Consider the following 72,089-nt stretch of genomic DNA (forward strand, 5'->3'; position numbering starts at 1 on the left):
CAAGTGGGGCACCAGCACCTTGAGGAGGGCCCACGTAGTTGATTAAAGGGGATCACAGGGACGAGTTGGCCTGTGAGCCACATAAATCCTGTATTTCCTGGAACCTGCTGCTAAGGCTTTGGAAATGGATCATAGTAGTAACCAGCATCAAGCACTGCCACATTGGGCACTAGCAGAAAGTCAGAGGGTGAAGCTGAGATGATCCTCTTGAGAGAGGCCAGTGGGAGGTGACCAAACACTGAATCTCTGCCTTTGGAAGAGTCAGTTCCCACAGTGAGGAAATACAGGGCCACTGTCTGGAGAGCTACAAGGTTGGAAATGAGAATGCTATGATGAAGGAATAGATGTTTTAAGAGAAAGAACAATCTGAGTAGACATGGACACATTCTTGAGGACCTTAGGTTCTGAGGCTGTCACTGGATTTTTCTAATATTCAAATTACTAGCTCCCTTCACACTTACAATAATCACCTAACCTGAGCCTTTTTTAAAGAATGTTAACCACTTTTCATTTGACTCTGGATTCCTCTTAATTTCTATTTCACTTTCCTAGTTCTTTCTGCATCCTAGAGATCCTAAACCACAAACTGGTATTCTTAAAATTTGTTTCACATTAAGTAAATGTTCTCTCATCTGCCAAACCCATTTAAAATAGACTCAGGAACCATACAGACTGCACCTGTGTACAAGCGACCAGACTGCTGAAGCGCTCCTGGATTTATATTTTCCTGGCAGTCAGGATGGCCAGGTTGCTAAGCTGACAGTTAAGATTTTAGGTGATCTAATCCTTGATGCTAGGTATAATCTACAGATTCTGCATAGAAACTAGTACTTGCCTGAGAGAGGCTCTGCCAGCTGTCGAGTGCTTTACCAAGTAGCTCTGTACTCAAAGATGACAGCTTCTGGGTGAGGGAACAGTCCTAGTCACTTTACATGTGGTTAGAAGGCTTGTGTGATCAAAGAGTTCAGGTAACCTACATGCTGTAGGTAAACACTTCCAAAAACATTGTATAACCTAAAATATAGTGAATTATTTTCCAGGAAATACTGACTTCAGCACTTTAAAAAAAATCAAGTAATGGTATATTTTATAGAATGGGAAAACTAACAAATGAAACCAGCTGTTATAAAACCAGGATTTAGTAATGTTGAATTTCAATAATGGGCATACAGGGTGCTTTAGGAGTAGACGTGGTAGAATAGGGTCATGACAGAATCTAATACAGGATGGAAAAAACTTCTCAGAAGCACTGGGCCCTAAGTGGTCTTAGGGTGAACCACGTGAGTTTAATGTAGAAAAATGACAGTTTCATTTGGTTCAAACATAGACTTGAAACCTTTTTGTCTTTTCCTTATAAAGTTCAGTTCACAGTATTCCAGTTAAAATTGCACTGTCAGTATATTCCAAAAACTAAAAATGAAAATAAATTTGAGTTGAGGTTTTCTTTTATAGTCTTAGTACTTTAGGGAATAAACCCTTCCTAGTATCTCAAAGCTACCCTATTGCCCCTAGGAACTAGTTTCCATACCCTGTAGTATTTGAGAACCTACTTTCAGTGGTTTAAATCTTTAAGTTTCCCCCATTTATCAAAATGGCTGTTATTGTCTCTAGAATTAACACTGAAAGAGCAATTTTTAGTGATTCTACTAACTTGTCTTGAAGCTACAGTTGTGTCCAAGCAATGTTCCCACCCCTACTTTTTTTTAACCTTTGACCACTCCAGGTATGTCAGCATTTCTACTTAGTAACTGGCATATTATTACATGGTACAAACTATCTTAGTGATTTGCAATAGTTTTTCTCTCCTTCTGCACTAATTCAGATCATTTCTCCTAATCAACAGCCTATCAAGAATAAAGTTAAAAGATCTGACCTTAAGTAGTGAATTAAGGTGGATGAAAACACAGCAATACTATCAGGAGTGATGGAATACTGCTCGAGGGCGGTGACTAGGGTCTTAAAGAAACCTTATGGTGATTTTGTATATTACATGGCTTGTTTAAAAGTCACCCTCTTTATAACAACCGCAAATCTACTTCCTCTTCTTCCATTTTCTTTCCTGTTCAATGGCTTTATGTCCTCAAATAACTCATGTTCTGATTCAACAGTATTTCTTTAATTCCTTTCTTTCTGTGTTTTACCTTTTATCTTGCAAAGTGCTTTTTCCTTTTGGTACAATAACACACAATTCCAAAGTGCCATCTAATGCACTATGCCACGGAGCACTACAGCCAGTGATTTTAAGTGTACTAAATTATCTTCTGGTTGAAAAGAACATAAGCCAAAGAAATAAATGCCTGCCTCTTAACTAAAGGCAACGGTCAAAACAACTTTTGAATGGTCAGTCGGAAAATGCTTCAAGGCCTGACTATCAGAGCTGATTGAAAACATTTGAGCTAGGCAGAACCACAATGTTATGTGAACAGTGAGAAGTTACACAGCAGCCATGTATTTTAATTAAAATAGAGTTTATTAGCTTTTCTTTTAATATAAACATGAGGAAGAAAAACCACATAAGTTGTAGCATTCTTTTCAAAATAAAACTGCAATCAATACTTGAATCTCCAAGCTCCATAAACAATATTTTTTGAGGTGGTAGATTGTAATATTTTTATATCTATTATTTATCATTTATGTCTGTGTCCTTTAAAAATGATGGAACCTGTGGCACTCAATATAATGTGAAGCCTTGCTATAGAGAGAGAAAGTATTTCTGGCCCAGAAATGCTTTGTTGACAGGCAAAATTCCTAGGATTACATTTGAGAAGGTAGGAGGAGAAAGATTTTACATAGTTGAGAACACTTTTTTTTTAATGTTTCAAGTTTAGGTGACATCATTACCAATTTCCTAAAAGACTGATTACTGGACCTCCCTGTCTTTTAATGGGCTTCCTGGTGGCTAAGTGGTACCCTGTGTTTTAAAAAGCCTGAGGTAAGGGTTCCTAAGATTTATCTTTCCTCAAATAACACAACACACCTACAGCCAGGTCAACACACAGGATAGAAAAGCTGTTTCATATCACTTACTTTCCTATCGCTGCTGCTGCGGCGTCACTTCAATTTGTCCGACTCTGTGTGACCCCAGAGACGGCAGCCCACCAGGCTCCCCCGTCCCTGGGATTCTCCAGGCAAGAACACTGGAGTGGGTTGCCATTTCCTTCTCCAATGCATGAAAGTGAAAGGTGAAAGAGAAGTTGCTCAGTTGTGTCCGATTAGGGTCCAATTCCTTTCAATTTATTACAGGAGAATTAATGCTGTTGTTCATAATTCCTTTACCAAATCTAGAAAAAAGAAACTTCGGTGCTCAAGCAGATAAACAGCCCACGCAGGCAAAGGACTATTTTAAAAAGAGGCGCCAGGTCTATAAAGACACAAGATGCCCTCCTGAAGTCTGTGTGCAATCTGAAGCTCTGATACTTGTAGAAGCATAAATGCTACAAACTTACAAAACATCACCTGAGAGTCCACTTGAATTCCTTCTCAATTCATTCAGTTTTGTAAATTTTAAACATTAAGCTCTTAATTTTACTTTTTTGTTTCAGCCCATTGTTTGCCATCTTCAAGAGGGGTTGAAACAAAAAATTAAAATTAAAAGCTTAACATCTAAGATTTATAAAATTAAATGAGTTTAGAAGAAATTCAAGTAAACTTTCAAGTGATGCTTTGTGTCTGTAGCATTTATACTTCTGCGGCAGTGTCCTGGAGTGTCCACACACACTGTATTAAAGCTTAAAATTGCACCAAGACTTTTGGGACACCTATTTCACTATCTGCTTATTCCTGGACTAACAGGTCGGCTGGAATTATGAAAATATCCTTTAATACAAGTATTTAACAAAGAGGAAAATCGTCAGAAAATGAGAAGCACCATTAGAGTTAACAAGAAACACAGCACGGACCCAATAGAAGTAGGTAACAACATACTTTCTCTGCTTATGATCCCAAACATGCTAATATGCTAATAAGTAGTGTTTGCAAAAAATTTGAATGACAAGTGTTATTCAGCAGCTTTTTGGTTTAAACTGATTGCCAAAAATGACTAGCAGCTTCAATGAAATAGTAGGGAGGAAGAATCCTTCAAAACCTAACAATGCTACAACAGTCTGTTCCTAAGTGGCTTTATGAGTTGTTAGGAGTCCCATGTTCAAATAGTAATACTGCATTGATTCTAAAGGAATATGCAGCAATATGGGCGAGAAAAATAGGAAAAAGTAAGTTATATAGTTAGTGTCTTTAAAGTCTAAAAATTTAAACTATTTAAAAAAACCTCACATAGTTCACAGTTATTGGCCTACATAGTAAGCAAATATCTGTGGGTGGGTGGGGAGCTTTTGGCTTTGGAGTGGTTTTTGTAACTCTGTTTACATTAAAAAGGACAGAAGAGTGTGTTGCATTGACAAGTCCAGTTTTTTCCTATGACCATAATCCTTGCTGTCGTGAGTCTTGAATTCAGTGTCTTTCTGTTAGGTGAAAATACTAACTGCTGGTTTCTGAGCAGGAGAGGTGGTATTTCTCCAGTCCTTGTTACGAGGGGTTCATGGTGTTACAACCCCTCACCTCTCTCTGTTTATGAGAGGATGGCGTTGGAGCGCTGAATACCAATGAAATTATCAGCGCTGAAAGACCTTCTCACAGCAACTCTGCACAAGTCTTTGTATTTGTCTTCACACAATCTGGAGATGGCCTAAGAAAGTCAATCAGATAGAACATAGGTATATTTAGGGAAAAAAAAAAAAGTTCCAACCTTAAAAAAAGAAAGCATCATTGATAAGCCACACATCTGCATTCATTTAGGTTCACAGTTACTGCTACTTTGGATAGCTCATATCTACACTGCTGATTCCCTAAGGTAATATCTCTGAAGGGCTATGATGAGATTGCTGGGGCAGGGGGGAACTTATTTAAAAACTGGGTTCCCAAAATAGGCCCCGTCTAACAGCAATATGATGTTACCTACATACTAGATCCTTAAACATAATGAACACACCTGAGCAAAATCAGTCTTTACCCAGCTATTCAACTTCTATTCAGTCTTCATTATTTACTACACACTCTAAGAAAATTTTAATGAGGTAGGTGTGTTGAAGGCAAGAAAGGTCTAATGATGAAGCACTACAAGGTGCTCACATGCATGTAAATTACCATGGAAAAACGTCTTATTCCAAAGTACCAAGGTACCAGAAAAGTGTCAGTTTTATATGTATTCATTTCAGTTGTAAATTTTGCTGTATACCCACCAGAAATCACAAGCTACTTCAAATCACCACTACAAATTACTTCATCCCATGTATGTTACCATTTCCATTAAAAACCCATGTACTTTCTACATCCTGTTTCTGAACCCACATTGTAATTTCCAAGTACAGGTCTCGCAGGTTAGCAACCGATGCTTCTGGTCTAATAAACTCACGGGACACACACTGCAAGCTAAGACAGTTAAGAGTGGTAAGTAGATTATCAATGTACATATGATTTAAGGATACAATTATAAAGAAATTATGCCTGTATGGTTATATGTAAATGAAAGTTAAGTTGCTCAGTCATGTCAGACTCTTTGTGACCCCGTGGACTGTAGCCCACCAGGCTTCTCCGTCCATGGGATTCTCCAGGCAAGAATACTGCAGTGGGTTGCCATTTCCTTCTCTAGTTAAGTGTGGAAGTTCAAATGGAAAACCATTAAGAACAGATTAAATCTGATTTAAAATATTCTGAATTATGGTTCCAGAAGAGAGAATATCTGTAATTTTTTTAAAAAAACAATGTGAGATCCCTAACCCATAAAAGACACAGGGAATAAGATGCCAACGGGTTAATAAGCTCTTCAAACTGTTAATTTAACAGCTTTTCATTTTCCTAGTCACTGCTTAGTGTAAGTTAGCCACAGATGTTGGCTTTGGTGGCTGACAGAAAACCCAGTGAGTGATTCCACAGTCTTACCTCTAGGTTCTGTGCTCTTTCTTTGCTAAGAGGAGCAAATAGAAAATTCAGGTTGTTGTCATCTGCTAAGGAGCGAAGGTCAAAGTAGTATTTGGCATAAACACTGGCGGGAACATTAATATTAAACTGAAGGAGCTCCAGAAAGTGCCTTTCCATCTCATTCCTGGGGGAGGAGGACAAGACAAAACCAACATAGGACAATTTTAGTCAACTGGGCTATCTTCAGAAACCCCATTCTGAGCCACTACAGCAGCTCTAAATACTGTTTTGAAACAAATAATGGCTCCCCAGCTGGATTAATACACTAATGCTCCAACAAGGTACAGCTATTTGTGGTTCTTTCTGCGTCCTGGCACTTTGAGTTTGGGACAGGGGGGAGAGGTTACGGCCCTCTTATGCACCCGTGCTGCTGACTCGGGGGCTCATTCTTCAGAGTCCCATTAGTGCAGCCGTGCATTCATGCTCCACGCTCACTCACAAGGCCCCGCTATAGTCATCAGATGAAAGGAATGATGTATGCTGTTTATTAGCTCTGGAGAACTTGCAGACATTTTCACCGGGCCGATAACAGGAAGGGGCTTATTGAAGTAGAGACACGCCAACAAAAGGAGTAAGCACATCACCACGGCAACAAATGGAGCCATGGAGAGCCACTGCTATTATCTCTGAGGGGAGAAGACTCTTGAGGCAACAAGGATTCATCTCAGATATATAAATAAATAAGCTACACTCGATGGGAAAGGGAATCCCCTCCCCCTGCCCCAGTACAGGGGACTGTGGCAAAGGGCAGAATGCAAGTTTCTGTTCCTCTTAACCCCAGTAGGATGAGAAGGTGTTCCTGGGACAGGATGGGATACACTTTTTAAGCTATGGGAGGCAGCAGGATTAAGGGTAGACGTCTGGGCTAGACTAAATGCATTGAGCGTATGACCTCTGATGGAGCAGTTTCCCCTGTGCTCCATCCGCCCCTAGCTAAGACAGAAGGTGCACACACACACAGGGGGCGAATTCAATGAAGTGGGAAAGTAGGGTGCTGGGGGCAGGTCTTTGCTATGGGACCATACACAGTCATTTGCTTGTCTAATGTTTAAGTAAAGAAAATCAGAGTAAGTCTTACCACTTTCACAGCAATCACTTTAAAGAGTTAATTATATAAAAATGACAAATACCCAGACAAATGAGAGTGACTTATTTTTCAATATATTTGTTTCCTGGTTTTAAAGTGTTAATATTTTATCCATTGGATAAGTCATCAAATGCTTGATGTTCTCCTGTGTGGAGAGCACAGTGTGAGCAGAAATGAGGTTTCTCATTTGTTTAACTTTAAACCTAACTGAACCTACCTCCAAAATTAATTTCCTGTTCAAATGGCCGTAAGTCTATAGAAATGTAAATCAGATAATGTTTTGATAATCAGCTAATCAGGACTTAATTTACTACAGGAATAAATGCACTTCACTATCCCTTTTATATTCTCTTCTACTAATACATTTTAATTGTGTGGAAATACAGTACTTCATAGGATTAACATGTCTATTAACAGAGCTTTACTTACTGAAGAAAAAAGCATTAGGCCTACAGAATACGTATCTTCTGCATTTTTTTTTTTTTGGCTGTTGTTTTTTAAATGACTAGATGACTGAAGAGCATGCCATTTATAGGCGCAGCAAATTTTCTGAACAGCAGCTGCTCAGTTTAACTTATTCTTTTGAAGGGAAATATATTCAAACAAGATACATGGATGTTTGAAAACTTTTAAGGAAAAGCTGACAGATGCCAATTTTTCAATTTAGACTCAAAATGAGACCATTACAAACAGCAGGGGGATGAGACAAATGTGACTTGAACACTTGGTTGTAATGCTTTCCAGTTTCCAAAGATCATAAACAAAAGCAGCCTATTACAAACACAGCTCCTGGTGATTCTGTTTTACACAGAAAAGTGCTGTTTGCAATTAGCTTCTTCCTGTAGCTAGACACTGCCATCAGTGCTACTGGGCTCACATCTATGAACACCCACACACTTCCCTGCATGTTCTCTGATGCTCTAATTGGACCCAGAGCCCCCATCAGCTTAGTTGTAGGTTCTGAGAAAATTTCAGCTGCCATCATGGCAGGCCTGGTGTTTATGATTACACATTTCCCTTCCTTCAAGGAACCAGTTTAGAGATGGATGATAGTGGTGCTCGATGTCACTTTCGTTTCTACAACTTCCAAAAGTACTTGTACTCATCTCGAATTATCTGCCATAACACTACGGTGGCTACCAGCAACATCACCATGACACTTTTTACCACCAAAGTGGACATTTTCACCAAAAGTCACTTTGACAGCTACCAACAATCACTGGTCCCTTCTCTTAGTCACAAGCTTCTTTGCTTCAGTGTAAATATGCACTTCGGTAATTCTGAATTGAGAGTCAGGGGCAAAGGTAACAAAAACAAACTCTTGCCACTGCCTGCCGTGACCTTGATCGTCCTCTGCTGTTCACTATAATAAAGAGGTACACCTTTACGTTTTCCTAAATGCCACCCACAAGGACATTTTCGCTGTCAAGTGAGCACTTCTAGAGTCTTCTGCAAATACCTCTCTGGTTCCTGCTGCCTCCCACCTTCGGGGCCTTCCCCTCAGCCAGACTGGAAGCCTGATGTTTCATGCCCATGTGAGCATGCCATCTGTGAGGAACCCCCCAAGTTAACTCAAGGCCCCATCAAGTGCTGCTGTGGTTGCTGAGTGCTCCGGGTGAGGCCCCAGTGACACTTCCTGGGCTACCTGAACAAAGGAGTTTCCTAACTCAGCAGACCTCTATTTCTAAACATGGGGAACACTCCTAACAGCGGAGGAGAGAGAACACAGAGATCTGAAACCTGTGTGGTTATCTGTACATCATGGTTTCTGTAACAATAGAACCTTAGATACAACCTCAGATTACAAAAGAAGAAAAGACCTGCAAAAACAAACGTACAACGTGTGACTCAAGTTGAAGTTATAACCTCTCAGTAGTCTGGAGGTGCTAAGACCTCAGCAGTGACCACTTAACTTCCAAGGCCAGACATGTGCCTCTTAAAAACGGACTGGACCAGTAGACAGCTTTAAGAAAGATGTGAAATTATTTACTGCATCATGTTGTTCTGGTAGTGAGCTTGTAAAATGTTTGGCAAAAACCATCAAAAAGTAATTTCAATTTATCAAGCAGAATATTACAATAACACACCAAGATTTAACTAATTAATGATGGGAAATACAAATGGTTATACTACAGCTAGACAAGAGTCTAATTTTATATTTATACCTAACTCAGCTCTCTGCACAATGTAACCTTTCTTAAAATGTAACATTTCTTAAGATGTAAACTTTATGGGAGCAAATGAGGTATTGGAAAATGGTTAGACAGTTCACCGTAACCTTACAAACTCACATGTCCTCAACTGTAATGTCCTTGAGGATCTGGCAGTAGTCCACATTCCAAACAGCCTGATCGTCCCAAACCTTGGAGGCAAGAAGAATGGCTCCCAAAACAATTCTTTTCCAGTTAGTGGGGCAAATGTCGATCTCAGCATAAGTTAAAAGCCTTTCTAAGTAAACCTGCAAAAGTAGAGGACTGATCTTTGATTTTAGTTCAGTTTAAGGGCTGTGATAAGAATTATTAGGAATGATAGATTTCATCTGTTTTAACATGTCTTTTATTCTTTGGTTCTACAGAGACTTTTGCTCGGCCAGCCAAGGCCAAAGGCCAGGTCACAGTTGTAAGGCAGGTATTTCTGTTAGTCTGGTATTTCTACTCTGCCCATGTGAATTTCCAACCCAATTTTGGTCACAGGAATGAAAGGACATCTCAGCAAAGGGCATTCTAAAGACAGGCATTGTGTTATTACTTTCCCACTTGCAAAAGGCAGCACATATAGCCCAGCATCAATTCAACCGTTCAGTAAATGCTTGAGCGCCTACCGTGCGCAATGTACCTACCATACTGGTGGTGGGTACGTGGCAATTTTACATAAAGCTTGAGTATGTAAAACTCTGGTAAGACTGAGCAGTTCTTTATCTTCTCTTCAGAGGATGAACTTGAAGATGATAACTGGTGGTCAAGAGAGCCTCCCAGTGGCTGCTGTGTGGCACAGCAGGACAGGCAGTACAAAGCAGCTTTACATTACCACATTTAGTGCCTTTTTAAGGAAGACTCATGCATACAAAGAGCATTTTTTTTCATATCCCCCATTTTTCACATCTCCATTATTTCATAATTCGTCTTACATATTCTGCAACTTAGTCAATTTGTTTGGTTCTGAGGTGGTTAAGAGCTGCCAGTGTCTGAATCCCTGGGGCTCCTCTAAATCTGCCAGGTAGTTTGTGGGATGACTTCATGGCTTCTTTTATATGTGTCAAATGGCTATTCGATAAAGAACCGGACCAAGTTAACAGCTGAGTAAAGTTTAAAGACAGTTGTTGGTGATGGTGTTACCTCTGCAGAAGAGAATATATACCATTTGACAAAAAGAAAAACGTCCAGTTTTTATCAGAGTATGTTATCAGATTGACAGCTCAAATCTGCCAAAGCTCTCCAAACTCAACTGTTTCAAACACAGTTACTGAGATTATACACCCTTAGTGAAATTCTGCCCCTGTTCCCCAGAGAACTCAGCACGCTCCAGTATTAAGAACGAATCTCCCTACAGGGTCCACCTCTCTACTTTATGGCACTAATAGAGGCAGTTCAACCTTAGGGGCAATCCGTCAGTTTCCTCTCACCTTTACTAAAGGCAAACTTGGTCTCATTTATACCACTTGCCCTCCCGTCTCAGTGGAAGTGACATCTTTCTTTTTCCTGAAGCTAACTCTTCTATGAATGCAGTCAGTCCCATTTCTCATTTCTGCAGAACACTGTTCCCACAATTCATCTGTTCTTGAACAACCCCCTCTCTGTCAGAGATTTTCTCCAATGTTCTCTTACATATTCTCAGCCCATCCCCTCACCACCCCTTAGAACACTTCCCTCAGGAAATGTCCTGAGGCTGGCTCCTCATGATCCATCCTCTCCTCATCCCACTTTAGTCTGCCCCTGGCCACCACTGCTCCACTGAAACTACTCAGGCAGAGTCACTGCTGCCTTCCTACCACCAGAGCTCTTCATCACAATGCCCCACTCCCCAAGCCTGCCCTCAGAGCTGAAGACACTGCCACACGCCTGGCTGCTGGGACCAAAAACCTCCACTTGAGTTATCTCACTCCAATCTGTTCGGAATTCTTATCTCCGTTTCACTGGTCACCTGATGGCTCTGCTCTTCTGTCCATCACTTCTGACTTGTATCACTACCATTGCCTCCTAACTTCTCTGCTTCCACTGACTGCCAACCACAGTCTGTTCTCCCCAGAGCAGCCAGGACAGACTTTAGGTTATCTGCCAGGGCTTTCCCATCACATAGATAACTTCTGTGGCCTGCAAGTTACGAGGCCCTGTGTGAGATGCCATCGTCCTTCTGTGAGCTCAACACCTGTGCTCTTTCCCTCACTCCCTACTCTGGTCACAGTGGCCACCTGGCTGATCCTGTCTCAGTGCCTTGTGGTCTACCCCTCTGCCTGTGGGATCAGTGCCCCTCATCTTCCTCAGTCCAGCCAGGTCCTGGTTCAGATCTCAGCTCTGTAAAGAAGCTCTTTCTGGTCTTTCTAGCGTGCACGCGTTAAGTCAGTCAGTCGTGTCTGACTGTGTAACCCCATGGACCCGTCTGGCTCTTCTGTCCATGGGGAATTCTCCAGGCAAGAATATTACAGTGGGTTGCCACTCCCTTCTCCAGGGGATCTTCCCAAACCAGGGATTCCAAACCAGGAACCCTGGTCTCCTGCACTGCAGGCAGATTGTTTACTGTCTGAGCCACCAGGGAAGCCTCTCTAATCTCTTTATCCCTTTACCTTGCTTTCTCTTTCTAGCTTTCAGTACTACTTGAAATAGTCATCTTTTAAAAAATACTCATTTAAAAAGTCTTATACTCTGCTGTACACAACACTGTAAATCAACCATACTCCAATAAAAACTTAATACAAAAAAACACAAACACCCTTTGTTTATGTCTGCTATACTTACTTCATAAAGGCAAGAACTCTCCTCTATCCCCAGCACTTAGAACCGTGACACAGGTAGGTATTTGGTGTGTGTGTATGCCCTGAGGAACTCCTTGGCAGCACTCAGCATGTGCATCACGCTCTTCTCCTTCAATCACCTCTTGTGATTCTCTCCTGGGTTTCCTACCACTCTGGCCACTCCTCTGGGGATGTGTCCATAAGTGCTGATAGTCCCCACAGATCTATCTTCTCCTCAATTTTTATTTAACGTACTTTCTCTGCATTTGAACAGCTATACGTAATTCCCTGCCTCTCGCTCAGCTTCAGGCTACAATCCCATACAGTCAAATGACTGCTAGACACTGTCACTCTGCTGTTTCACAGGTCCATCGGGCTTAACTTGTCTACAAAGAAATGCCCCTCTTCCAACCCTTACTCTCCTGCCTGCATTTCCCAGCTCTGCATGTGCCAGCGCCACCCTGCCTCTCTCAAGCACATGCTAACTAAGCACTGCAAGTGGCTTGCAGCTCCAAGAAAAGGCCTGTGTCTGACCTGGTGCCCACTGAGGGGTCTCTTTGCACAAGGAGAAGCCTCCTCTCCTACACTCTGCCTGGAGGGGAGCAGGCAGAGGTGGACGTACTCCTTCCCTCCAGACGATCCAGTTGACTTTCCCCTATAGGTTTGCTATATGGAGGAGTTAGGCAATCCCAACTGCCTCTCAGCTGAATATGATTTATTATTCAAATGATAAAATCTTACCATAGGAATTCAGTATGGATGACACAAAGGTCCTTACACAGCTGGAGCTTGGCAGGCTAACTTGAGTCAAGCCTTTCCAAGCACCACTGACACCCAATCCTGGGTACCTTCACATGCAGGCACCAGAGGACAGTAGAGATGGTTAACATTATCGTCCAAGGACAGGGAGTTGAAGGCAGTCAGTCTCAATCAAGACACACATTAGAACTGCCTAGGCAACACAGCCTGAGACTCAGAAACACACTGAATCTGCGCCTGCCGTGGACCAGAAAGTTGAGTGATCGCCTCCATCCTACCGCCCAGCACACTGTCAGTGTGCACCTGTGTGCACTGTGTGTGCACGTGCCCTGACGTGTGGAAGGAGAAACCAGAAGTCTCTCCTGCTGCCCTTAACACCAACTGTTTTGCGATGAGAAAAGCAATAGCAACATTTTAAATCATTATGATTACTAAAGCTCAAATCTGTACAGTTTACTTCCTTTTGATACATTTCTCTTTAATAAAGTTCCGATGATCATTTCAGGAACCTACTTTCATTTGGAAAACAGGCCCATACCTTCTGTACAAGAAAAAAATGTCTAGAGATGCTTCTATTAGAGAAAAATATATTACCAAAGTCACTATTGCACATTCGGCAGTCAGCTGTGCGGCACTGAAAAGAGTACGAACAAATCTGTAAATGAATTTGTGTTCAGGGTCGTGCTTAAAGTACTCCTCTGGAACCTTTTCTCGCTGAAAGAAGAAAAAACACAATGTAAGTATCCACTGAAGAAAAATACTTAAAAGTACCCTCAAGACAGCAATCTTCACACGTGTGCCCACGTGCTACTTAAACACCTTTCCAGTGTCCTCTAACCAGAAGGCGCTAAGAGTTTGCTGTCTTACACAGCAGTCACCAGTCACACGTCTACTGAGCACCTGAAGAAGTGAATTTTAAAACCCTGTCATTTTAATTAGTTTAAAATTTAAACACTATTTTAATGTTCTCCTTAGAGATCTTACGTATTTGTTAGGAAATGTTTATATTATGTGATGCTATGGAAAATCATCCTTTAAAAAGCTACATTTTCTGTTACTTGATGTTTACTTACCCACTCACTCGTCATACAAAGCGCAACTCGGTTCTTATCAGTCACACCCCTGACACAACATGCCTTTGGTAAAATGACTAGACATAACATGGGGTGGGGGAAGAAGACTTAAAAGGAAGACAATCTTGGCTTCGAGCTGGAGGCAGTAATTTTCTTCTAGTAATTAATTTCAAAGCAAATAAGCATGAAATACATACAACTGTACTTATTTATTTAAATAAATACAACTGCAGCTTATTTATTTAAAAAAAAGTCAACCTTATACATAAATATAATAAAAACAATAACTCTATAAACAATCACAAACGTCTCTACAAAATAATAAATATCATGGAAGTTAAAACATACATATAAAACGTTACTGTTAACTACTCTATATCTCCTGTGTATCTTTATACCCTGCTCCCCAACAAAAGGATAGTGTCACATGCTCAAACCTCCTAAGTCTTGCAGTGTAGTTACCTCTGCTGTAACTGCTACATTCTACCCATAAGGTTCTCACTGTGTTTTCTTACACCGAAATAAAAAATAGCTAGGAAGTGCACTTCTATGATCCAAATTCTGGTGCAGTTATGATCAAATCTGTAACTGCTATAATATACAGCAGAAAGCTACCTCTCAATCCACCAAAATAAGAAATATCTTTTGGTTACGGTACCTGCACTAAATGTATAAGATATTTAATACTTACAGTTCAAGTTAGATACTGGCATACTAAGTACTTTAATATTTTTTCAGTAAAGTCAAGGAAGTAACCATACAATATTAAAGTCTAAATCGAGAACTCCTCATAGGAGATCCTTTACACAAATCAAAAGGAGTAAAACACAAAGCTAGTCATTCATATTCTAGAGCAGTTCAAGTTCTACAATTATTAAAATATACATTGGACACCTACAATAAAAGCACAATAAAAACACAACTTCAATCAAAAGTGACACTTACTGTGAGTGGATGTGATCTCTCATCAAAAATATCCAAGGATCTATTGGCATCTCTATAAAATAAGAATATATATTTTAAAAATTAATTCAGGAGTTACTAGCTTAGTAAAGTATCTGCTAAGAGTAGAGAAAGGAGTAGAGGAAGATTAACCTTCAATAAAGCTAACAGTTTTACATATTCTCCTAGATTCTGCCCTTAGAAAGGTTTTCTGACCTATTTTATACTCAGCACACCAAGTTGCTTGAAATCTTTTCTACAACCAGCCAGAGTTGCCTTTACCTGCACAGACCCCTTCTAACAGGCAATGTTAGTAGACCAATACATTTTCACTGCACTAACCTCACACTGGAATACACAAGAACATTTTATAAAGTGGCAGTAGTGGGCAATAAAGTCTTCTAACGTCAATGAATGTAAATATGAGATTCATGCTTTTTTCTTGTTTTTTTCCCCTCTTTTGTTCTTTATATTATATTCTTATTGTAACATATATAATATATAACATATAAATTATATATTATATATAAATATAATCTAATTCTATAACTATATATTTATAGTTATTTCTTGTCTCTTTTAAATAGTCTGAGTTAAAAATGTTAATTGTCTTTTAAGAGAAACCAGGCTTTTTATTTTAAATTCCACCACACTACTACTCTGTGCCCATTTAAACAGCAGTTCTGCAAATGTGGTCTATAGGCCTCTGGGATTCTCCCCTGGCCCCTCTTCAGAAAGCCTAAAAGTCTAAGAGGTCAAAACTGTGTTTTATAAGAATACCAAGACATCACCTGCCTTTACACTGTGTGACACTTAACTATGATTGTATAAAAGCAAAAGTGGGTAAAATTGCTTGTTTCTGAGTGTGAATCAAGGCAGTGGTATGAAACTAAATTAGAAGTAACTCAGTTATTCCTGGCCAAATGCATGTAAAAAGTCTGCTTCACTTAAGAACATCCTTGATGAAAGAGTAAAAATTAAGTATTCTTAAACCTTTACTCTTCTTTTTCATATTCTAAGTGGAAAGTATGCATTAAGCACTTGCATGTACTGAAATATGGCTCTGTTAAGGAAGAGCACTTGTAACTTACTGGTAAGTCACTTTTCTCCCCTAGAACATCATATTTAAACCACTTTTTTCATGAAACACCAACTGACAGTCATTTTTTCAAAAAATGAATAAAGTGAGCCTGTCACTTCAAAGAAAACTCACAACTATTTGTTACCAATGATAAAATTCAAACCATCAAGCTAAAAATATCAGGATTTTTGGAAAACGTGTACCTTCTAGTGTGAGCTTTATTTATGGTGAGCTTGATTTCTTAATACTTAAAGACTTTTCTGATAACATTGGTGGTGATACTAACAAGAGTGAGTTTTTGACACTGTCTAAAGCAATGTGAGCCAATACTTTGCAAATGACAATGTATAATATTATAAAATCATGTACAGATAAACAGATCCACTCAGTATGCAGGACAGATCAATGGGCATTAATTTAACATAGTACCTACTTCAAGTTCACTGATAATGACTTGGAACTCCATTTTAACTAATTTAATGAACTAGCACATGTGGATTTTGGGGACAGTATCAAAGAATATGCCAAATTATCTCAAGGCTTTAAAAATTCACCTTTTCCCAACTATATGTCTACATGTGGCTGGATCTTCATATTGCTTCTTCAAAGCAAATGACTGAAGACAGTGTTGATATGAGAATCAACTGTCTCCTATTAATGAGATACTTTTCTCTCCACTATTTTGTTGTGGAAAATGGTTATTTTTCATTAAAAAAAAAAAAAAGACTTATGTTAAACACTGGAGTCCCCAACCAGATGGTGATCTCATCCCTCAGGTGACAGTTTTTGTTGTCCTACTGTGGAGAGAAGCAGAATGTGCTACTGGCACCTAGAGGGTAGAGGCCAGGGGTGCTGTGAAGTGCTCGACAACGCACAGGACAGCACCCCACAACAAAGCTTCATCCAGCTCAAAATTTCAATAGTGCTAAGGAAAGCCTGTTTTAACATACAATGGATTTAATTTTTTAAATTTTCAATTTCAATTTCTAATACAGTAAATATCCATATAAACCACATAAGAGTGGTTAAAGAATTAAGAGTCCCAAAACAAAAATAAATGACTTACTTCCATACTCTAATAAAAGCACTCTAACAGTAAAAGCTTACTCTAAATACTGTCTATAGTTCTTACTTAACACTAAACTTTATACTGTGTAAATTAATTAGCTGGAATAACAAAATAGGTTTTAAAAGAGCTCACCTGTTCTTTATGTGGTAATATATTGCTAAGGTCACACTGTGGAGGAAAAAAATATATTGTAATAATTGACTTTTATCACATTAGGCCTGAAGACATTTAAAAAGGGTTGGCAGAGAGGTAAGACCTTCCAGATGCCCAGTGGCCCCCACATCCTCTAATTCAGAGCAGTACCCACAGGTGCTATCCCCCATGTTTTAGGTTCTTTGGCTTTTAGCAAAATTAGGAGACCCAAAATGCTAGATGTGCTCTTAGAAGACATGTTTGGGTTGATTATTATAAAATATGTTATTATATATTTCCCCAGTCATTTGTCCTTCTATGCACCAAATCTTTCGTCCCATACAAGTTATATCATCTATCCACATGGTTAAATTTAAGCCACACATGGCTTTTTGTTAGGCACTGCATTTCAGCTGATTTAGTTCAGTATCCCTCTAACATGTCTATTTTCCATTATTTCTCTAAAAGTAAGTAATACAAGTGCTCCATACCAAATAAAATGGATTTAAAATCACTTTCACACGTAATTATTAGAAAATTTAATAGCAAAGTTTTATAGTCACAAAATTGATGATAAGCCTAGTTATCCTGAAATAAGCACTGCTAATAAGGCAGCACAGTACACTATTAATGACAGGTATTTCCAAATTATTTTAAATAAAGTATTAACTAACCAATAGATACAAGTCCTCAGATACTTTTTACATTACTATAGCCCTAAGTTATTCACAGATGCTGTGTATTAGGCCATTAAGGGGTTCTCTGGTTAAGTTATTTGTTTCCCTTTGTTCTCAGTATCTAAAATGAAACTCAAAATAATTGAGAGAAGGCAAATCTGAATTTTGTACCTAGTCTATAGAATCTTAGCATTTGCAGAAAGGCCAGTAACACTGTTAGCATCAAAGATGGATACTTCTATAGTGCTTCAAAGTTTCTTCAAATTGACCTTAAAGTCACAGAATTAAAAGTTACATGATAAAAAGGGCAACTGAACCTTATATGACACTTATCCCATTTTACAAATAAGGGAATCAAGGCTAAAAACTGACTTACTCAAGGTCCCACCAATTATCAGAAGTAGTTCTCTTTCTCCTACCCTTGAAGCAGAGAGTGGTTTCCAAGCTCAGCTGCATCCTGGGATCACCCGGGACACTTTAAACACTGCCTGGCTTCTGCTTCAAAATGTTCTGATTTAACTCCATTAGGTACGACCTGGGCATCAGGATTGTATTTAAAGCTCCCCAGGTGACTGCAACGTGCAGCCAAGTTTAGGAATGAATGAGTTAGGGTTAAGATCAGAATCTCTCAGGATGCTTTTGTCTATAAAATCATGCCTCAAACACATCATTCCTCAACTTGTCAAAAGGGGTGTGTGTGTGAGAAAGAGACAGAGAGCCAGACAGACCCACAGACTCTGCGTCTTGGAGGCAGGGAGGAAAGGTGGAATCCATGTGTTCAGAGATACACATCTTGAAAAAGTTGCACAGGTGATTCTAATAAGGCTCACCTACCCCACTGAAAACTAATCCCATGGTACTTTTCAGAATCATTCCTAAAAGCCAATTTGCCCTAATTTTCTCAGTAAACCTTTATTTCACCAATAATGAATGTGCTGAATGGTCATTTTTAAAACTTAATCAGAGAAAAATTTACTGTATTTCCAAACATTAAGACTAGGTTGAGAATAAAAAGCATGAAACCTACTCATCTGAGCAAGGTTAATCTTTAAAACTACTTCTGAATTATATACTGGAACATCAGGCTCTTTTGAATTGAAAAGAAGCTGTGAGTCTAGCCACAGTGAGAGTAGTTTTTTAACCCACAGATTTAGTGTCTTGGCTGAATAAAAACACTGATTTCGAGAGAAATGCCAAAACTCAGGACTTTAAAGAGCAATGGGGCTCAGTTTTTGTTGAAACACGATTTGACCAAAACTAATACGAAAGTTACATTATTATGATTGTGAACTGGTTGTTTTTAATTAAAATTAGAAGTATACTGATCATTTAAACAGCTAAAAAATAAAAAGCCTTGCACATTAAAAATGAAATTAAATGTATAAGCTAATTATATTTTTAAGACAGAAAACTAAAATTAATGATAAGGATACTAATATTTTCAAGTAGCATTTCCCAAACTGTTCTGGAAAGTTAACATTCATATGCTAAGGAGACACTAGTTAATGTTCCTGGACAACTCCAACAGAGGCAGGGAGGTCTGCATCCTGTTTGGTTTTTAATTCTCTCTCTTAAATAAACTTGAACAGTCCCATCATTAGGGCGTTCTGAATTGTGCATCTCCAATTGTGGACTATGAGGGGCTTCCAGAAATGGAGGAATAGTTTTTGTCATCCTAACACTGTTCGTGTCTTAAGTATAAGCCTGACCACAGCCTTGTTTCTGAAACTTCATCTCTTTTATTGTTCTCTGCTTTGATTGATACAGTGTGTTGGAGATACACATATATAAACAAAAATTAAATGTGTCTATTAAGTTAAAATCTTAGTTGAACAAATTTCATCTATGGAGAAATTAAGCTTGAGAGTACGCCCCTTGAAACAGTTTTGATATATTTTCCCCCTCTTTGGGGGAGAGGAAGGAGAAGTAAAATTTCATACAGAAATACTGCAGGAAAAAAATGCAGGGTGTGATAAATCTGACGAAGTCCAATTAAATTTAACTGCAGATTCGCTTTGGTGCCAGTAGGGGACACGCTGTTCCTTCTTCTAAGGGTAGCTTCCAAACTAGTATACATTGTTGTAGGACACTCCCAACTCATAAAGAAATACTTTTTTCTAGAAACATACAATAAAAAGGTACCCCTCTCTTTCTCATTATGTTCAATATTATCTTAACAATAGAAATCATCAAATAAGATTTACATTTTTCCTGGGATTTCTTACTTGCTAACTGACTTTCCCTTCTATCATGGACTCTATAATAAAAATGGAAACTGAAGACTCATATTTAGGTCCTTGAAACCAACATATAGTTGACACCAGTTTCTTAACCTGATCACTGAAAAGGACAAATCAAATGAATGAAATTACGTATGGCTAGAATGGTTTCAGCAAGAAGGGGGTCTGTCACTCAGCCCTTGGCAACCTAGTTGTACTCACCATTTTATTGTGGTTCTAAGATTAGGCTGGCTGACTGTGCTGTCATCTAGAAATATGGTTGAGCATGAGCTATACTTTTTAGTAAGCTGCCCTGGAGATACCTGAAGGGGAAGGGAGATAGAAGAAAATGTCACAGTAAGTTAAACCTATAAAAGTGTGTTTTTTCCTTGGTTAAAATGTCAAACGATAAAGCATTAAGATTTTCCTTACACTCCATGAACTGCTGAGTGCTGCATCACGTGCAGCTCCATGGGAAACCTCTGTACTCTAACTTCCACAGGCAAGATCTGAGAAATGTGGTATAAACTGCTGCCCTTGATACAGGACCCATAAATGAACCTGGCAAGCACCTATTATAAATTGCCTTTATAATAATGTAGAAAGCATATAGTAAGATTTCAGTGTTTCTTCCTTAAGCAATGAAATGCAGCGGAGATTTCTATTTCTATTCATTTACTACAATAAAACGCACTGCTTTATGTAATATCGATGTGAGAGCATTCCATTGCAGTAAATGAACGCCAATCATAAGTGTATTAGCTTGGGAGACAGTGTGAGGAAACAAGCGTTTTTGAGTCAGAGGCTGGGCATGCCAGGGCTGCTCTATCACTCGCAACCTGGAGGCCACAGATCTCTCTGGGCCTCAGTTTCCTTATCTGGAGGACAAAAGGGTACAGCTTTAAGATTCTCTCACAGCCAAGAAACAGATAAAAGCAGCTCTGAGAATTTAACTTCTCATTTCATGTTTAAGTAAGACTGCCATATATTAGACAAGTGAGAGCCTCAGAGAATACTTCCCACTCATTGCAGTTTTATTAATTCTACTCTCCATGCTATCTGACGCTCATCATGGCACTCTGGTGCCTTGCGCACGCTGCTCTCTGCCTGCACCGGCTTCTTCTTCCTCCTTGTCCCAGCAAACTTGACCCCATGACCTCCAGCATACCTCGGCCAGCAGCCACACCACTGAACTTCTCCCTTTCTGCACACTTACACATCTAATTCACCACCAGTTACATGGTCTCAACTGCTTGCCTGGTATCCCCCTCCTAAGTAAGCAAGCAAGCTCCTCCAGGTTACAGAAGATTCTTACTCCTCCTACTCCAGTTGCTGAGCATAGAATCTGGGACAAATTAGGATTCAACAAGCCTTTGACAAATTATTTAAGATCAATTACAACTGGAAGGTAAATCATACTAATGATACACATTAGAACTATCTGCAGTGGTGCTGGATAGGTGACAAAGAACTTTGTGAGACCCTCTAGAGAATAAACTGTCTTTAAAACACTTTAGAAGTATCCATTTATTTGTGAAGAGCCCAAGAACAAGCCATAGTCAAATACTAAAACAGCCTAAACTATGTTAGGACAATTCTCTTCCTTTAAGTAAAGGCCAATACTCAAATCCCAGTCACTGTCAGTAGCTCAAAGTAATAGCATTCTTTAATACCACAGAACACAAACAATTTCAACACTTGGTTCTGTTGGTTTTTGTTTACTAATTCAGATGAGCCTTCCTTCCTCCTATTAATATAAAGTAGTTTTCACCATGCTGTCACACTCTATCAGTGTCCTCCACAAATACATCAAAGGTGAAACAAGGAGAAAATCTAGTCGATGTTTTTTTAAAATACAGTGCCAATAGCCAATAATAAGAACTATCCAAATGGTGTATAAACCACCATTTTGCTTCTTCCAGGTATTTTATGGCAAGGCCACTTACTCCTTTATTAACAAAAAGTTCTAGACATAACATACCTGAAAAGTACCACTATTTGGAGGAATTTCTCCTTCAAGCTAGAAATGATTTAAACTGAAACTTACACATTTCTTAAGCTATCTGGTTAATGTGTAATTTTAGAATCTCAAAGGAGACACAGCATGAAAACTGAACATTTATTCAAATGCTTATATTCTAAATGAAGTTATCTTTTAAAAGGTCACTACTATTAAGAGTATGATGCACTACACATAGTAAAAGTCAGTTCTGACTATAAAATCTATCTATGAGGGGAACAAACATAGTAAGAAAATGCACCAAAATATAGACCCGTTGGTAGAGCTCTGGCTTTGGGTGATATTTATCCCATTTTTCTCTATTAAAACTTTTTCTCTATTATGAATTATATCTGTTTATCTTTGGAAATATTAGTGCTGAAATATTTAAGAAGTTTAATTAGACGTGGGGCTACAGACCAAGGCGGGATGGGGCTCATTTTAGTCTATCAGCAACCTATAGACTACTGGCTAGATCCTACCAAGAAACAGTGAACACTTCTCCAGGCCTACTCCTGAAGTGATTCAAACTTTTGGCATCTACTATTCACTGAAGGATGGCAGAATTAAAGTTTCTGAGCAAAGCCTGGATATATTAGCTGCCAACAGCTCACTTTCCCCTCATCTCACTTTAAAATTTAAGGTAACTGTCCTTTATGATTAAAGCCTTATCATCGCTGGCTCAAAACCTCAATAAACTACACTGACAAAGATTAATGATATAAAATGCAAATATAAAAATCAAACAGCAAAACCCACCACTGATACTTTAATGTTCACTGAAGAAGAGTATTTACTGTCATTCAGAGCTAAGGACAGAACCGATGGACTTTTACAATCTTTACAAGAAGGGAAAAGGCTTGCTTAGTAGACCTCAGGTTTAATGGCAGAGACTAGAAAATAATCATACTGGAAGACTAATAAGTAACAATCGCCCCCAAAACTTATCATTAAAAGTCAAGCACCTGTTGAAATTCTGCCCCCACCCAGTGAATCTTCCCATCCTGCCTATTGCCTCTGAGTTTAACCCATCAAAAAAATTAAGCTGAAATTCACTTTTTTCCTCCCCTTTCCACAAGTTTTAGATGTGTTTATTAGTAATTATTAAGACTTTTACTTAAAATTTTGTAATACTCAATGCATTAGTGTGGGGCTTCCCTGGTGGCTCAGTGGGTAAAGAATCCACCTGCCAAAGCAGGAGACATGGGTTTGATTCCTCAGTCAGGAAGATCCCCTGGAGAAGGAAATAGCAACCCACTCCAGTATTCTTGCCTGGAAAAGTCCACAGACAGGCGAGCCTGGTGGGCTACTACAGTCCATAGGGTTGTAAAAGAGTCATGTCTGACTTAGCAATAAAACAAGAAGAAGTGCATTAGTGTAAACTACTCCCTACATTACTACACATTAACGGACAATGTGGCAGGATAAGTAGTTTGAATAGGATTCTTAATCAAGGTCTTAGTAGAAATGTACAGTATTCAATTATAGATATAATAGAAAGTATTGTCTGAATCAGTACCATTAATTATACTGAATTAAAACTTTTAAACTTAGAATTTATATTCAAAGTATAAATCCAACTTAGAGTGGACTAACCACAAATCTACTTCCTTTCCCCCTTCTTTCAGAGATATCATCTCATTAGAATTAAAAGTATTTTTTAAAAAAGCTATACCCGAGACAGGATAAACAGCAGATGATTTTTGATGTTTGAAAGAAGAAAAAACTAGATAAAGGAGTGGTAACGGACATGGCAGAACAGAGGAAGCACAACCTTGGAACCTACAGAGTGACTGGGATGGGAACAACAAAACCAATTTGTCTTACAGAACTCGAGGCAGGTTCAGAATTCAGAGGCATGGTCACCAAATCCTTGCAGTGAGGTCTATCAGTTAATGAGTTCGCAAAGTGATGCTTCCAATTAGATCTTAACAGTGAGGGAGAATCACATATTTGAGGGAAACCTCCAAGAAGTCAGAGATCAAAACAGGAAGAAGGCATCGACAGGAAAGATAAAAATGCAGGAGCAAATAAAAACTTCAAAAAAAAAAATCTTCAACATCTACAGAAAGATGAGAAATTGCATCAGTGAAAAAAGAATAAAAGGATGGAAGAGAACTCTATAAAAAAAAGGTAGACAAAACAATATATTCAGTAGAAGGATTAGAGCAGTCAAGGAAACCCCCAGGAAGTAGGACAAGAAGCCAAAACGGAAAACAGGAGGGGAAAAAAAATCTGTGCAGAAATATGCTCTAAAATTTTCAACATCTGACTAACAGGAATCCAAAAAAAAAAAAAAAAAAAGAAAATACCAAAGATGCACATAAAAAAATTCACTAGAAGAGATGTTCTGTATGTTTAAAGGCCCCAATAGAGTGACAAGGTCTATATCAAACCATGTTATGAAATTTCAAAACCCCACAAAGACAGAAGGTACTACAAGGTTCCACAGGAGGAAGGAATGGAGAAATGACTAATTTGGTAAGATACAATGTACCAAATTCAACAGATTTAAGAGCAACACTGTAAATGAGAAGACGAGAGAAACATCTCTAGAACTGCAAAAATTAGTTTCAACCTAGAATTCCACACTTTATCAAATATAAGGAGTTTCATAGAGGCTAGGTCTTTAAAAAATTTTTGCCCATGTGCCTTTTTCCAGGAAAATGTGCTCCAGTAAAACAAGGGAGTATAACAAGACAGAGGGAAACAGAATCTAGGACATAGGGGATCCAACATGAGAGAGTAGTGATGTGAGATCCCAGGTGACTTCACACAGATTTCCCAGGAAAATAGGCACAGAGCCCATCTAGGAAACACTAGTATGTAGAGGGTAGGAAGACAAAAGGTTGGCAAAAAGTGTCTCCAAGAAAAAATGGAACAGATGTGGTTTTGTGGACGGAAAATATTTTTGATGGGTATGTGACAAATGTTACAACATTTGGGGGAAAAAATAGCTGTTAAAAAACAGGCAAGTGAATATAGTCAGGAAATTAATTCCACAGAAAAAAATGAAGAATGTGAAAATAGGGAGATTGGCCAGGGAGCTACTCAACTGTGTTTGGCTGTGTGAGATCATGCTTGCTAGAAAAAGCAGAATTGGATTATCCTGAGAAGTGCAGAAGTGCTGAGATTTCATTAACATTGAAGAAAAAGAATGAAAGGTGCACAAGGAGGCAGCACGGAGAACCACACGGCTCAGCGACGGACAACACTTGGTAGTCGTAGTGATGTAGACAGTGACTCTGATTTAATAAAAACTGACGCACGCAAAGGGAACAGAAGGAGGGAGATAAAATCACGGTGGACAAGGAAGTTAAGATTTCACCTGCTGTGCCAAGAAGTCAATGGACAGTGCTAAGAATTAAATTACCTATTACACTTTTATTACTTTGGTTAAAAACTAAGATCAAAAATTTAAGGCAAAAGAGTTGAAGCTCGATCTTTATATTATAACCATATTATTGAAATTTAACTTAAATGTCAGGACCCTTAAAAAAAAAAAAGGGAACTACTAAGTCAAAAACCTTTCTGAATATACTTGATAATTAGGAACTAGACATTCAGAAAATTTATAAATAAGAGGTCAATGCTAACAGTATTGGATCCATCATACTTTTTAGGAAATCATGGCAGACATGCTTTTAATTGAACTATTGATTTCTTAACTTTTCAACTATTTACTTACATGGTTTAAATGGTTGCTCTTCCTCTTTTCTCGCACTAAGAATAAAAAAAATTAACTGATGAATTCCGATACAAATACCATAGAAAAATAAGTCACTAGTTATCTGATGGATTACCAATATACACAATGAGTTAAAATTTCATTCTATTTTTAAAAATAATTTCCAACAAAACATATAACTTAAATCACCCAGCAAAATGAATCCTATAAATAATATCTAAAAACTTAGTTTTACTATTTGACCTAACAGATACTCTGTATTAGGTACAAATCAAAGACTCTCCATTTACAAAAGAAAAGGACAAAGCAAATTAGGCCAGGTGAGATATTTAGCTAATAAAAAAATTTACCAGCTGCACAGTATGTAGTATTTTCTAGTTCTACATGTACATTAGTCACCAGGATTAACAGATGACAACTCTAAGAACCAGTTTCTGGTCAAGCAACCATGTCTCTGGAAGCATCCTGAACCACTTATTGGTCACCTACTCAAACACCCAAGTTAAAAAATACAGGGTCTTTACACACTGGAAAGCTCTATAAACTTTAACATGTGTGCTGACCTCACTAACATGCATTGACAGAACATAGAACTGTTTTGCTCCAACAAAGACCAGAAGAATATAAGCTCAAAGAGAGTCTCAGGCCACACTCGTTCCCATGGCATCACAAGCATGAATTCCTTTAGACTGAAGAGAGACAGGGGCATGAGGTTGTGTTTCTTTTACTCTCTCCACTGTCTCTCTACAGTGTGAGCAGCTCATGAGTCTGGAAAAGACTGAGAAATACAGTAATCCTAACTAGAAATAACTGCCTCAAGACAAAGAACACACACTTTAAGAAAATGCAGGTGCCCTCAGGCTGGAGAACACATGGTGCACTCCGAGAGGGCGTGAGCGCTCTGTGCCCCACCCCCACGCCTGGCCCTCTTCCGGCTGGCAGTTTCTGAGACAGACCCTTTGATAAAAATCGGTAATCTAATGAAAATAAAAGAAAAAGAACCCTCTATTTTTTATTGTGCTGCATTACTTCAAATATTATAGAACGTTCACTTGTATTCCTGCTCTCATAAACAACCGAAAAACTTGATCATGTGTGGCTTTTTAGCAAATAAACTAGGATTTAGCATATATTAAGGAAGACAAGCAGGCAAGACAACAAGCAGGAGTGCAAAAACTTCCAGTTCTGATTCTCATCTTAAAACAAGCAGGACACCAGAAATTTACACAAGGTTTCCCTTACTGAGGATAACCTTCTGGAAAACCCCATATGGCAGGCATGCTGCTCTGATTACCCTGGCCCAGCACCACATTAGGATGAGAGAACTTTGAAGAGCTAAAAGTTCTTATAAGAACTTTTAAAAGAACTTAAAAATTTACATGAATCTGGATGTGAGAAAGGTTCATCTGGTTGAGCACTGTGCAAAATGGTGCCAAAATCACAAGACTCGATTCCCATACATAACAACTGATTTTTTTTTATCAAATGAAAACCTAACTGTGACCTAAACCCTATCATTCATCTTTAACTCATGTGCTCTTGGAGCAAGAGGAAAAGGACAAAGTAGCATGGAAAAACAGACCACAACTAAATCATGTGGCAAGCTGACTGTGTTGATAAAGAAGTAGCAGAGTGTATAAACAGATGGTCTAAGTGTTTCTCATTAAAATAGTGACACCTAAAGTAAAAATGTATCATCACATATTAAAATATCAAATATTAAAATATTATCACATATGAAAAAATAAAATATTTAAACTATTCTAAGTGTTTTTCTGTATCTTCCTAAAATACACAAAACAAAAACAGTTTTCAATCTTTTTCTCAGGGGGGGAAAAACACTGTCTTACCGTCCGTTTGAGATTTGCTCAGAAAAATTGTGCTTGCCCTTGGGTGGTCAGAAGGGTTTGATTCCAAAGCTAAGTCTGCACAGGAAGAAGAGAGAAAGGTGTGACAATTAGTTGAGTAGAAAAAGACATGACTTTTAAAACAGCTACACATTGATTTTAATCACGTTTAATAGCCTTAAGAAGAGCTTTTAGTAATGACAAGAAGGAAACTGTAGTAAAGGCAACAATATAAAAATTCTATTGGTAAACAGAAAAACTGTAGAAATTCTCCAAACATGTGGAATAAAACCAGGGCTATGTCTTAGGCTTTTTTTTTTTTTTTTTAAACTTGCACCTAATCTATGCCTCCCCTCCTATTTATTGATTAAAAATTCAGTCACCTCTCTTTAAGCTGATATTACTAGCAAATTTCAGGAAGTCTCAAGAAGCAAGTTATGCTGTAGTCAATTACTGTCAGATACCAGCTCAATCTATCAAATATGCTATAACCAAATGAGCTGCTTTTGGCAAGTGTTCTTCAGACAATCCAATAGCTAATTCTAACTCCACTCAACAGTTGGCTGCCGTTTATCTAGGGGCTATTCATCATGGCAGATTTAAGAGGAATACATAAGAGTTCAATGTTCTGATCCATAGGAACACTTCCAAGATGGTGATTTTTAACTTTGCCCTCTATTTCCAAAGCTAAACTCTCACTTTTTCCTTTCATGGTGCATGATTAATAGAAGGCTTCAATAAGAGTACTTCCTGGAGCACATCAAAGGGCTGCTTGAAAAAAATTTTGCCCATACCTACGTAAAAAAGGTGGGTCTGCTGGCAGTTCACTTTGCACCAAGGTGGGAGAGTCTTCTATTTAGGCAGAAATATCAAGCAAGCACAAGCTGCCACATTGGACAGTAAGGTTGTTGTTTAAAACAAACAAAGCCCTATGGGCACTTACTCAGTGAACTCACTTACTCACCTCAAACCAATTAAACAATCTTTTAAGAAACTAGACCAAGATTTTTAAAGAGTAATAGTTAAGGCAATATTTCCCAAACCACATAATAATTGGCCTATTTTTAAAGGGGTGTTTGGTGGTCAAAGTGATTTACATGTTATCCCTGAGAATCAAAAAGCTATATACATTGATATATTAAAAACCAACCAGTCCAGTAGTGAATTCCGTCTAACCCAGCATTTCACAAATGTTATCTACCTAGAACCCTTTTCTTCCTCAAAGAAAGAATTTTGCATGAACAGTAATTTGGGACTTCCTGGTTTAATGGGAATTTTAATGTTACTGCCAGCATTATAAATTTACATATGTAAACCAACTGCTTTGTTCTTCATGAAAATTCCTTCACTGCATTTGGAGTTTATTAAGCTATTTTTGGAGAAAATATTCTATTCAACAGTTTTATGTAAAAGACCCATAAAATTATTTTAAAGTTTTTTACCCCCTACATATTTGAAAAATTCGACACCGAGAAAATAAATTATTTCAGTTGTACACAAAGTTGACAGGCAGAGACTTTCGACCTAAGGCTTCTGAAAGGATTCATGACTACTTATCTGTACCAGAAAGTAAACAGGCTACACTGGAATCTAAAAAATAAGCAGAAATGCTTGCAAAGTAGCCATATTTTTCATCAGGGTTTATGGCATGGTAAAATTTAACAAGAGTCAATGGAAGTCCAGGAAAAGTAAGTGTCAGGATCAAAGAGAAGCGAGCTTTAACATATACACACACACCCTGTACATACACACACCCTGCACACGCACACACACCCTGCCAAACCAGGGTGTGCTACTGGTATGCTATGATGTGCTACTACAGATCTATATAGAGAAAGCAAGAAGGCTGGGATAAAAGAAATGACATGCAGGAAAAAGGTAAACTTGCCCAAGTGATCAGAAAAGAGCTGGCACTCCCCCTACCCTACTCTAGAGGTTTCAAGGGTGGGCACATGACCCAGAACTGGCTAATAGACTGCAGCTTTCCTGGGACTTTCCAAGAAGCAGAAAAAGGCAGAGGGGTACCCTAGGCTCCTTAGCTAATCTGGAGCTGCTTGGACACTCCTCTTGCCATCAAGAGGGGAAAAGCTTTTCGGGAGAGATCAACAGAGGAGAACAGAACTGAGACAGGCTGTGAGGTCACTGAACTCCTGGGTCAAGCACTGCTTAATTTACTCTATCAACTCCAGTTATATAAAAGTCAATATATATGTATTTTTAATTTAAGCTATTCTGAGACATTTTCTCAAACTTGCAACAGAAAGAGACCTGGTTAACCAGCAGAACTGATGATCACATTGAAGGTGGGGAAAGGTAAAAGTCATTTGCTCATTCCTTTAACAAATGTCATGAACAAAAATTTGCATGCGCCAAAATGACACTATTTAAAAATTAACCCACAGATTCACAACCCTTACTTTTAGTTGTTTTCCTTACACATTAGAAAAAGCTCTAATTAGTGTATAATTTATGTCTTCTTGTTATTAACAACCCTTCTACATCTGACTGTTGCATATTTACTGTTTAATGAATACACAACAGCCCATCAAGCGTTATTCCTATACTGTACTTAGCCAATTCCCTATTGCTGGGGTTTAGGTACTTAAAACATTCTATTCTTTGATGAGGAAACTTTTCATCTATTGTTATACAGCTTTTTAAATAAATAATGGTTTTATCTCCTTAGCAAAGATCTTCAAAAGTGGGATGTCTAAGCCAAAAGGTTAGATCATTTTCCTGGCTCAAGGTACAGTGCTAAACTGCTTCCTGAAGAAGGTGGGGCCACATTAATGTATAATGCTACCAATCATGGCAGTTTTAGTTCCTACCCCTGCTCTGCAGAGTTGTGGAGGAAAAAGTCCTACTAACAGAAATAAGGAATAACACTGTAGATCTAATCTGTATTTCTTTTGATTACATAGTTTTGACCACTTTCCCATAATTATCAGTGTCATTTCCACTGTGGTGAGCTGCCTATCATTTATAGGTACTAAACATACTAGGGCCCTACTGCTGTCAATCTGCATGAGGTTTTCAGAAAATACTAATCTTCTGTTTACAGCCTATAGAACAATTTTCTATACAACTTGCACTTTTTGCCAGTGAAAACTACATCACTATTTTAGACTTGACAGGTAAGCCATTAGACAATAAACTCATACATACACACAGTATTTCTGCACACTCCATTAACTGTTTTGCCAAGAGTCTAAGGAGACGATGAAAAAAATGTACCATACTCTTCACTGTCACAAAGGTAAGACTGTCAACTAGGAAGCAAAGCATTACCACCCACCCTTCCCCTCATCCCCTCTCCTGCAACAAGCACACACAATAATGTTAGAGGTATTTTGAGAAATTACTGTGCATTTTATATGCGAATTCTTTCTAAAATTACTTCTTTAGCAATCTTTAAGAATGTTTTAACCCAGGAGAAATATTCTTGAGCTCTTGATTAGGGGTTATCATTAAAGTTATATTTTAAGAGCCATCACTTTTATATTATCAATTTAAATTGCAACTCATTTGACAGCATGATAGACTTATGAAGAAAAAGGATGACTAGAAAAAATTAAGCTCAGGTCTTAATATAAACACTCCCAGGAGGAAACCTGTATACCAGATCACTGAACGCTGCTTTTCCTCCAACCTAACATTCTATCAATCGTGAGATCCATCTTAATTGCAGATGTTAAAAATGTGAAAATAAAGGCAACTTAGAACATTCAAAATGCATTACCAAAGCCTAAGTGTTAAAATTATGCTGTCAAACTGTCAATAAATGATTTTTCCCTGTCAAAATATCAGAGAAAGTAGTGACCAAGAAATCATCTGACAGGAGACTAATGCCAACATATTGACTTCAGTTCAGTTCAGTCACTCAGTCGAGTTCGACTCTTTGCGACTCCATGAACCACAGCAAGCCAGGCCTCCCTGTCCATCACCAACTCCCGGAGTCCACCCAAACCCATGTCCATTGTGTCAGAGATGCTATCCAACCATCTCATCCTCTGTCATTCCCTTCTGCTCCTTCCCTCAATCTTTCCCAGCATCAGGGTCTTTTCAAATGAGTCAGCTCTCTGCATCAGGTGGCCAAAGTATTGGAGTTTCAGCTTCAACATCAGTCCCTCCAATGAACACCCAGGACTGATCTCCTTTAGGATGGACTGGCTGGATCTCCTTGCAGTCCAAGGGACTCGCAAGAATCTTCTCCAACACCACAGTTCAAAAGCATCAATTCTTCAGTGCTCAGCTTTCTTTATAGTCTAACTCTAACACCCATACATGACCACTGGAAAAACCATAGCCTTGACTAGACGGACCTTTGTTGGCAAAGTAATGTCTCTGCTTTTTAATACACTGTCTAGGTTGCTCATAACTTTGCTTCCAAGGAGCAACCGTCTTTTAATTTCATGGCTGCCATCACCATCCGCAGTGATTTTGGAGCCCAGAAAAATAAAGTTAGCCACTGTTTCCCCATCTATTTGCCACAAAGTGATGGGACTGGATGCCATGATTTTAGTTTTCTGAATGTTGAGCTTTAAGCCAACTTTTTCACCCTCCTCTTTCATTTTCATCAAGAGGCTCTTTAGTTCTTCTTCACTTCAGTTCAGTTGCTCAGTCGTGTCCGACTTCTTGCAACCCCATGGACTGCAGCACGCCAGGCCTCCCTGTCCATCACCAACTCCTGGAGTTTACCCAAACTCATGTCCATTAAGTCGGTGATGCCATCCAGCCATCTCATCCTTTGTCGTCCCCTTCTCCTCCTGCCCCCAATCCCTCCCAGCATCAGTCTTTTCCAATGAGTCAACTTTTCGCATGAGGTGATCAAAGTATTGGAGTTTCAGCTTCAGCATCAGTCCTTCCAAAGAACAACCAGGACTGATCTCCTTTAGAATGGACTGGTTGGATCTCCTTGCGGTCCAAGGGACTCTCAAGAATCTTCTCCAACACCACAGTTCAAAAGCATCAATTCTTTGGCGCTCAGCTTTCTTCACAGTCCAACTCTCACATCCATACGTGACCACTGGAAAAACCATAGCCTTGACTAGACAGACCTTTGTTGGCAAAGTAATGTCTCTGCTTTTTAATGTGCTATCTAGGTTGCTTTTTATCTCATGCTTTTTAATATGCTATCTTCACTTAATATATTGCAATTAAACAGGATTGTCAGCATTTTCTGGGCCAACTTCTGGGCTCCAGTTTACTTAAAGGTTTACTCCATTTACTGAACTGCCCTATCACCCCTCAGTTCAGTTCAGTCGCTCAGTTGTGTCCGACTCTTTGCAACCCCATGAATCGCAGCACGCAGGCCTCCCTGTCCATCACCAACTCTCAGACTCACGTCCATCAAGTCAGTGATGCCATCCAGCCACAGTAGTATAATATATTAGTTTTATGGCTAATAATACATCTCACGTCTTACGATCATCTGGTGTTTCATCTGAGTCCACACTTTGCACCCTAGCCAAGTGGTTCTTGCCCGCCGATGCTGAACTGGGCTGTCTCACCAGAGGGCACACAGCATGCTCCTGCAAGCCCCTCTACTGCTACTACTTCCCTAGCTTCTGACCATCCTGGCTTCCAAACTGCTTCTGAACTTGCCTCTAACTGGGTTCTCAGTTCTGCCTTACCTTAATCCTCAATCAATGTTGTAATAATCATGACTAAGAGATGATATACAGGTAAATATACCTGGCTTTATGTATTTCTAAAGAGTACTTAGGCTTCTTGGACTTTTAAGAACCTTTCTGGGTTGCAAGCTACGGTGATTTCATTTCACATTATGCAATGTTACTGTTTTAACTCTTGAAGTTTTATTACTTTAATACCCTAAAAATAAACAATTTTTAAAAAAGGGGTGAGAAAAAAGGTAGTATTGCAAAGCAGAGCACAAAATGACATCAATAAATTCTGTTCCTGTACATCATGTATTTGGAATTTACAGTCCTCATCTATCAAGGTTTTAAAAATGAATAAAACCTTGGACAACTCTGTACCTCAGAGAACAACCCCTACACTGCCTAACTCAGAACATGATGAGAATCCAATGAAATTTAAGAGTAATGTATACACCATAGCTTCACTGAGTTACATAAGCCCCTTCGCCATGACAAGGCTGCGATCCATGAAGGGGATATACTATATAAAGCATAATAAATGACACATCAAAGCTTTCACAAATTAACTAAAAGCCAAAAGTGAACATTTAGCATTTCACAGGAAAATTTATCTCCACTCATCACCCTCAGCCAAATAATATCTTAAACAAACAATGCTCTGTCGCTGTTCAGTCACTAAGTTGTGTCTGACTCTTTGCAGCTTCATGGATTGCACCACGCCAGGCTTCCCAGTCCTACACGATTCTGAGTTTGTGCAAACTCATGTCACTGAGTCAGGCTACCCACTAAAGGAAAGAGGATAAGAGTATAGAAGGGCAGGCATTTCTCCTAGTGTTCTTCCTTTTTCTTCTTTAATAAGCAAATACATACCATTTTTCCTGCTTCTGTCATGGAGATTAGTGTATATTCTCTCCCCATTTTTTTTCAGGTTAACATCCCCTGGAGATGAAGTCATTAACAGTGGAGAGAGCTCTTTCACAGTCCCTAATTCTTCACTGTCTGGATGTGCTAGTTTACCAGTCCCTTACTGGACATCTGAATTATTTCCAGTATTTTGCTACTGAAGATAATGCAACATATGCGGCCTATACCTTCAGAATAAATTCTTTTAGTACGATCTCTGGATTAAGTGAGACTGTGCCAACTTCCCCTTCAAGGGGTTGATCGATTTCCCATTTCTACCAGCAATATACGAATGTAGCTTTCTTCAGTGTCACCAAAGAATGCAGTGCCAAGTTTCTGAATTTTCTCCCAACAGAAGCTACAGTAGTTGTATTTTCATTTCTCTTATGTGTGAGGATATGTTTAAAAGCCATCTGCATTTCTTTTTCTGTGACTTGTCCCATTCATATTGTGGTTAGCCTACTTTTAGATTCACTCAGTTTCTTCAAGTCGGCCTATTTTAGGCCCTTATTAATACTGCTTTTTTGTTCATACCACTGTTGGCTCTCAGCTGAGCAACTACACCAGCCTCCTAGCTGGTCTCCCTGCTTCATTCTACCCCTGCCCACATTAGAGTAGCTGGTCTGCTCTCCTGCCCTCCTCCCCTTCTTTAAGAATTATTATTCCCTTGCATATAACCTTTCAATGGTTTCCCATTACAATTAGACTAAAATCCGTATTTTTTCTTGTCAAGGCCTTAATCCCCTGATATTCCTCCTGGCATTCTTTCACTCAGCTGCAGCCACCCTTTCTGTCCTCTGCCTACCCCAAGCATATTCCCTTCTAAGGACCTCACATGGCTCCCCCTCACTCCTAGGATGCTCACTGGTCACTTAAGGAAACCACCCTCAGTAAAACTCCTCCCCAGTCTGTGATCATCATTTTCTTTCTTCTCAAGTGTCTCGCTACTTAACATTATTCCTGTGTCATCAGCCCCGCCCCGGCACCTCTAGGAAGTAAAGACCAGAGTTAGGGTTTGGGTTTTGTCTGTATAACCTCTGTCTGTCCTGCTCCTAAATGGTGCCCAATAATCATCCATTTCAGTGTACCCCAGATCATTTATGCTTCTCCTTAATTTTCCTTCATCATCTAAGATTCCTTCTAATGCTGTCCTTTGATGTGTCTGTCACCTAAGACCAGCATTAATTTCAGATCTCTTAGAGTGGTAGTTTAGTTACTCAGAATCAAAGACACCGACAGGTTTCCAAGAACCACAAAAACCTAAGAGAGGAAATCTACTCTTCACTGAAAAATCAACGGTAACTTTAATTTGGGGAAAGAACATTTAATGTTAAAATACCTTAACTACAAAATGACTCACCCTATGAATTTAATTAAGTCATAAGACAAAGTGTACTACCAGAATTCTACAGGGAAGTACATCACATCACTTTTTATGTCGATGCCCAGAATAAAGCAATATAATGGGATTATAAAAGACAACCATAAAGGGTGGGTAAATGAATGATGCTCCAACCATTAAACAGGCGATAAAAAGCAGACTGTACAGCTACATGCAGCTGCATGGAAATACATCCTGGAGCGTGCTTCAGGTGTCAGCATGATTCCAGGAGCTTCCCTTCTTCACTTTACAAGAGAAAGTTACAAAGTGGCACACAAAGAACAATTTCATACAACACAACCTTCTATTTATATGTATACAAAAGGTTCAGGAAGAATCAACACCAAAGTATTAATAAAAATTCTTGATATTCTGAGTATGAGTGAACTACTTTTCAGTATTTTGTAAATCTTTTACCTCAAATGTTTATTGTTATCAAAAAAGTAAAAAAAAAAAGTGTTTATAATAGCTACTGAAAAGAGGAAAGACCTGTTGCTCTGAGGTTTTTTCCCCATTACATCGTCAATTCCCTCCCTATCCACTCTTTGGAGGATGGAAGGAAGGAATCATTTGAGAGCGCACCTTGCACCAGAAAATGAGCAAAGTTCCTAAGGGCACAATATAAAGGCTGTTTGAAAAGCAGATGCATAAAATAAAATCAGGTAATAGGACCATAGCATCTTATTTTCTATTATTGACACTAATATCACAGTTACATTAGATAACACTGTTAAAGGCAAGGTAGCAACAAAATTCTTTTAAGTCTGATATTTATACTAGGTTCTTTAGGAGTTAACTGAAACAGCTTGAAGAAATCATGTTCTTCTCAAAGGTTTCTGAAGAACAAGACACAGCATCATTTATGTTTGATTTTGTCTAAGTAACCAAATAATTCTTCACTGCAGAAAAGCCAAAATGTTTTATATCAATGTATTTCTCAGTTTCCAGGGAAACTGATATAAAATTGTCTGAAATAAAAACATTAAGAGCAAACTTCCAATGTACTTGCACTTTACATTCGGTGTTTTGACCTTGTTTCTATGGAAACTTAATAATAGGCAAATGCTGAAACTGAAGTTTCTCTTATCACTTTATTGAACGCCAAAAAAAAGAGAGACAAATTTAAGTAAAATTTTAACAATCATGTCAAACATAAAAAGGTAAATTCTGTACACATGAACTCTCTTTTTCTAGTTCCCGACTTAGCACTCCTCCTCACTAAATGCTTTGTACCTTACCTGCCTGCTTACCAGCTTCTCCTAATGTCCCTCTGTCCAGGGCATTCTCGGCTTCAATTCGAGGTCAGCAGAACAAACTCTTTCGAATATACCAACATGTTTACCTGGCTGGTAAATTTAGGCTATTTCACGACTTCTTTTATTCCTACCCATTGTAATAAATGTACAGACATAGAATGGAGAGGTAAATGTTGCTTCTGAGTTGTGAACAATAAACTCAAATGGAAATAATTAAAACTGAAGTTGAGATAGGCCTATCTTACAGATAAATTATAAAATAAAAAGTGCATTCCAAATAGTTTTTTTTAAGTACCCAACAACTGAATTTGGTGTATCTACCACTCTCACGTCTGTCTCTTCTGTTCAGCAGCTATGTTACACAGTTATTTCAGATCTCTAAGTCTTGGTTTCTTCATTGGCAACACATGGAGAATATTCACAGGTCTTATTTATAGATGGAAGGGTCAAGTGAAATACACCCGAAAATACATTGTAAATCTTAAAAGAATTATACAAAAGTCCAACTACACTAGCCTACATATTGTTTTTTAAAATCCCTTAGAGGCTTACCTTATAGCAACAAACTGAACAATTTTCACAACTATGCACAAGTTTTGTTTTTAAAGCTACAATTAATTTACATAATTTATTCTTTCACAGTATCTGACTAGTATCTGACAGTATCTGAAAAGGGAGTACTTTCCACTTACAAAGCCATGTCCATCATATGGGTGAGTTCACAGGCTTACCTATTCTAACTTTGAAAGAAATTAAGTAAACGCAAATAAAATTTAAATAGAAAAGCTATAAGACATTTTCTCTATGAAATAAAGAAATACTCTCTGGCATTTAAACGCAACAATTGGGCCAATGGGGCTTTAACATCTTCATCACACAATGTTTTCTACTTTAAAGAACACAGTCTTTATTAATGAGCCAGTGTTATCCAGAATCTTTAAAAAAAAAAACCAAAAAAACAAAAAACCTAGAGCCGTCCAGTTTCAAAATTCTAGAGGAAAAAATTCAAACATTTCCTCTCCTCTCTTTTCTCTTCTCCATGACAACCCACCCCCACCCCCAGCCATTTGGTCTTCAGAATTTTACCTGAACATTCTGAAAGTTGAATAGGATTCCACTGGCAGGAGGGGGTTGGAAGGAGAGGTAGCCATGGAGACAACTTTTCTGCAGGATCTGCCATCTTAACTGCCAAATCTTTGTATTACAAATAAAAGTCTGAATTTCTTTTTTCTCCTTTGAAACTTTTGACCAACAGTCTCAGGAACCACCCCCACCCCTCCCTTAGAAGAGGCAACATGCAAGTGAAGTTGGTTAAAGCTGAAGACATTTTTGTGTCAAAGTTGGACTCTTAATCAGAGCTCCGTGGGGTCGTCTTTGGGTTAAAAAAAAAAAAAAAAATCTATTCCCTGCAGCCGTTGCAGTAACGTTTCACTCCGTTCAGTTATTTTAAGCCCCACTCTCACCTTTTTCTTTGCTATCGTGTTCAGATTATAGTTAGAATAAGGTCGCTTCAATCAGCACAACTCTAGACAGAATTCTACTTAACGCCACACTAACTCTGTCGATCTCAGTTTTGATATTAAATAACAAATCCTAAAATCTGTCTTAATTGTCCCGAGTATCAACTATCCTAACGAGTGGAAGTGTATCTAGATCCTTACCTCGTTCCTTCACTTAGGTACCATCTGGATAAGTAAGGATAGGGAGATGGGATGGATATCGCCGAAGTTGGGAGTATTTAAGTTTTCATTGAGAAGACAGAATACATCAGAAAGTCTTCACAAAGTCCCACGAGATGTTAAATAGAATCACGAACAGGAGGGGCCTCAGACTTGAGGGTCTCGGGTCGGGTTGCGAAATGGGAATAGGGGAAGAATTGGGCGTTCGGGTAGAGAAGAGGGAGAGAGACTGGCCGGACGCGACAGGGAAAGAATAAGGGGTGGGGACGCCAGGCAGGGCCAGCCTCCGTCCCCGGTGCCCAGCCCCGAGAGAGCCAACTCCAGGCAGGAAGGAGCCCTAGGCGGCGGCTCCCTCCCGGGGGACCCGGGGGTCGGCGGAGGCCAGAGGTAAGCTCGAGAGCAGACGGCGCCGGCCCCGCGAGGGGCGAGGCGCGCCGGCCGCTTTCTTACCTTCGGGCATCTCCCGGTCGCTGATGTGCTGCAGGTGGTGGCCTTCACCCGCTCCGAAATCCAACTCGGTGGGTTCCACGGTAGCCGGCGCCGGTGCTACTGCCACCGCGTCTCCGGCCGCCGCCTCGTAGACCTCAGACTCATAGTCTGGCTCCGCCGGCCCCGCGCGCCGGCCCAACTTGGGGCTGGCACTGGGGGACACGCAACAGGTCAGCGTGTTCCCCATGGGGCGCCTCCGCTCCTCGCTGCCGTCGCCTCCGCTCGGCCCCCGACTCCGCCGAGCTCAGAAGCCGCCCCCTCCCCCAACAATGGCGCGGCGGGCACGGGCAGCCCCGGGCTATGCCGGGGCTGCGCCGCGCATGTAGACGCGGCCTCGCCTGCCTCTCGCCTGTCCGCCCCGCCGCCGGGCCCGGGGCAGGGCTCCGGCCCCGGCCGCACCCCCGCTGTCTCGCCGCCGCCGCCTCCCCGGAGTCAACTAGTCTGTGAAGGCGGCGACCAGCCCGGCTTATTTAAAAGGGGTGGGGACCCGACAAGCGCTGAGACGCGCAGCCACTGCCGGGAGAGAGCGCGGTCAGAGCTCCTCCTCCTTCCGCCGCCGCCTCCCGACTGAAAGGCGCTGGCCTGGCCGGCCCTTGCCAACCGGAACGCGTCCTTCGGTCACCTGGTTACGACGGACCAATCACACACAGAGTTTCCTCCCAGAGCCCGCCTCCAAGAGCAGGCACGTGACTCACAATGCCCCGCCCCCACCCCGCGGCTGCTCCGCCCCTCGAGTGGCGCGCCCTGGACTCCTGTTTCCATTCATCTTGCGGCACTCGGAGCTTTCGGGTCCTTCGGGAAGCCTTGAGGGAGTTTGTGAATCGAAGCTGTTCTGAGTCAGTGGGCTCTATAGAAGGCTTGTTAGTAAAGAGTCAGTTCTGTTAGCAACTCGGTTTCATCGGATCTGACAGATGACTCATTTGATGCATTGCTCAACAAACTTAGTTACACCCGAATCGTTGAGTTTTTTGTAACTAAATACTCCTCTCTAACTGACTTCGAAAGAGTGTAGATTTCCGCCTTCAGTTTAACCATAGCAACCCCCCGGGTCCTCAATAAAGAGCTGTGTCTGCGTCTTGAATGAGACTTGAGGACACGTCACCCCTCCACTTCCTCATCGGTAAATTAGGGACCGAACTCCTCCCTCCCAACTCTGAAACGCTGGGATTCAGCAACTCGATTTTCTCGCTGTTTCTCTCTTCCACGGCACGAGTCTCCAGGTTTCCCTACTTTCACCAGTAACATAAAGCACAAAGCATGATTCTCTCATACAAAACTGAGAGTCACAAAGTGAAGTACCACGATTTTGATTTAATGAAGATGATGGTAAAGATATGTTCCCAAGGTCACATGATTGCTCAGGAGGATGGCCAGGATTTGGTCTCCGATTGTGTGGATCCCCAAAGGCACCTTATTGTGATTATCCGAAAATAAATGTAGAAGTCAAATTTGATTGGAAGTGGCATAGGATTTTCTCTAAGGGAGAACAATTTTTTGAAGTGAATTTAAAAATACTTTCCCTTCTTTCAACATTGGTTAGTCCCTCCCACTTTCCTGCAACAGCCCTGCCCTCGATGAGCTCAGTCAGGCACATGAGAAAATAAAGGCTTAGAAAGTCCAGTTGTCTGAGGTCAGTCACACTGCTGCCAAGTACTTGAACCTGAAATTCAAACCTAGATCTATCTAACCCCAAAGTAGGTTCTGGGGTAAAGAGCTTGATTTTTCCCCCCAGAAACATGAAAGCCTTTGAATATTGTGATGTTAAGGAGTCACCATCAGGTGGCTTCTAGTGAGGTCACTTTGGACAATAAAAAGGATTGATGGAAGAAACAAGACCGACTTTATATTCATCTAAGAGGGGAGTGAGAGTTCAAACTAAAGGCAGTGGCAGAGACTGGTGTGGTGGGAAAGGATTTGAGGTCATTTAGTGACTAGATATGGAGCAAGAAGGGGAAAAGAGAGGCAAAACTGGCTGCTAGGGTTCTGACTTAGGGAACTAGGGAGAGCACAGTGAGTTTTTCCTAGATAGTGCAGAAAGAGGAAGAGGTTTGAGGAGGAAGATCATTTGGTGCTCTGTTAATGGGAGCATGGAAGTAGAGTGCTCAGGTTGAAAGTTTGATGTAAACTTCTGTAGGCTAAGTCCATTTTGTGATATCCCATTTTATGTTTTTGAAAATAATACATATTAAATCAATTTTTAAATGTAATTGTGGAAATCCCCTAATGCTGACAGTTAAGACTATAATATTTTTCATGGAGCAACTTGGAATCTATGGTTTTAGTAAAAGACATGTCCTATGTAAAATAAAACTGTTAAATTAGAACAATATTAAAATTGTCATTGGAGTACAAAGTAGTTGAAGCTGTGGGTGAAGTGATTGCCTTGAGAAGACGTGTATAATAAGGAAAGGAAGGAGGGAGGGAGGGAGAGGGAGAGGGGAACTTCAAAAATAGGGAAATTTAAATGACATTTAAGTAAACCTGCCAAAGGGAGTAGTGGAAATCAAGGGACCTGTGTATTAATCAGAAATGGCTGATCAGCTCAGTTCCATGAGAAATCACATCTGCTTCTCTTTTCTGAAACAGAGCACCCAGCATAGTACCTGGCCAGTAGAAGCTCTATTTGTTATTCCATAAAGAGAGTCCAATGTTGTCCAGAGGGCAGGAAAATTACAAATAATGTGGTACATGGGTGACAGGATGGGTGCAAACTGGAAGGCAAGCAGTGATTAAAAGAAATAAATAGGAGGTGATAAAGTGGACACAAAGATTTTCTTCCCAAACATTTGGCTGAGAAGAAAGACTTGTCAGTCATTACAAGGAAATGTACAGTTAATAATTTTTTTAAGATGGAAAAATGTGAGTATATTTATATGTTAAAGGGTATACGCCTATGGAGAAAAAAGTTTGGAGTTTGAGGTTAGAGGAGATGGGAAAATTGACAGAGCAAGGTCCTCAAGAAGGCAGAAGTGGATGTACTCCAGGGCAGGCATAGGTTAGCTTTGGATTGAGAGAAAAGCAAGGAAGGAAACAGGACCTGAGTGACAGATGCCTATTCTGGGTCTGTTAGAATAGAGACATTTCTGATAGAGAAGAGGTTTAGGAAGAGCTCATCTGATGACGTGAGAAAAGAGCTCTATTTTTCTCTGTTGTAATAGGCTTCTGTTTGGAAGGCTACTCCAGGAAAGCGAGGATAATGTGTAAAGAAGTTTAAACATTAGAAAAGCTTGATATACCTAATAAAAAGCAAATGATAGCTTCCCTCAAAATTGGGAAAGTTGAAAATAAATTTGAGCAAAAAACCAAGGAGCTCAGGTATAAAACAGGTATGTCACAAAAGTGGATGATGGGAACATTTGTTCCTCCAAATAGTAAAAAGAAATAGCAACAACTTTGGAGGGGGAAGAGTTTTAAAAATTAAGAAATGACATGTAATTGCAACACATGTGAACTTTTACAAACCCTTTAATCACACATGAGACCAAAAGGAAAGGGAAAAAAACCCAGAGGGAGTATTCTTCTTTGCCAAAAGAATACCAGGACAGAATTCAAAAATCAAGGAAGCAAAGATAATATTTAATTTAATTGTTTAAAAGATATAAATAAGGTTTGGATACAAAAACAGGCAATACATTGAAATGTGGGAAACCATGGTAGAATGCGAAAGGATTCAAGGAAGTTCAGTTTCAGTGAACACATCTCATTAAATCCTTAGGAACTAGTGACTACATTCCATGACAATAATAATATTGTCTGAAGTCCTAGGAATGTCATCAGCTACCATTTTGGATGATTCTTATAGACTTGAGACAACGCCTAAGATTAAGTTTCAAAATAGTGCCTGCATTTAACATCAGGGACATACAAAAATAGATATGCATGACCTTGAAAATTAAAGAATTTTAAACTTGCTAAGCAGAAAAAATATTCAGAAGCACCATTACGAAAGTATTAATAGATTTGAGAATATTTTGTTTTAAAAGAACATCGGAGGGCAGTGAGAAAAAACCTTATCCTTTTATGACAGTGGCAAATCTGGGAGAGAAAAGGGAGGCAGAGGAGTAATGACGTTTGAATTCAGCTAGAATTTGATTCTGTGATAGAACCTGACATTTGCAAATGCCAACTGATGTATGAACATTCCCTGTTTTACATGGATCTGGAGTAAACGCATTCATTAATTCAACTTATTCATTTAATGGCTGTTCAATACCTTGATGACTCAGAAGATAAAGAATCTGCCTGCAATGTGGGAGACCTGGGTTTGATCCCTGGGTTGGGGCAAAGAACCCATTCAGTATTCTTGCCTGGAGAATCCCCATGGACAGAAGAGCCTGGCAGGCTATAGTCCATGGAGTCTCAAAGAGTCAGGCACGACTGAGCAATTAAGCACAGCATTTGAACTCTTCGGCTTCCCAGGTTGCACTAGTGGTAAAGAACCTGCCTGCCAATGCAGGAGATGCAGGTTCAATCCCTGGGTCATGAAGATACCCTGGAGGAGGGCATGGCAACTCACTCCAGTATTCTTGCCTGGAGAATCCCGTGGACAGAGGAGCCTGGCAGGCTACAGTCCATATGGTCCCACAGAGTGAGATACAATTGAAGAGATAGCATGCACGCTCTTGAGCTCTTACTAGAGGCCACACTTTATAGGTTCAGGTTTAGGTTGCTTTGACCAAGAAAAACAAGGTCCCTGTTCTCACGAAATTTATCTTCCAATAAGGGAGTCCACAAACCAGTCTTATCCAGCACCCCTCAAACTCATGGCCCAGGATGTCTATTTGTCTCCAGCTATTGTGTCTTCATTCTAGACAGTAGGGTGGAGAAAGAGAAGGGAGATTTTTTCAGAAATCCACATAGCACAGTGCTTACGTATCATTGGCTTAAAGCTTAGTCCTATGGCTATACATAGCTGCAAGGGAGGCTAGAAAATGTAATTATATAGCTGAGTAACTAATGCAGAAGGGTGAACTAGACATTGAAATTGGATATTGAAAGCACTCTGTAAGGAACAATCTGTAAGGAAAGATTAGAGAAATTTCAACTTAAAGCAAGAATGATCATGATAAAATTTCATAGCCTTTTCCAAGCATATTTGAAAAAGTTATACAAGGAGTTCTGTAACGATCTTTTCTTAAGCTAAAAGGACAAAAAAAAGTGGAGAAAGACAAACTGTAGAATGAAACTAGGTCAGATGCAAGAAAGTGTCTACAATGGTCAAATAAACAGGATTATATATTATATGTGTGTTGTGAGTAATTGGATTCCCTTGCAGCTATGTATGGCCATGGGACTAAGCTTTAAGCCAATGATATGTAAGCATTGTGCTATGTGGATTTCTGAAAAAATCTCCCTTCTCTTCCTCCACCCTACTGTCCTGAGTATTACAACTAGTTGGTCTTACAGAAGAGGATTTTGTGTGTAATAGGTACATTTTTTTTCTGGATGTAGAGTCTACCCTTATCATCATATTCTCAGTGGCATATGTGAACAAAAAAGTTGAGAATTACTATTATACCTGATTTCATGTGGAACAATTTCACTTCTCTAATTCCCGACTTCAGAACATTATAATCCAGATTTTGGAGTAAGTGGGGCATTAGACAGTACTGGGAGTCATATTGTAATAAACTACCCCATGTCTCTTCCAGCTGTCTTCCTTCCCTACTCCTTCTGAATTGTTCTCCCAACTTCTTTCTCTTCTCACACCATCTAGTTTTCCTTCTGCAAAGTGAGTCTGTTGAGATGAGAATGCGAATTTAGTTGAAATGATGCTCTAAAAAAATGAAAAAGTTGTTAGTTTACCATAGCATCAGGGCAATGAATGCTCACTGGACAAGTCACTGTGGCTACAATCCCAAATATTGAGGCATTTTCTCAGACAAGTTCTAGGTTTCCTTCTGCCTTCTTGGGGCCATTATTTTTCTCTGCCATTTAATGGTTTATTTACTTCCAGTTCCATTTGTCTAAGTATGATGGGAAATCTAAAATCTTTCTCAGCCCACCAGAGCTTCCTCTGATCACCTCCAAGTGAAGGTAGAGGAGCCGTTGTCTTCTGGGAGTGCCTTGTTCAGGCTGCTGGTTTTCTAAAGCAGGTGCCAGCTCTGCTCCCAGCTCCAAAGACAGTAACAGTATGTGGTCTATACTTAACTAGTCTCATAAGAGAGCTCCTCCCCTCTATACTTACCCAGGAAATAACTCACTGCCAAATCCACTTACAACAAGGCAGAGTGTTTTTTAAAAACACATTAAAAGCACATATTAGATGCTTTCTGTTGTTTGTTCTTAATCATGCCAATGCTCCTTCCCCCCAGCATTTCCAAATTTCACTATTTCCACTTGCTTCCCTTGTGTGTTATCTTAGGGTATTTAAGATGTTTATTCTCTGCACTTCCATTTAATTTTATACTCTTAAAATGGAATCCTTGGCCAAGTTGCCTTATTGAAGTTAGAACCATTTTCTTGCAGTGGTTCACCATGTTCCCCTCAGTTTTTCCTAGCCTTTTTGACAACGGCCTCCTGAAACCAAGTTGGTGTTAAAAACGCTGCAGAAAAAGGAGTTTCATTAAACTTGGCAGTAGGGAAAAGTTTGAAGATGCCTTTTTCACCAAGTTTGTCTGCTAGAAACAAAGCTCATAGATTTTTAGGACATGAAATTTTTCTCATATAATCAATTTTTATCCTCATAGCATGGCATTCACCCTGAAGTACTTCTAGAACTTTTCTATCAAAAGGGATTAAGACAGCAAACTGGAAGGAGGTAGGGGCCAGGGAACTTGTCCTTAGAGTCAGATTTGAATAGACAGCACACTCGGGAAAAAAAAAAAAAAAAAACAATAACACAGGTTACTTTGGGGGTGGGGGTGTGGAGGGGGGCTAAAGCCTTGTCCCCTCTGGTGAGTAAGTTTCGCTTATGTAGGGCATTTGTTTGACAAGCCTAGGTTGAGTACGGCCATACACCCCATGAGCTGTGTTTTTCCAGTCATACTTATCATGCAGATAAAATCAAATACTCATCTGAAAGTAATACTCTGGTTATGCAATCAATGCTTTGCCCAGGAGAGGCAAGGAAAAATCAAGACCACAGGAGCTGAAGCTACTGTCCAAAAAAGAATCCACTACTCTTTGTAGTCATAGAATTTGCCCAGTCCCACCTTGGCCATCTGGTAAACCTCTACTCATTCTTTTGAGGCTTATCTCACCTCTTCTGCAATGTTCTCTGACTCTTAAAGCTAGGAAACTCTGCATCTTGAGTGCAATCAGTTCCTCCTCTAAAGCAGCCTTGTATCCCGTTGTATGGTAATTGCTTGACATCCTCATTAAACCAGCCTTTCCCCTGAGGACAGAGGTATTTTATTCAGCTTTTTGGTATCCCCAGCACAAAGTATAATGCCTGGCTTGCAACAGTCTCAATATGTTTTTTCTTGAATAAATAAATGAATGATAAAAGTTGGAAAAATGAAAAAGTTGGACTGAGAGTACCAGCAATCACAGTTTGAGAACTGATACAATTATTCTTTACTTTTCAGCCTTCTCTATTTTTTTTTTTTTTTTGTGCCTCTGCTTCTAGTTTCTGTTGCTCTACAGCATTTTTAAAAAAACAATAGTCATTTTCTAATGGTATAGATGACTATATTTACAAGGCAAAAATAGAGATACAGACATAGAGGACAAATGTAGGGACACCAAGGGGGAAGGGGAGGTGGTGGGATGGATTGGGAGATTGGGACTGACATATATATACTACTATGTATAAAATAGATAAATAATGAGAACCTACTGTATAGCACAGGGGAATCTACTCAATGCTCTGTGGTGACCTAAATAGGAAGGCAGTCCAAAAATGAGGGGATATATGTATGCATATAACTGATTCACTTTGCTGTACAGTAGAAACTAACATGGAGAAGGCAATGGCACCCTACTCCAGTGTTCTTGCCTGGAGAATCCCAGGGACGGGGGAGCCTGGTGGGCTGCCGTCTATGCGGTTGCACAGAGTCAGACATGACTGAAGAGACTTAGCAGCAGCAGCAGAAACTAATGTAACATTGTAAAGCAACTGTACTCCAATAAAAATCTATTTAAAAAATAGTCATTTTCTAATGCTCACAATTTTGTGGGTCCCCACGGGCAGGGCACAGTGGGGACCTCTCCTCTCTGACCCAGAACAGTTCGGGCCTCATTTGAAGTGGATCTAGCAACTGGACATGGTTCGTGCAGGGCCACAAAGCCGGAGTGTCTGTTCTGGCTGTCAGCTGGCTTCCTCACTCTCCTGTCAGGTGCCTAGTCTATGAAGGCTGGGACATCTGGAGCCAGCTGGACATGCATCAGCACATGGTGGTCTCAGGAGAGTCAGACTGCTTACTGGATGCAGGTATGTAATCCCAGTGTATTTTGCTTCCCTAGTAAGCGTATTAATCTAAAAATATGGAGGAGGAAGGGAGAGGTATAGTGAGCAACATTCCTTAAATCAGAGAGAAAAAAAAAACAAACCTCAAAGTTAACTTATTCACCAAAGTTCATCAACCTCTGAAGTTCATCCAGACCATCACCTTATAATGTATTATGCTAAACTTATACTGTAACCAAATCTAAGTCTTATGCACTACCTGCCATTCAAACAGTTCCTTTCCCTGCTCGGTCTCTGAGTTTTTTGGTAGCTAGAAAGAACACAGATTTGCGCAGAAAAAAATCTGCCATAGGTTATGTTCATCTTGTGATATCTCACATGATGTGCTTGAAATCAACGTGGTGGTGGTAGTTAGTCGCTCAGTCGTGTCTGACTCTTGCGACCCCATGGACTGTAGCCCGCCAGTCTCCTCTGTCCATGGGATTCTTCAGGCAAGAATACTGGATTGGGTACCCATTTCCTTCTCCAGGGGATCTTTCCGACCCAGGAATCGAACCTGGGTCTCCTGCATTGCAGGCAGATTCTTTCTTGAAAACAACATATAGTGCATTAAATGGAGAAGAGTAATAGAAATTTCCTAAAGTTTATATGCTGCTGCTGCTATTGCTGCTGCTAAGGCGCTTCAGTCATGTCCAACTCTGTGCGACCCCATAGATGGCAGCCCACCAGGCTCCACCCTCCCTGGGATTCTCCAGGCAAGAACACTGGAGTGGGTTGCCATTTCCCTCTCCAATGCATGAAAAGTGAAAGTGAAATCGCTCAGTCGTGTCCAACTCTTCGTGACCCCATGGACTGCAGCCTACCAGGCTCCTCTGTCCATGGGATTTTCCAGGCAAGAGAATATCTTATTTTTCTAGTGATTACCTTGACAGAGCAACTTAGAATCTACGGTTTCAGCAAAAAAAAAAATGTCCTGTAAAATGAAACCACTGATGAAAACAAAACTCCAAACATTATTGTTGCTGCTACTTTTTTTTCCTTTATTTACTTCTGACTGTGCTGGATCTTTATTGCTGCACAGGCATTCTATAATTGTGGCTAAGAGGGCTACTCTTCGTTGTGGTGCATGGGCTTCTCTTTGTGGTGGCTTCTCTTGTCGTGGAGCACAGGCTCTGGGCACACGGGCTTCGGTAGCTGTGGCTCCCCTGCTGTAGAGTACAGGCTCAATAGTTGTGGCACACAGGCTTAGTTGCCCCATGGCATGTGGTATCCTCTGGGGCCAGGGATCAAACTCCTGTCTCTTGCATTGGCAGGTGGATTCTTTACCACTGAGCCACTGGGGAAGCTCTACAGCTGCTACATTTAACTAACGATTTCCATGTGAATGTATACTGTGAAGTGTTTGATATGCAGAAACAAATATCCACAAACCACCGCCGTAATACAGTAATATGAAAGCCTTTCAGGAAAACTCCACTTGAAACCAATGGCCCATCTGATCCCACCTCATAAGGATCTTCCCTTCTCCAGAGAAGTAGGTGGAATGAACACACTGTTTACTATTGCCTGCTTTTGAAACAAGGTGTATGCCAAGGTCTGTGTGCCCTTCCCCAGAAGCACCAGGGGAGGAGTTTGCAACATCTGCAAATTTTGTTTGGCCCTCTTTTAGGTAGAAATTCTGCTTTGCTGGCATTTTATGTTTCTATAAAACAATAGGAAGAAACTTGCCCCTCAGGGTCTTCAACAAGATGAGGTTGTGTCTAGGTAGCAATTGTGATCAGGTATCTACTGAGGAGAAAGAAATAAATAGGATCAGAAAAATATGCATTCCCTACCTTAGAGTCACAAAGAATCAGACACAACTGAGTGACTGAACACACACACACACACAGGTATCCTTACACGGCCTTGACTGAGGGCCAAACAATCACAGAAAGAGCAATGCTCATTCTGAGACTCAGGACAATTTAGATAATTAATTATAGTTAAGTAGCAATTAATAATGATTTGAATAATTGAAGGTTCCCCACCTTCAGTCTGTGGGCTGGGAGCAGTGCCACGCTGAGCCGTAATGGAGCCTGAAACAAAGGAGGAATTAGTAATGCTTATCTGTCTCTATTTAAGTTGTCGACATTTTGTTCATTATAGATTTTTAAACATGTATTTATTAAAAATATCCCATCCAAATATTATTTCTCCTGATCAGTGAGCGTTTTGAGGTCCCCTTAAAACTTCGGCACTTGCAGCAAGTGCCTCATTATTTCCTGCTGCCTGTCCCTGCCCAGGCCCAGAAGCAATGCATAGGGTGCTCTGGATGTTGCCTGGCCTGTTCTTGACCAGAGACTAAAGAAGAGTCAGATCCTTGGATTGGTCCTTGACCTTTGGTGTCTAATCACTGAGCTCAAAAGAATCAAATTCCAGCCTGGGCCAGAGATAGAAGGTAGCCCCAAGCCCCATGTGTACCACTGTTAGCCCATTGTACAGACAAGAAACTGAGACTCAGTACAGTTGGCAAGTATGCCTGAGATGATAAATCTAGAAAGTGACACATAAGGGCTTGAGTTCAGGCTGGGCAGATTCCATGGGCTGTGCTCTTAGTCACTGGGCTCCAAGAGACTGCCCATTCACTGTATTTCCAACCGTTCCCCAGTGAAAAGGACAAATAATGTATTTTTTTCTCTCTTAACAGAACAGTCAGTTACAAATTATGGGAAAATATGTTCTATTAACTTTTGATACATATATTGTCTTTTTCCTCTTACAGAGGTAATACATATTCACTAAAGAGAAATTAGAAAATGAACATACAAGAGAAATCAAAATCTCACCTCCAGAGCCACCCACTGTTAGTATTTTGTTGTGTATCTCTCCAAGATTTATTTATTTTTGTTCTCTAAGCTTTCTTTTAATAAATTATATGTGTATGATTTTAAAATGAAACCATGCTAAGCAGGCAGCTTTTTAAAGTGTGCTTTCTTCATTTAACATACCTTGAACATCATTCTCTGTCATTGTTCTTTGCAGAGTAATTTGTAATGTCTTCATAATACACATTCATCCTTTCATGAATATTTACTGGGGGCCTGCTACTTTCCGACTAGGCACTAGAGATACATCAATTAACAAAACAAAAAATTTGGCCCTCTAGGGTTGACACTGAGGTAGAAGATGATCTTTAAAAAAAAGGACAATAAATGTATGCTACTTAGTAGGGACACTATTTTGGATGTATCAGGGAGGCTTGTGGGGATGCATACTAAGTCACTTCAGTCCTGTCTGACTCTGTGTGATCCCATGGACTGTAGTTCCCCAGGCTCCTCTGTCCATGGGATTCTCCAGACAAGAATACTGGAGTGGGTTCCCATTCCCTCCTCCAGGGGATCTTCTTGACCTAGTGATCAAACTTGTAAGTCTGTGACATTTCCTGCATTGGCAGACGGGTCCTTTACCACTAGCGCCACCTGGGAAGCCCACGTATTTGCTTATTAAAGAACAACAACAAAAAAAACTGGGAGAAATGCTTCTGGTTGTATATTCTTATCCTGCATTGCAGGCAGATTCTTTAATGCTTAACAGTTCCATAAAACTGTCCCTCTAAAATCTGTACGTTGAAGTCCTGACTGCCAGTACCTCAAAACGTGACCATATTTAGAGATAGGGTCTTTAGAGTGGCGATAAGCTACGATGAGATCATAAGTGTAACCCCTAATCCATTACGACTGGGATCTTTTCAAGAAGAGGAAATAAGGAGGTCACTGGGAGAAGCTGGCCACGTGTAAGCCAAGGAGAGAGAACAGGAGCTGATCCTTCCCTCACAGCTCTCAGAAGAAACCAACCTGCTGGCATCTTCAGCTTAGACTTTCAGCCTCCAGAATGGTGAGGAAACTAATTTCCATTATTTAAGCCACCGGGTCTGTGGAATTTTGTCATGGCTGCCCCGGGAAACCAATAAATTTGGAGAAAGAGGCCAGGATGAAGTGGGAGGGTACAAGCCCTGTGAAGTCTGGGGACCACAAGGCCCAAGGCTTGGGAGCTTGAATTGGAGAAAAGCAAAGGCATTTGGGGTCCTGAGGGAGGCTGAGGGAGAAAGGAGGTCAGAAGAGGCAGCAGGGCACCGCTGGGTCCTAAAGCTCCCCGCAGATCTCAGAAAGAACTTCAGATTATACTTTGGGGAAACAGGAAAGCACTGGAGGACAGTTGGACCTGACATTTTAACAAAGGTCTTGGCTCCTGAGTGGAATCCAGATAAGATGTATCAAAAAGTTTGTAACGCTTTTATTTTTTAAAGTTTTGTGTGTGTGTGTGTGTGTGTGGACCATTTTTTAAGTCTTTATTTGTTACGATATTGCTTCTTTTCATGTTTTGGTTTTTTGGCCCCTAGGCATTGTGGGATCTTTGCTCCAACCACTAAGGATGGAACCCTTGCCCCCTGTCTTGGAAGGCAAAATCTTAACCATTGGACCACCAGGGATGTCCTTGTAACCCTTTTATGAGTTCATAAAATGTTTTATTACTGCATCTTAATAAGAGGAAGGAGAAGCACGGGGAGGAGCTTCTCAGACATTGGCCCCAAACCCTAAGTCTTCTTTGCACCCCCAGCACCTCACTCCCCAGTCTGACAAACTGTATCAACTGTCATTGTAAACCAGTCTCAGATTTTGCCATGAGTCTTTCTCTACAGGGTCATAGTGTGGGGCCTCTCCTCCCCCAAGCTGAGGCTAGCTGGTTGCTGGTTGCTTCCTTCACTTATGTCTGTTCCTGCTCACCAGGTCTCACACTCAGGATCCCAATCCTCAGGCTCCCTGCACCAACTCAAACCTCTTAACTCATGGGCACCAACTGCCATCTGCTAAGATTCCATCTTACTCTTCTCTCTGTCTCTCTTCCTCCTCCTTCTTTCCCTCATTCCTACTTTTTTCTGGGAAAAGGAGACAGGGAAGCCACCTCTGATATCTGCAAATGAAATTTCACGGAAGTGGACAATCACCAGGTGAAGTCACAGCTACTCAACTCAGTTGGAAACTTAGGGCTTTTCTAACAAACCAGAGGTAACAGCTGCGTGGGCAATAACAGTGCAGCTTGGACCGAACTTTGATCAGTGTGCTGAGCACTCTCAGGAGGTTTTCATCAGTTTCCAGACTCCTCTTATGCTATTGAGAGGTCCTCTCTCATAGAAAAAGCCCCCATCAGTAACTTCCTTTAAGAATATGTGTGTTTATTGTTAGCTTCTGCTCAAAGTTTTTCCATATACTCCACTGCCTCCCACCCAAGGCCTCTTGAGTCCATCAGTGTACACTTGTCATTCTATTTTGGCTGCATTTTGACTGTTATTCATTGAAAATAAAGGATCAAACGGATCACCTTTCTTAAAGCACAATAAATGCATGAAACTGGAAAAAACAGATTCCATTAGCAAGTGTGCCTGTGCAGCCCAAACATGAAGGTTAATCCCCTCTTTGACCACAGGAGAGAGTTGACATTAACAGGTGGATATATAAGCTGGATATTCACCAGTGCAGATGCCCTGGGCCTGTAGGGAAGGGAAACACCAGGAGAGCCACCGGCCCTGGTCATCTCTGTCACAAAGAGCCACAATGCCACCCAGTTATACCTATGATTACAGAGAAGCATTGGTAGGTTTGAAGAAAGAAGACATAACTGCTCAACCTACCTCTGTGTCTCATTACTGGGTCACATCTGTTGTGTATCATGAATCAATATTTTTAATAAATCCCCTAATAACTCCTTTAATCATCTGGGGAATGGCATAATTATATTGAACTGAATAAATACACGGGAGCATGTGTGGGTTGAAACAGTTCACTCCTTAGATACTGACTTTCAAAATATATCACAACTTTTGTAACTCTGTTTTGCATTTCTTTCCCTTCTTTTTCTTCCTTTTTTATTTTGTTTTGATTTAATATGGAAGTGGCCTGTGCCTGTCTTGACCTCTGACAGGCCCCATGAAAACCTGAAACCAAGGCAAAGTGACAAAGTCTGGTCCTTCAGCACTAAGGGCCTCCTCATGTTACTTCTTTACTTAGAAAAATAAAACGTTATCACAGAAGACCCAGAGCCACAAATATTCTTCCGAGGCGAATTTGTTTCCAGAATTCTTAGCTTTTTAGTTAAATTTAGCCATCAGGGAATTGTCTAGACTGGAAATATCTAGGCAAGACCAAAACAAAATCTCAAGTGTACATCCATCTTCTCCAAGTTGAGTTAGAATCCGATATGCCTTTGGGAGGAAGCAGGTGAGGGAACTCTTCCCACCACACACAGTCACCTCAAAATCAGATGGAAAGTGAGTAAACAGTTATGTGTCTGTTCGCGTGTCTTACCAGAGTCCCATTTCTACTTTTTCGAGCAAAATAGCAAAAAGTATCTAATGCATATCATTAAGTATGTTTGCAAAACTATAATCTTTGTAACTACCATTGCTAACCAGACACTAGCATGCCTTTATGCTCAGTATTAGAAATGACAGCATGAAACTTTTTAGCAACTCCTTCTATTTCATAATGATACTGGGTCATCTTGAGTGTGAGGGATCATGACACCGTCTGTATGTAGTTTTAGATTCCCTAGTGATGCCAAATATATTCATGTCAACAGATACCGTTCCAAAATACCCGAGTTCAATTTAGCTGAATACCAGAGGACTGACTCGAATTACTGTGGAGGAAATAAATATATCTTTAACTCAGATGGCTAAACATTAAAAGCTCAGAAAATCTATCTCGCAAAGAGCTGGAAAGTAGTAAAGTAAGACTTTTCCAGAAAGGCCAATCAATTTTGTTCTTTCCTTAACTATATTCTTATAACCCTTTTCAATTCACATCTTTTCTTAGCCATGTGTAAAAAACTGCTTTTTTTTTTACTGACTTATGATAGCACCTAATTCAGTTCAATTCAGTCACTCAGTCATGTCTGATTCTTTGTGACCCCATGAACTGCAGCCCGCCAGGCCTCCCTATCACCAACTTCCGGAATTTACCCAAACTCATCTCCATTGAGCTGGTGATGCTATGAATAATAAATCATTAGAAATGTACAAATCTGTTTTATACTACTCGATACAGTGGTGGTTGTGGTGGTTTAGTAGCTAAGTCGTGTCCAACTTTTGTGACTCCATGGACTGTAGCCTGCCAGGCTCCTCTGTCTATAGAATTCTCCAGGGGAGAACACTGGAATGTACTCAGTATAGTACAATACCAATAATCATAGTAATAATAATCATTGAAGTAATACGCAACTCTGATTGAGTACTTAGCATGAGCAAGAAGCTTTGGTAAGTACCTTTATGGGTGGTCTTATACTAACCTTTCAACAACCTTGAAAGATAGGTAAAATAATTTACTAATTCCTAGTGTGTATGTGTGTGTGTGTGTGTGTGTGTGCGTGTGCACGCACAGAGGCGTGCACGCACTCAGACATATTTTGTGCTTTGCAACACTTTGGACGGTAGCCTGTCAGGCTTCTCTGTGCATGAGATTTTCCAGGCAAGAATACTCGAGTGGATTGCCATTTCCTCCTCCAGGAGATCTTCCCGACCCAGGGATCAAACTCATGTTTCCTGTGTCTCCTATGTCTCCTGCATTGCAGACAGATTCTTCACCTGCTGAGCCACCAGGGGCTCACTGCAATGAATAGCTAAGAGTTTTATTGAGAATTTATGGTGTGTCAGGCACTGTACATGTATTAGGTGTTTTTAAGTATAGTGTTAGTTGCTCAGTCTTATCTGACTCTTTGTGACCCAGTGGACTGTAGCTTTCCATGCTCCTCTGTCCATGGGATTTCCAGGCAAGAATACTGGAGTGGGTTGCCATTTCCTCCTCCAGGGGATCTTCCCAACCCAAGCTTTGAGCCTGAGTCTCCCACATTACAGGCAGATTCTTTACTGTCAGCCACCAGGGAAGTTTATTTCTCACAGTTTCCCACAAAGTACCTTACGGGGAAACTGAGGTACAGAGTTGAAGTGACGCGCCCAGGGCTACTAAGCTGTAGGTGGCATAACCAAGCCTCCAACTCCATCTGTCTAGCAGCAGGTCTTCCTTACTAAGCAGCTGCTCAGCACCTGCTATATTTTCTTTTTGTGTGCCAGCCACTGTATCAAATGGTCTTCATGTGTTAACTGTCTCTCCTTGAGGAGCTCATTGTTTGCTCATTTTTCAGATGAAGAAAGGAAGGCACTTGCTCAGGGCTTAAAACCCAGTCTTACCTCCCACTTAGCAAGGAAAGCGCTGGCTCCAGAAACAGAAAGTAAAGAGGCTGTCATCTTCAGCTGCCAGCGCTCCATAGCACCAGTCAGGCTAGAGGCAAACCGGACTTTTTATGACCATGCTTAGGCTGAGAGACACAGGGTCAGAATCTATCCTCGTGGGTCCCGATTCCACTCCTTTCTCTGATTTTTTGAGTTGGTTGTTTAGGCCAGTGGGTTTGAAAAGATTCAAGTCACAGGTGGGGAGTAGAAGCACAAGCGAAACTATTCTTGTCGAGTGAAAACCTTCAGCTTGTAGTTTTTCCTGTTATTCATTTTGAGCTTCCTCTTCCTTACCATTGAACATTGTTTGAGGAAATATTTCAGTACTAAATTGCAGTAATTTCTATTTTCTTAAATTTCTTCTGACATAGGTTCATAGCCTCAAGCTATTTTTTAAAATATCTTGCGCTCTTCTACCGTATGTATTCTTATATGCTTATATTCCAAATCAATTCCAAGCTACATGTATTCAAGGTCTTTATCTTACTCATGCTTTTAATCCTTATAGAACCTCACATCTTATATTGCACAAAGTGGGTGTTTGAGAAATATTTGGTAATCAATATGAGCAGCATCTTTGGAACTTCATTATGCCACCTAAAACTATCCTAAAGGGCAAGCATCTACATTTCCAGCACATAAAATCACACATATAAAGATACAGAATCCATCTTTTTGATGCATAGCTTTAGCTTTTAACAGCCACTGTTGAAAAATTTGGTGATGGTTCCAGCTCAGCCTGGTGCACTGTGGAAAAGACACTTCCCTTGCAAAAAGGTGTTTCACTTTCCTGAACTGTGTGCAGAACTGTCACTTTTCTTTGTTTTTTCAGAAATAAGTCCCTTCATACAATAAACCATTGTCATTTCTTCTGTCTGAAGTCATCTCAGTCTGTAATATTGGATAAATAAATATATACTCACAAATTGATGTAATATAAAAATGTTGTTTTTATGTGTAGATAGATACATAGATGTGTGCATGCTAAGTAGCTCCAGTCTTGTTCGACTCTTTGCAACCCCATGGACTGTAGCCCACCAGCCTCCTCTGTCCATGGGATTCTTCAGGCAAGAATACTGGACTGGGTTGCCATGCCCTCCTCCAGGGGATCTTAATGACCCAGGGATTGAATCCAGGTCTGCTGTGGCTCCTGCACTGCAGGTGGGATTGTTTACCACTGAGCCACCAGGGAAACCCAGATACATAGACAGACAGACACAAATAGACTTAGAGAGCTTGAGTCCTCAACCAGAGCTCACTGTGAATGGCACTGCCTAGGAATATTCAGTGCACAAATGCATAACTACATGCAGTGCCCCTGAAGTTAGAGCTCTGTGCTAGAAGAATTCTGGCTTCCCTGATGGCTCAGCAAGTAAAAAGAATCCTCCTGTAATGCAGGATACACAAGAAACGTGAATTTAATCTCTGGCTGGGGAGGGTCCTCTGGAGAAGAAAATAGCAAGTCACTCTGGTATTCTTGCCTGGGAAAGTCCATGAACAGAGGAACCTGCTGCGCTACAATCCATAGCATCCCAAAAAGTCAAACACGACTGACCAATTAAACACTAGAAAAATCCAGCACTAGAACAGAGAATTTAATAATAGGAATTTACTGTCCTTTGACTTTTTCCCCTTGCTCTATCTACATAATCCTTTACTTTAATTCCAAATTTTAGCATTCTGACTTTTAAATTCTTTTCTCTGCAATGCAGAACCTGAGCAGACAAGCAAAACAATATATTTACCTATGTGTAAGACAGAAATTCAGGTGTTGGCCTATTTGAAAGAGATTCAACTTAATTTTTTTAATTTGGATTTTTCAGGAAGTCCTTGCTCTGGGATAAATTTGATTCATTTGATCACATTAGGTTAGTGTTGCTTCTCTGAGTTGAAATGTAATGAAAAGCTTAGAGTTTGTATATGTGGCTCTGATGGGTGTATGCTTCAGATGAACAGATATCTTGGTAAGCTAATATCATTTTTGAAGGTAGCTACAAAAGTTTTCATCAAATCCTAGAGTTCTGATGGGAGAAATTCTGGGAAGGAAGTAATCTAACTTCCCTGTTGTAGTACAGATATATTCTAAAGATTGCGGTTTCCCAGGTGGCACAGTGGTAAAGAATTCACCTGCCAATGTAGGAGACACAGGAGACTCGGGTTCGATTTCTGGGTGGGGAAGATCCCCTAGAGTATGAAATGGCAACTCATTCCTGTATTCTTGCCTGGAAAATTCCATGGGCAGAGGAACCTGGCGGGCTACAGTTCACGGGGCTGCAAAGAGTTGAACATGACTGAGCAACTGAGCAAATGGTCTTCTAACTGGAGTTTTCTCTTTGCTGGCTTAGATGCAGAGAAGTAGGTGAATTCCCTTATACATCCTCTTTCCTACTTTGTCCTTTTACACACACACACACACACACACACACACTTGCACATGTGTGTACAATTGCCAAATTTTCTACAGTGCATGTGATAATTTTGACAATTAGGAGAAAAACATAGTAATTAAGTGTATGGTTATCTGGCACACAGTAGATATTCAATAAGTTTTGTTGAATGTAAAAAATACATTTGAAAACATGAATTATGAAATCAAGACTTGTCCCTTGATTCAAAAAAATCATAGATATAGCCTCAGGACATAACCCCATAAAGCAAGATTCATGCACAAATGTTTATTTGAGAGTTACAGCAATAAATTGCAAGCAATCTAATAGGGCAATAATAAGAGAATTAGAATATAAATGGTATATCCGTGAGGAACTATTACGCAAGTCTTTAAGCTATATTTATAACAACTTTAAAGAACATGCGCAAATGCTTATGATATAATGTTTAGTTTATAAAACCAAGGGCCTGCTAAGTTATATTTCAGTACAAATATTTTCAGGATAGTGAGACTATTAGAATGTGGTGGGGGTTTTTATGCCTCTTTTCCATATTTCAGAATTTGTCTCAAATATGAAGATGAATTGTTTTGTGATAGTGAGAAGAGAGTTAAAAACTAGCAAAACATTCATATGAAAGAAAATTTATTCATATACCAACTCAAAAGTCAATGAAAAGCTTATGTAATTACAATCTAAACTAAACCTATTTGATGATTTTAATATAATTCTATAAGAGTCACATAATTAAGTTTCTATTATCCCTGTAGGTAATCTATTCTGAAGTATAATGATCAAAATATGTCAAATTTACTTTTAATTCTTTGGCTTCCATTTGGATCCCTTATGACCTAGTGACTTTATAGGAATATGTATGCTTATTTCACATTCTAACATATTTCTTTTACTAAATAATCTATTCATCTCATCTTCTTTCCTTGATTATTTTATTCTCTGTTATCTCAAATTCCTCAAGTGCTAATTCTCCCATTTATTGTCTCCTGACTCTCTCCTTTGTCAACAAAGTTCTGTCTAGTCAAAGCTATGGTTTTTCCAGTAGTCATATATGGATGTGAGAGTTGGACTATAAAGAAAGCTGAGCACCGAAGAATTGATGCTTTTGAACTGTGGTGTTGAATAAGACTCTTCAGAGTCGCTTGGATCGCAAGGAGATCCAACCAGTAAATCCTAACGGAAATCAGTCCTGAATATTCATTGGAAGGACTGATGTTGAAGCTGAAACTCCAATACTTTGGCCACCTGATGTGAAGAGCTGACTCATTAGAAAAGACCCTGATGTTGGGAAAGATTGAAGGTGGGAGGAGAAGGGGATGACATCACCTTCATGTCAGAGAAAGGTAGATGGCATCACCGATTTGATGGACATGAGTTTGAGTAAGTTCCAGGAGTTGATGATGGACAAGGAAGCCTGGTATGCTGCAGTCCATGGGGTTGCAAAGAGTCAGACACAACTGAGTGACTGAACTGAACTGACTGACTTTCCCTTACAGTGGATCATTTCCTCACGTGGTCTGTAATTTTTAATTGTGGGCATGTCTTTAGCAGGTACATTGGTTCTTTAGATGGTCCACGTGCTTTACATTATAAAAGTGCCTCAGAGAAAGATTTTGCGTTTGCTTCTGGTCTATCTCTCAGAGATTCCATCCCACTCATGATACATTTTCATACTGGTTTCTGGGCTTGGGATTCTCATACCTCATGGACAATATCAATTCAGATCTTACATCTCTGCTTGGGGTTTTAATTTCTCCGTGGAGACTCCTCTTTATGCACAAAGTGCCGAGGGCACTAGCTTCCTTGAGGCCACTGGTGTGTTGTGTCTAATACTCTCTTCACAGAGGGACCAGACCTCTAGGACTCTGCTCTGAAGCAGCAATCTTGGTTCCAGTTCCCCACCTGCTGCGAGCCCTCAATCATGACCTTTATTCCTATATGGTTGCTAAAATGCCAGCCCACAGCCCTTAGGACATGCATCTGGCCCCAGTGCCCCAGGGGCTTGGATGTCATCCCATACACATATTGCTCTAGTTTTGATTTCTATCTTCTGTTCTGATGCCTCAGTATTTCCTTTCCAAGCTTATATGTATTTTAAAGTTTTTTGCATCTTATCCAGAAATCCTATGGTTTGTAAGAGTTCTGTGGGATTCTTGGAACTCTAAAAGGGAAGAGTTGTCTTAGCTGGATCTCTCAAGAGATTTTCTGGACAAGATCATCTCAGATTATTAACACACCTGGTGCATCGCCTTCATTTTGAGGAGAGTCACTAGAGATTCGTCATTAACAATAGTTAGAGCACCTAACTTTTTCAATTTTCACAGCGCTTCGTGTATGATTACATGACCTTAATTTCCTTAAATTCTTTCAGTTCAGTTCAATCGCTCAGTCATGTCTGACTCTTTGTGACCCCATGGACTGCAGCATGTCAGGCTTCCTTGTCCATCGCTAACTCCCGAAGCTTTCTCAGACTCATGTCCATCGAGTTTAAATTCTTTAGTAGGTAGAAATGCTCTAAGTAGGTCACTTTTGTATGTTGAAGTAGGCAAAAAAGCTAAGAAATTACTCTGAACTGTATTCACCATTCTCTTAGGCATCATCTGAAAACACCCTCAACACCAAACCATGGTTAAGGTAATTCTTTAAAACTAAATATAATGACCAGAAGAAAACTAGATATACTTTTTTGTGTCTTTCCCAAGATTTTTCTTATGATAAATGCCAAAGCGAAGTTTCATCCAAATTAAACATAATTGGTTAAGTATATGCTATAGTTGCTCAGTTACCATAATAGGGAAATGATCTGAGCTTCTTCCATCACCACAAGTCTAGTCCTGAGCTTAGGCAAAGAGCCCCAAAGAGGAAAATGAAAGCTACCGTAATGGGGCACCTCTCACCCACACCTCTGTGCTAGTGGCCACTAGCCACTCTCACTCCTGAGATTTCTGCCATTTGCACCCATGCTCTCCTTGTTGTTGATGAAAAATTTGAGAGGGCTGGATACAGATAAGCACAACCCAAGGGTAATTGACTAGTAGGTTCTGATTTTTAGCTACATCACTAAAATGAATGAAATGAAAGTCGCTCAGTCATGTCTGACTCTTTGCAACACCATGGACTATACACTCCATGGAATTCTCCAGGCCAGAATACTGGAGTTGGTAGCTGTTCCCTTCTCCAGGGGATCTTTCCAACCCAGGGATAGAACCCAGGTCTCCCGCATCACAGGCAGATTCTTTACCAGCTGAGCCACAGGGGATCACTAAAATGAGTTTTCCTTAATTATATGATGCCTCAACAGAGAGTAATAGTAGGAATTATCTTTTTTTAAAAAGATGTAAAATTTGTTTCCTATTGTATAGGACATCACCAAGATTTGTGTAAGCTCTTTTTGTCAAGTGTCATCTCATTGGCTTTAAGAGACTCCTCTGAGAAAAGGAAAGAGAGTTATTATTCATCTCACAGCAGAAGCTGCCTGAAGACCTTCTGGTGTCCCCCGGGCAAACCTGGGGCATCTAGGTTGGCATTGACCTGACACCTTCCTTGACTCAAGTTGCCCTTTGCAGCTGTGATCTGGATTCAGCAGTTCTTTCTAAACTTTACTTCTCTCAGCCCAATAGCTGGGTTTCACCCTCTCATTCTGATCCCTCTGCATCTCAGCTCCACAGCAGCTGAAATTCCCACACATATCACTGCCTTCTCACCATAAATCTTCCCCGTTACTTCTGAAATGAACCCACATGGGCTTTCACACAAGCCAACTGCACATTTATCATTTCGATTATATTGACCATTGGCTGCAATCTTCTCAGTCATAACAGACGAGCCAGGGTGATTCATGCAGGAATGGTAGGAATGACTGTGACAAATCTTTGGAAAGACAAACATTACATGGTATCTCACTCGTGATGGGAAAATATCCCAGCATATAAAAGCCATCTGAGTTTGTTAGCTTGGTAAAGCTATAATGTAGCCACTAATATATGGGATTTTTTTCTCACAGTCTGATAACAGCTTTATTGCATGTGAGTCTTCATCATTTATTGCTTCCTATGACTGTAAAAAGGGGAAAGAGCATGCTATGACTTGACTGGCTGACTTAGATTCATGATTCGTTTGATCAGAAATGTGCCCTCTAACTATAGCGCTTCAATTTATGGTCGCCGTTGGTTTGACAATAAATGAAAAACATAATTAGAGAGCATTTAGGAAATCGAGCTGCTTCCTTAAATTAGAGCTTCTAGTTTGGTCATTATTTTAGCCCCAAACTCTGCTTGAGGTTTTATTTTTGCCCTACAACTTTATAAAAATGATACGAATAAATCAAAAGGGCTAACTAGGTGATGAAAAGTCTTCTCTGGTGGCTCAGTGGTAAAGAATTTGCCTGCCAATGCAGGAGACGCAGGTTTGATCCCTGGGTCAGGAATATCCTCTAGAGAAGGAAATGGCAATCCACTCCAGTATTCTTGCCTGGGAAATCCCATGGACAGAAGAGCCTGGCGGGTTACAGTCCATGGGATTGCAAAGAGTCAGACATGACTTAGCGACTAAACAACGACAACCACAGATGATGAAAAGACCATGAAGTCTCTTTACGTTGCTTCAGGCTGAAGAGGAGGATCTGTCCAGGGTCACACATTTGTGTGTGAGAAGCAGGAAAACAACAGGGAGACAAAAGGCAAGGGGCCGCAAGCAACAAGTCTGTGGCACAAAGATGAAATACCAGATTTCTTTAAAATCTTCCCCACTTCTTCTTTTTTAAATCAAAGGATTGGTTTAAGAGACGATGACAGTTGTCAGAAAAGGTGGGAAATTTAGAGTTTGGCACTCATGGGTTCTTATTTAGAAATCTCGTAAAAATCCACAGGAGACACATATAAAGAGATGAGAGGCATTAACAAAGACAGTAGTGTCAAGCCCATGAGATCAAGAAAAGGCTGAAGCAACATTCCAGTATGTAGGATAGGACGGAGGCAAGACAACTGCATATAATAGCTCACTCTGAAGTGGAAACTTGCTCTAAAGCAGTTATTAGAACAATTGGCCGACTTGAATGGGTATTATGAATTATTGGATGGTAGTAGTGTATCAAAGTTAAATTCTGGACTTGGGTTTTTATTTTATGGTTAAGTGGGAGAATGTTCTTATTTTTAGGAAAGCACACATAGAAATATTCAGGCATCAGGTAGATAACTGACTCTCAAATGATTAAAGAAAGTAAAATTCTTTGAATTGTACTTAAAACTTTTCTGTAATTGTTTCAAAATTTAAATCTATTTCAAAAATTCCAAAAATTAAAAGTACAGTCAGAAAGGTCAAATCTGTGTTCATATCTGTCCATTGCAGCATGATTTATATCAGAAAACTAAAAACAATGAAAATGTGTAACAAATTGTATATGATGATCTCAACTGTGTTTAAAAATATGGAAGAAATGATTATAAAGAAATCTGTGAAAGTGTTATGGTTATGTATATCTATGTGGAAAAACTATGATTTTGTGTTTTTTGGAGGGGCATGTATTATCTACAGAGGAATGTTATGGTTCACTAGGACTAGATGGTAGAATTTAATTATAAAGTAACAGAAGTTAGGAAAGGGATTAGATGACGTAGTATGAAGTAAATAGTAGAAATGAATCATACAGAGAAATTGCGTATATATGTCTTTAGTTTCTGACAAGTCAACTGCGCATATTCAAATTGTAGTTTTCATATGACCTAGGCCTGGAATGCAAGCCAACAACTTTATCTGTTGCCTAACAAGAGAAACAGCGAAGGACCCCAATCCTGTGGGAAGAACTGGCAGTGCTGGATTCATTAAGAAATGGTAAAGACTAAACTAATACTGAATATTACTGTATCCTGGGCAATTCATGGACTTTTCCAGAGTAATTTTCATTTGATATGCTGGGTAGGATGTAACCTTTGGTTAAAAAGTGACTCTAGCTTTGATTTTAGGTTAAGTTCATTATATTTACTTTAATTCCTTCTAGGGATCTTAGCTAAATCATCTAATTTTTTTTTTTTTAATTGACAGTAAAGAATCCACCTGCAATATGGAAGACCTGAGTTTGATCACTGGGTTGGGAAGATCCTCTGGAGGAGGGCATGGTAACCCATTCCAGTATTCTTGCCTGGAGAATCCCCATGGACAGAAGAGCCTGGCTGGCTACCGTCCATGGGGTCGCAAAGAGTCAGACACAGCTGAGTGACTAAGCACAAGGCAGCATATAATTTACAAAGCATAAAAACTTCATTTCAATGATCCATTTTTAACATGGTACAGTTCAGTTCAGTTCAGTTCAGTCACTCAGTTGTGTCTGACTCTTTGCGACCCCATGAATTGCAGCATGCCAGGCCTCCCTGTCCATCACCAACTCCCAGAGTTCACTCAGACTCACATCCATCGAGTCAGTGATGCCATCCAACCATCTCATCCTCTGTCATCCCCTTCTCCTCCTGCCCTCAATCTTTCCCAGCATCAGGGTCTTTTCAAATGAGTCAGCTCTTCACATCAGGTGGCCAAAGTATTGGAGTTTCAGCTTCAATATCAGTCCATCCAATGAATACCCAGGACTGATCTGCTTTAGGATGGACTGGTTGGATCTCCTTGCAGTCCAAGGGACTCTCAAGAGTCTTCTCCAACACCACAGTTCAAAAGCATCAATTCTTCAGTGCTCAGCTTTCTTCATAGTCCAACTCTCACATGACTACTGGAAAAACCATAGCCTTGACTAGACGGACCTTTGTTGGCAAAGTAATGTCTCTGCTTTTTAATATGCTGTCTAGGTTGGTCATAACTTTCCTTCCAAGGAGTAAGCGTCTTTTAATTTCATGGCTGCAATCACCATCTGCAGTGATTTTGGAGCCCAGAAAAATAAAGTCAGCCACTGTTTCCCCATCTATTTCCCATGAAGTTATGGGACCGGATGCCATGATCTTAGTTTTCTAAATGTTGAGCTTTCAGCCAACTTTTTCACTCTTCTCTTTCACTTTCATCAAGAGGCTTTTTAGTTCTTCTTCACTTTCTGCCATAAGGGTGGTGTCATCTGCATATCTGAGGTTATTGATATTTCTCCTGGCAATCTTGATTCCAGCTTGTGCTTCCTCCAGCCAAACGTTTCTCCTGATGTACTCTGCGTATAAGTTAACATGGTACTGGACAGTGAAAAAAGAATTTTCATTTTCAATAGTTCTACAGATTTGTTTAAAAGAAAAGGAAACTCAACATTTAACATTTGGAGAGAAAAGTGATTAGATCAAATCACTGGGGCAAGGCCCTTCAGTAATGGCAATTAAGGTAGGGACCCATCTGAGCCTGGCTGCTGTAGCCAAAGTAGAAGTAAAGACTTTCTTTAGAGTCAAGAGGCATCCCTCCTGAAGAGACTAGGTAAAATAGTATGAAAACGCACACAGAGATACACCTCCACACTGACATACTCCTTCCCCCGCCCCCCGCCACACCCGTTTGTCTTTCTCTCTCTTTAGCGAAACCTTTCTTTTTCCCTGGGTGCCTGCATTCATGCTCAGTCGTGCTGACTCTTTGGGACTGCGTGGACTGCAGCCTGCCAGGCTCCTCTGCCCATGGAATTTTCCAGGCAGGAATACTGGAATGAGTTGCCAATTCATACTCCAGGGGATCTTCCCGAACCAGGAACTGAACCAGTGTCTCCCGTGTCTCCTGCACTGGCAGGCAAATTCTTTACCACTGAGCCACCTGGGAAGCCCCTTTTCTTTTTCCCTACGTATGGACAAATTCCCTTTCCCCATTCAGAATCCTTCCTGGGGCGAAGTTGTAGTTTACTGTGTATGAGACTCTCAAAGCATTTTCACAGCCTCTCCAAGCCTCACTTTCCTCCTGGTAAAATAACTATAAGAGTAGTTCCAGCTTTGTTAGGATGTTGTGAATATTTTTTAAAGGATTCATGTGAAGTGCTTTAATGCTACTTCTCTTCTGTATTAGTTTCCTGTTGTTGCTGTAACAAATAACCACAGAGTTAGTGGCCTAAAACAACACGCTTTGGTAACTCGAAGCTGTGAAGGTTAGGAGTCTAACGAGGGTCTCCCTGAGCTAAGATCAAAGGTGTGGGCAGAGCTGTATTCTCTTTGACTCCGGTGTTAGTTGCTTCAGTTCAGTTCAGTCGCTCAGTCATATCCAACTCTTTGCGACCTCATAAATCGCAGCACGCCAGGCCTCCCTGTCCATCACCAACTCCCGGAGTTCACTCAAACTCACACCCATCGAGTTGGTGATGCCATCCAGCCATCTCATCCTCTGTCGTCCCCTTCTTCTCCTGCCCCCAAGCCCTCCTAGCATCAGAGTCTTTTCTAATAAGTCAACTCTTCGCATGAGGTGGCCAAAGTACTGGAGTTTCAGCTTTAGCATCATTCCTTCCAAAGAACACCCATGACTCCAGTCTCCTTTAGATTGGACTGGTTGGATATCCTTGCAGTCCAAGGGACTCTCAAGAGTCCTCTCCAATACCACAGTTCAAAAGTATCAATTCTTCGGCGCTCAGCTTTCTTCACAGTCCAACTCTCACATTGCTTCAGTCATGTCCAACTCTTTGCGACCCCATAAGCTGTAGCCCCCCAGGCTCCTCTGACCATGGGATTCTCCAGGCAAGAATACTGGAGTGGGTTGCTATGTCCTCCTCCAGGGAGGCTGGAGGAGATCAATTTCCTTGCATTTTCAACTTCTGGAGGTTGCCTGCCTTCCACGGTTCATGACCCCATTCTTTCTATCCCTCTGAGTTCTGCTTCCATGATCAGATCGTCTTTTGACTCTCCTGCCTTCTTCTTCTGGATCCCATTGTACCCACCCAGATAAACCAGGATTATCTTCTCATCTCAACATCCATAACTAACATCTGTAGAGTCCCTTTTGCCATGTAAAGTGACATATATGGCCATGGATGTCTTGGGGTCAGCATGGATTATTCTGCCTACCACACTTTCCCTTTTTTGCCCATATTTTTTAACCCCTAGGTGTTCTTCAATCTGGCCTAAACCTCCCTTTCTTGCTTGAATTCTCTCAGGTCTCCTACTCATTCATCCCGCTTCCAGCTGTTAATTTCTCCTTCTCTTCCAATTCAAATCCTACCCATTCCACAAGTCCCAGTAAAGCCTGTCCAGGCCATCAACTTATAAGGATAGCTTCCTAAACCCCGTTGCATGTAGTAGCTGTACCATTCATTTGGCAGATACTCTGCCTTCTTGTCACATATTCGTGGCACATGTGAAAGTTGTTGTGTCCGACTCTTTGTGACCCCATGGACTTTCCAGCCCACAGAATTCTCTAGGCCAAAATACTGGAGTGGGTAGCCTTTCCCTTTTCTAGAGGATCTTCCCAACCCAGGGATCGAACCCAGGTCTCCCTCATTGCAGGCAGATTTTTTACCAGCTGAGCCACCAAGGAATCCCATCATGGCACGTAGGTGCTGCATATGCATTGAATAAGTAAATGAATCTCCACCACCAGACTTTAAGAAATTGAGTCTTTTTGTCTTTTTTCCCCAGCTTTATTGAGATATAATTAACATATAATATTGTGTTAGTTTAAGGTATACAATATGATGATATGATATACCTATATATTGGAAAATGATTACTATAATAAGTTTAATTAACACATCGATTGCCTAACCTAATTAACATTTTTTGGTATGGAAACATTTAAGATCAACTCTGTTAACAATTTTCAAGCACACAATACAGTTTTGCTAACTGGGGACATAAGAAACCCAGAACTTATTCATGTATTACTGGAAGTTTGTATTCTTTGGCCAACATCTCCCCATTTCCCCGCCCCAATCCCTGGCAACCACCAACCTACTTATAGAACCATGTGTTATGCTACTTTCTAATTCAGCACTCAAGGGTGGTTGAGGGGAGATACGTGGTAATGATGAAAAGATAAATCATGTCCAGGAGCTCCAGGGAGGGAATATTTCCAGAGTCCCATCTGTTTCCTTAATTTAGAGCAATACCAGCTTACCTCCTACAAAAACGTCTAGGGCAAGGAGTCTTTATTCTCTTTGAGCTAGTGTCTATGACAACCTTTAGTAACAATTTTTCCTAAACTCTTCCTGCCCAACTTCTCATGCTTTCTTAATATGGTACCCATGTGTATGGCCAATAGAAGCTCTTACAGAAGCACAGTGTCACTGCTGAGAAGTGCTCCAGAGGCCACCATTGCCTGTGCAGGGCAGGGCAGAAGTGAGACGTGGGAAGACTCAAACCCTCTCATTCTACCTAAGGATGACATTCTTAAGAATCTGTGACCTCCATTAATTTGCATATCACTAGCATTGGAGGAGGAAACGGCAACCCACTTCAGTGTTCTTGCCTGGAGAATCCCAGGGACGGTGGGGCCTGGTGGGCTTCTGTCTATGGGGTCGCACAGAGTCGGACACTACTGAAGTGACTTAGCAGCAGCAGCAGCAGCAGTATAGTATTTATTGGCTGATAGTTTTCATTGTTTAAAGAGTTTTGGAGAGGAGGCATTTGTTATTCTATTTCACCCCCAAAGATAGATATCACTGCTTCATGTGTAATTTTGTCTTTCCAGTTTATGATGACCACTTTCTGTAAGTAAATAGTTTTACTTTTCTACTAATATTTTGAAAAAAATATCTTTAACGGAACTTTCTTCATCAGCTCATAGCATTTATTGAGCAGTTTTCTCAGTCAAGGAAAAGGGAAAAGAAAATTTGGTTTCTTTTGTCCTTATGGCTCTAACCACCAGCCTGAAGTTCATATGAAAAAACACATCACACAGTGCTATTTGTTGAGACAAAAATTTGTCTCACATTTTTGAGAGATGAGTTGAAAACTTTTTATATAATTCAGCAAATGATTAACACATGAACACTTCACTGGCTTTTTGTGAAACAAATAGATGAACAAGAAACAGTTCTGGCCATCATGGAAGATCAGGCATGAGCATAAAGAGCTGCCCATGAACTATTTCAGGCATCCATTCTTGCTCACCACTCGTGATAGATTGGGCACTAGACCAAGAAAAATTAAACCCTAGATGTAAAAAAAAAAAAAAAAAAGTTCCTTTCAACTTACTGGGCAAACACCAAGACTGCAGACCTTTCAGGTTTCAGAAAACATTACAGAGAATCTTTACTGATGGTAAATGTGCTCTTCCAGCAATATACAACTTTTTCTGTATCCGTAGTAATTGTGCCATTTCTGTGACTGTGTTTCACAGTTGGGCACAGATGTGGAATTTCGCTTGTATGCAACTGTAGAAGATTAATTTGTAACTTTCCCCCCTCCCTTTGGGGAAAAAAATCAGGAAGGAACTTAAATACAAGGCTTTTCCTCCTATTTTACATTCAAACATGTCTTGCAGGAAATGAACAAATAGTGATTCTCAAATATAACATTGTGCTTCTATGTGCTGCAGTACAAAAAGAGCTTTACTGGAATTTTGTGTGTTCCGGAAGTTGAGATTTTTTAAGGACAAATGTGGGACTTGCATTTTTTCACTTCCTGTAGAATATAAATGCCAAATTCCTTAGCCTAACACTCAAGATCTCCAAAAGCTCATCCCAGCTCACTTCCAATCGTATCTAGGTCCATCCTGATTCCATGAACCCAGCAACATCTTGTGAGCCATGCTAAAGATTTTTACTTCAAAACTGTTTTTTCCTCTGGATTATCCTTTTATCTTTCCTTCCCTCACCTCCCAATCCCACTGTCGAATTATTTATTCAAGGTACGTCTTCAGAGAAAAGGCATCCATAAAGCAACCCATACATCATCTCCAAGTTAGAATTTCCTCCTTTCTTGGGTTTTCATAATTTTGCATAACTAAGGATTACAGCTTTTGTAATGAGGAATAAAAACTAAAAACTACTTAACAGCTTACCAAATAAAACTTGAACATAGTTTTTTTTTTTAAAGGGCAAGAAATTCTTTCAGAACCAAAGAGTTACATTCATGCCTTTAAATGCTCTCCCTAATAAGCAAAAAGAAAGAAATGCCAACCAACATAGGAAGCAGTAACAAGATAGAATTGCCCTAGAGGTCAAACGTTACTATTTTTAAAAATAATGGAAAGGTGGGGAGAAAGCAATTAAAAGGCTAAAATAAAAAAAAATTGAATGTGACCTACAAGAAGAAAGTCAATAACATTTTAATGGGAGATTTTAAAATGATAAATGAATACAGGCATACTCCTGCAAAATTTCTTCAATTAATGTGTGGGTTTAATGCAAATACTAATAAAAATTCCAATGTGATTTTTTTAACTAAAAAAAGGAAGTGAAGTTTATCGGGAAAAACTAAACAGACATGATTTAAAACATATATTGGAAAAAGAATAATGCAGTGACATTTGTTCTGCTTGATACCAAAACATAAAAGGTACACTAAAGTAGAATGCTGTTGGAAGATGACTAGAGAGGTAACTTAACAGAATAGATAGCCTAGAAATAAATCTTATTATATGTAATACACTAGGAAATGATAGAGAGAAAAGAAAAGACTTTTCAATAACTGGTGTTGAAGATTTTAGCTCTTTAAAAAGAATTTTCTGGTTCCAAACTTCAGAATAAAATGTGTTCTAAGTAGAATTTTAAAACTAATCATTGAAATAGTAAAATCTTCAGACAAAGAGGAAGAGGTGAATATTTTTTAATGTCTGGAGGAGAGAGTTCCTTAAGGTTAGAAGTAGGAAGAGGAAGAAAAAGAGGAATGAAGTAATATTTGATCATATAAGTCCCAAAGGTTTGCGTATTAAATATAAACAAGTAACTGATTGATGTCTGGTCAGTTGGTGAAGCAGCTTCAGGCTCTGATAAAATGCTCCCTTCCACCTTTAGTGCCTACATCTATTCCAAACACATAGTAATAATAAACAGCATATGAAAAGGAAAAATCAAAATGATATAATTGAGTTCAAGAAAGGAGACCAAATAATAATAATAAAGAAAGGAGACAAAAGCAAAAATAAACAAGTGGGATTTAATTAAACTTTTTTGCACAGCAAAGGAAGCTGTCAACAAAATATAAAAGAGAACCTACTGAATGGGAGAAAACATTTTCAAATGATATGACTAATAAGGAGTTAATATCCAAAATATATAAACAGCTCTTACAACTCAGTATCCAAAAAAACAAAAAACCCAATTTTAAAAATGGGCAGAAAACCTGAGTAGACATTTTTCCAAAGATATACAGATTGTTATCAGGCACATGAAAAGCTACTCAGCATTCCTAATCATCAGAGAAATGCAAATCAAAACCACAGTGAGATATACCTCACATCTGTCAGAAAGGCTATCATCAAAAAGAACATAAATAAAAAATTTTGGCAAGAATCTGAAGAAAAGGGAACTCTTGTACATTTCTTGGGGGAATATAATTAGTGCAGCTACTGTGGAAAAGAGTATGGAGGTTCCTTAGAAAAACTAAAAATAGACCTACCATATGACCCAGCAATTCCACCCCTGGGTATATATCTGAAAAAACAAAAACACCAATTCAAAAAGATACAGGCATCCTAGTGTTCACAGAAGCATTATTTACAATCGCCAAGACATGGAAGCAACCTAAGTGTCCACCACAGATGATCGAATAAAGAAGATGTGGTATATATAAACAATGGAATACTACTCAGCCATAAAGAAGGATGAAATTTTGCCTCTTGCAAAAACAGATGGGCCTGGAGGGTATCATGCTTAGTGAAATAAGTGAGATAGATAAAAACAAATAGTATATGTCACTACTGATATGTAGAATCTAAATAAAACAAACAAATGTAGCCAAACAGAAAAACTTTCAGTTATAAAGAACAAACTATTGGTCACTAGTGGGGAGAGGGAAAGGGTTTGTAGTAAGAAAAATGTAGGAGATTAAGGAATACAATTACTATGTATAAAATAACTAAGATACAAAGATATAGTATACAGCACAGGGAGTATTACATAAAAATTTAAATGGAACATAATATATAAAAAATTTGAATCACTATATTATACACCTTTAGTTTCTTGAGCTCCAAAATCACTCCAGATAGTGACTGCAGACATAAAATTAAAAGATGCTCATTGAAAGAAAAGCTATGACAAACATAGGCAGAGTGTTAAAAAGCAGAGACATCACTTTGCTGACAATGGTCTGTATAGTCAAATCTATAGCTTTTTCAGTAGTCAAGTACGGATGTGAGAGTTGGACCATAAAGAAGGCTGAGCACCAAAGAATTGATGCTTTCAAATTGAGGTGCT

General features: G+C 39.9%; 1 protein-coding gene across 4 annotated transcripts; it reads right to left on the minus strand.

Moving 5' to 3' along the window:
* Positions 1-2,451: 2,451 nt before the first annotated feature.
* CCNYL1 (cyclin Y like 1) lies at positions 2,452-39,464 on the minus strand. 4 transcript variants are annotated; one of them, XM_086343315.1, is made up of 10 exons: positions 38,788-39,464; positions 27,501-27,575; positions 25,651-25,685; positions 20,186-20,286; positions 17,068-17,103; positions 14,789-14,840; positions 13,365-13,484; positions 9,355-9,521; positions 5,938-6,100; positions 2,452-4,684 (listed from the first exon to the last, which is right to left on the minus strand). In XM_086343315.1, the coding sequence occupies exons 1-10, from the start codon at positions 39,011-39,013 to the stop codon at positions 4,568-4,570; spliced, it is 1,092 nt and encodes a 363-aa protein (XP_086199441.1). In that variant the 5' UTR covers positions 39,014-39,464; the 3' UTR covers positions 2,452-4,567. The 4 variants fall into 4 exon arrangements, 3 of the variants coding, with proteins under 3 accessions (XP_086199441.1, XP_086199456.1, XP_086199447.1); XR_015143094.1 differs by lacking the exon at positions 9,355-9,521 and having other exon boundaries at positions 38,788-39,382; XM_086343330.1 differs by lacking the exons at positions 14,789-14,840; positions 20,186-20,286 and having other exon boundaries at positions 38,788-39,382.
* Between the last annotated feature and the right edge of the window lie 32,625 nt (positions 39,465-72,089).

Source organism: Bos grunniens, chromosome 2 (genome assembly GCF_055505025.1).
Source record: "Bos grunniens cultivar Pamir isolate PY7600 chromosome 2, Bosgru_T2T1.0, whole genome shotgun sequence".
Classification (NCBI taxonomy): Eukaryota; Metazoa; Chordata; class Mammalia; order Artiodactyla; family Bovidae; genus Bos; species Bos grunniens.

Excerpts from the sequence above, each read along its gene's own strand:
- CCNYL1 (XM_086343315.1), bottom strand. The coding sequence starts at position 39,013 with ATGGGGAACACGCTGACCTGTTGCGTGTCCCCCAGTGCCAGCCCCAAG. Across the intron at positions 25,686-27,500 it reads GAGCAAATCTCAAACGGACG|TGCGAGAAAAGAGGAAGAGC; the intron begins GTAAGACAGTGT and ends TTTTATTCTTAG. Across the intron at positions 17,104-20,185 it reads CTTAGAACCACAATAAAATG|TGTGACCTTAGCAATATATT; the intron begins GTGAGTACAACT and ends TTTCCTCCACAG.